General features: G+C 46.3%; 1 protein-coding gene across 1 annotated transcript; it reads right to left on the minus strand.

Moving 5' to 3' along the window:
- Nucleotides 1-10,521: 10,521 nt before the first annotated feature.
- On the minus strand, nt 10,522-48,644 carry LOC146203711 (carboxypeptidase D-like). The gene is made up of 9 exons (XM_084588869.1): nt 48,213-48,644; nt 20,578-20,771; nt 19,920-20,069; nt 18,653-18,816; nt 17,990-18,114; nt 16,400-16,539; nt 15,743-15,869; nt 13,116-13,282; nt 10,522-11,241 (listed from the first exon to the last, which is right to left on the minus strand). Exons 1-9 carry the CDS (start codon nt 48,535-48,537, stop codon nt 11,146-11,148), a joined length of 1,488 nt encoding a protein of 495 aa, XP_084444995.1. The 5' UTR covers nt 48,538-48,644; the 3' UTR covers nt 10,522-11,145.
- Nucleotides 48,645-72,089: the final 23,445 nt, after the last annotated feature.

Consider the following 72,089-nt stretch of genomic DNA (forward strand, 5'->3'; position numbering starts at 1 on the left):
AACGCTCGGTCGTCCGCAGCCAAAGCTTTCGCTGCACATTCGGTTCAGCAGCGTTGAACCCCTCGAATTTTTTTTCTGGCTGGAAAAGTTTTTAGTTGCTATCTTGAATTTCGGTTCCATTCCGGGGAAGCACCTCCTCCACTTTTCCGGTAATTTGGACGCGTGGGAGGGGGGTCACGTGCTTAGTATTTACGGTGTAAAGTTGCAGGCCCTACGATAACAGGAACAGCCAAGTCTGTAGTACATGTGCAGTGAAAACAGTAAAAACAGTAAAAACGTAGTGGAGTACACATAACAAAATTACGAGGCACTTTGGCAACTAAAGTGGTGAATGGCGAAAGCTTGAGTGCCGCATTCTGCTACGCATTTGTTGCAAATGTGGAGGTGAATGATGCTTCTGCGTCTTTTCTATCCTGTAAATCAATTTCAAATACTGATGATGCCTGCTGTACTAACGCCTCGTAAACATTTTGGTCTGCTTCTGTTTGCTGTGTGGTGCGGCGTTCGAGGAAGGGGCAAATGAAAGGACGCACGGACGCCTGGATCGGACGCCCGGCTGGGTCATTTTCATACATGCATGAATGGCCTGGTGACGTCATGACGGTACATTGCGCGTCCCTTGTCGAACACAGCCAGCATTTCATTGAACGCATCAATTAAGTTCACCAGCGTTCTATAATTCGTTTACAGGAAAGGAAAGGCGCAGTATCTGTCACTCGCGGAATCCCGCTATCTTCCTCGCTGTGGACACCGGGGAATTATGAAGAGCGTTTCACGATCCGGGGCGTGACGCTGTAATACATCCCAGAAATATACCCCTTACCAACAATGTAAAAAAAAAACATTGTTTCCGGCTGCTTACAGATTAAACAATGTGCTCCTCGGAGTAAAAAAAGCCCCTTCCCTTCAAAAACTTCTTTACTGGTAATGTTCCGGTACGTAATTTAAACAAAAAGGTCATAGCTCCTGGCGGAAGGGACCATAAAGAAGAATTTTCCACTAGACTCGCACGGCATTCGATATTTCAGTATAGAGAATGGGGATGGGTTTCCATTTGACGTAATTATGCTGATGGGCCTCCATTGTATATGGCGCTCCAGAATGGCAGGCTATCACTGTGACAGGGATGCCAGACCTGCTCGAACGTAATTTTGATAGAGTACGGAGTGCTTTATTGCCATCCAAAATGTGGCGGAAGAACCTCCCGAATGGCGCTCAAGGCCTTTGTTGTTACTGCAGGAGTTTTAATGCGACGAGGCCAGTCTTAAAACTGGCTGATCATGACATTCATTCGTGTATATTGCCTTGTTTGTCTTTTTCATGTTTTGATCGGAGTTTCGTGTTATTTCGTATGCCAAAGCCAGGCAATAAAGAAAAAAAAAAATTCGGGGCGTGGCGCAGTGTTAAAGCGCTAAGGGATGGAGGTTCGATTCCCCGGTGGGGGGACATGGTTTATTAATTTGTTTTTTAAGTATCAGAGCCGCTGCGAAAGCATGACACTTTTGCTGATGACAACTATGAGCCATTAAAGGCTTTCGCCTTAATCATGTTTCATCTTGCAGTGCTGATTATAGTGATGAGCATGACTCGCGTTTCGATTGGACACTAGCGACACTCATGCTGTATAGTGGCCGAACTTCTGAGTTGATCACTTACTTGCCTTCGTCGTAGCCCCATTTCCGATGTCCTTTGCACACATTAGACAAAGTGCTGGAAAATTACTCTTTATTAATATGAATTCCATGCTGTAAAATAGCGCATGTGTTGGGTGCACTGGACGAAGTATTTGAGTTACCCAGTGTCCTGAATGAATGGATGTTTTACTGTTGTTGGAACACCAGGGTGTATACTGACGACGTAACTAACAGTTCAATCTCGATATAACGATGTCGTAGTTTCTGGGGAAAAAAACTGTTGTATCGTGAACTTGGCTGCATCGAGGTTTTTGTCTTCCAATGACGCAAATAATATTGCGCATTGTGAAACCTTCCTGTTCCGTTTTATTTTGCCTACATATTTTCGTGAGGCTAATAACCTAATACAGGTGATTTCAGAACATCGGGAAAAACAAGTGGCGAAAATTATCGCGAAACTGTCACTGAAAATTACAGCGTGCTTCGATGCAGCGACCTCCACGGAGCAACCGCTTTTACCGAATACGAACCAAGAGGGGGAAAGCTGGAGTCCAATAATGGCGTCAAGCAATCCTGCCACCTTTCACGTGTGCTCGCGATCTAATGGGAACGAGACGTGCATGCAGCAGGTCGCAGCCGGTTTCGTTTGCTTCGTCTAGCTTTAAGGACCACAGGCTATGTTTTGGAGTGAAGCCCCACTTTTCGCATGCAGAGTTGAAGGTCAAATGATGTTTGGAAATGACCTCTACAGTGCGGTTCAGGTGTCCACGACGAAAGTGTGACAGATACTGCACCTTTCCTTCGTATAAACCATTCGGTTAGAGCACATTTTTCACTGCTCGTATGCAGAACTGACGGTCAAATGATACCTGGAAATGACCTCTACAGCACGGTGCAGGTGTCCACAAAGAAAGTAACAGATACTGTGGGTGTGCTTCCTACAAACCATTGCGTTTGAGGTCATTTGAGGGTCAAATAAGGCTTGGAAATAACCTCTATGTCGCGGTTTAGGCGCCCATGGAGAAAGTGATATACTATGCCTTTCCTTCCTATAAACCATAGGTTAGAGGTCATTTTCCACTTCTCGCGTGCAGTGCTGAAGGAGGTCAAATCTGGCTTGAAAATGACCTCTGCGGCGCACGGTCATGTGTCCACGGATAAAGTTGAGATACTGTGTCTTTTCCTATAAACCATTCTGTTAGAGTTCATTTTCAAACCTGATTTGACCTTCAGCTCTGTGCTTGCAAATTACCTCTTAAGGAACGGTTTATGCACCATTTTACCGAGGTGCTGCCATCTTGCATACGTAGCGCCGTCTGTCAGCTAGCCATATCGTCGCCACATTGGAATGTGGGAGCACGCAGCTGAGACTGATCATTGGCGTTGTGTTTACATCTCTCCTTTTTCCACCGGGGAAGTGTTCTGAGCACATGCGTGATGATACCCAAGGCGAGAAGTTAATGCTTGCTACCCAAAGCCGCCGTTGCTCTTCATCCGCAGAAAATCTATGCAGCTGAAAAAGCTTCTAACTGTATTGCCGGCGCGGCTAATCATGAGCCTCACATATTTCATTTTTTTTTTCGCTTACGGTAGTTATTGTTGCATCCGAAGACGATGCAGTGGTTCCCAGTCTGAAGTTCGTTGTCATATCGCCAAATCCACGAAAAAGCAGATACGTGATAAAAATGCGTCAAATGCCAAACTTGCACTTCGCAAATGTGGCGCGGACGGCGCTACATACCACACGCCGGAGAGGAGGAAAGCAGTGGGCGCGCTGCGAACACACTGTATGTGAGGCTATAGGAAAGGCACTGTATCTCACTTTCTCCGTGGACACCTGACCGCGCCGTAAGGAAAGAAAGGAAGATGGGAGTGAAACAGAAAGAGGGGTCGTAGAGAGGGCTGCGGTGTAATTTAGACCACTGGCATCGTACAGCATATGCGCGCCTCTCCGTTTCATTTCCATCGAAACAGCCACGAGTGTTCGGGTTCGAACCCGGGTAATCCGATTAAGTGGTCGAGCCTCTTAACCACTGAGCAGTCGCGGCGGGGCATGTGGCATACTCTGTCACACTTCGAGCGACGCTCCACTTCTCACATGCAGAGCGGATGCAAATCAGGCTTGGAAATGACCTCTATAATAGGAGGCGCACCGCCGCCACAGCTGTGCGCTTCGCAGTAGCCTCCGCCGCAGAGTCGACCGTTGCTCCAACAGCTCGCTCTCACCAATTGTGTCACGTGGGTCACCCAGTGACTCGTCAGGTACGTGGTGCTCGCCACGTAGAGGAAGGGTAGCAGCTTCATAGCAGATGCGCGTGCCGGCTCTGAGAGAAGGGTAGTTCCTACACTGCCTATGCGCGCGCTGCATGCTGCGGAAGCTAACCGAGTCGAGCGGGAAAACGTCTGCCAGCATCGCACGAGCAGGGCATGAAAGTGGGTTCTGCATACAGCGCAGGACTTTGATGCGTTCAATGGAACGCTGTTTTCGATGCAACGCTCGGTCGCCCACGGTCGAAGATTTCGCTCCGCATTCGATTCAGCAACGGTGAACCCGTTAGAAATATTGACCGTGGGTGCCGCTGCGCGCGCACGAGACGTGATTTAAGGACAGCTCACTGCATCCGACTTCACGGGGCTGATAGCATCGCGATGAGACGAGTGCACGGAGCAAGAAACCTTTAGGATTGGAAACTCCGCTGTCTGCGGCGACCACAAAAAGGTCACAAGCCCGCGGCGCTACTATCATGCTGGCGACGCCTGTCAGCGTGGAAATTACCGCCGCTTCGGTTGCCAAGGCAACTAGTCCATGTTTCTTCTGGTAGTCAAGGATTACCTCGCCTTAAAGCTCACCGTAGTACCTATCGCGTCTCATCATCTTGCTCGTGAAATGCTTCTCGCAGACGTAATCTCTCGATGTGAGCTGACGGCCGCCCCCAGGACTTGCCGCAGCCCATATGCTTGCAGACGCTCAGGATCATTCAGTGCCTTGAAGGTGCTCGCCTTCTCCTTGCAACACTTGTAACCGCTTTTGCAATTTTGAACAAAACACCTGCGTCCCATTTTAGCAAATTCCGAAGGAGGCCGTACTGCGCTATTAACATTACGGCCCTCGAGCAGACGCCGACAAGAACTGCTGCTGTTTAGCTCTCAAATACAGTTGCGGCGTGCCCGCTGCAGCAAACACCAGTGTCGTCTGCTTGTCGTCTGCTTTGAGGTGGTGGAAAACATTTATATCTCATACAAATAGAGGAGGTTACGCATGAGCTGACCGTGAAGGGGCCAACCCTCACAAAAACTAGGTGGAGGTGCCTAGTTTGGGACCCCAGTGGCGTCTGCCGCCGCTCGGTCTCGCCCGACCAAGGCCCGTTGGGCCTGCAGTTCGGAGCAGCCGAGCAGGGTCGCCTCCCAGTCCTCCCGGGTTGGGTTAGGGTGAGGGGGGATAGCCGGATTAGAGGGACAGGCCCACACCATGTGGTAGATGTCCGAAGACACCGCCCCACAGTGCGGGCAGCTGCCAGAGAAAGCAGGGACGAAGTATTTTAGAGCTGCCGGGTACAGCAATGTGTGTGTATAGAGGCGGAGTAAGAACCGCTTATCCGCCTTTGAAAGGCCTCTAAATGGGCGGCTGTAAAGGCTGTGTCTAGATTGGTAGTAATTTACGATATCTTTGAATGTATAAGCCGGATTAGAATCAGCGTCCTGGTCGGAGGGGAGGAGAAGGAAACTTCTCGGAGAGAGAGAGCGCGGGCGGCGGCATAGGCAGCCTCGTTTGCAGCCAGCCCCTGATGAGCAGGAGCCTAAATATATCGATGAGCGGGGTCCCCAATGTAGGAGCTATTTTAAAATATTCGATAGGCTAGATAAGGGGTTCGACGTTCCGACAGGCCCCTCGAGAGTCGGAAATTATATATTTCGAATCTGTGTGGGAAGCAGCCAATGCTATGGCGACCTCCTCCGTATGAGTTATGTTGGGGGCCCTGAAGCTAAGACCGTTGACTGTTTTCGCCTCGTGGACGACTGCGGCCGTGTACCATCCCTCATGGTGCGGGCCGGAGGCGTCCACATAAAAAACGCCGGGTTTGGAACCATAATGACGTGCCAGGGCTTCCGCCCGCGCAAGGCGTCTGCCACCATGGTCTTCGCGTGCAATTTTGGCGGGAAGCGGGTATACGTGGCGGGCGCATATCCACGGTGCTGGAATGCGTGCCCGTTCTTCAATAAGTGTGGTATGTTGGATGTGGAGCCGGGCATGAAGGCAGCGGCCCGACTGCGTCTGCGGCAGACGCGTATATTGATTTGTGAGGTGCGCTTCCCTCAATTCCCTAGAGGTGTTCACCGGGATATCGAGGGCCCGCTTAATGACTTTGTGGAGAATGACCTGTAGGGCATTCTCATCTTGCTTCCGCAGGTGGAGATATGGAGTCGAATACAGGATTCGACTGGTTACGAAGGCGTTTGCCAGCCGCAAGGAATCCTTACTTCGCAACCCCCCGCGTTTATTGGAAACTCGGCGGACCATGCGGCCCACCTGCTCGCCCACCTTGCGGAGTTTAGCCAATGGGGTGTCTGGCTTGCGGTGTTGGTGAATGAAAAGTCCCAGTACTCGTACTTTTTGTGTTTCTAGAATTGGACCTGATTGTAGGGTAAGTTGAATTTTAGTAGGGCATTTGGGAGAGGGGCAGATGTGCTCAAGTTCAGACTTCTGTGGAGAGCATTGAAGGCCGCAGCGGTGAGCATAGCGGTCTACTTTAGTCGCCGCCTGCTGCAGGCTGGCCTCAATGTCTCCAAGCGAGCCTTGTGTGGCCCATAGGGTGAATTCGTCGGTGTACAGAGCATGCTGCACGCCTTCGACAGTACCCAGCTGGGCCGGCAGGCGCATCATGGCCAAATTGAATAGCAGGGGAGAAAACACTGCGCCTTGCGGCTCCCCTGGTACCTAAGGGGAAGGGGCCGTGTTCATGATCCTGAATGCGGATGTAAGAGTAGCGGTTTGTGAGGAATTGGCGGATATATTGGAAGGCACGACGGCCACAGTTGGTTTGACTTAAATGAGTGAGAATAATCTCATGCGTTACATTGTCAAAAGCCCCCTTAAGATCTAGGGCGAGTACGATCCTGTCATTATAAGGGCACTCGAGGGGGTAAAGGACTTCCCGATGTAGTTGAAGCAAGACATCCTGTGCGGATCCGTGTGGGCGAAATCTGCACATGGTGTCCGCGAAGACATGTCGTGTCTCAAGGTACTAGGACAACCGATCCCGCACCATCGTCTCCATAAGTTTGCCCACACAAGAGGTAAGAGAGATGGGGCGGAGGTTGTCCGTGTTTATTGCTTTGCCGGCCTTTGGTATGAATGTGACCACAGCAGTTTTCCAATCAATGGGGAGTGGTATCTACTCACCATATTGCATTAATGTAGTTCAATAAAGTTGTATTAGCTGAGTCGGGAAGGTTGGCTAATAATTTAACAGTGATTTTGTCCCGGCCCGGTGCAGTGCCACATTTCATTTTGCCCAGGGCTGTCCGTAGGTCGTGGACCTTGAACGGCTGATCAAGCCCAGCGTTCTCAGAACCTGCAGAGTACGCCTGCCCACGAGTGTCCTGTATATTGCACAAATATCGGTCCCTGAGTTTATGCGCGAGTTGTGCAGTATTACCACAGAAGGTGTGGATTACACGCTGAAGATGTCAGTGTGAAGAGCGTGGACGCAAGCTCCGCCAACCTGCGCCCTCGCTTTTCTTCGCGGTGGTAATCCCAAAGCCCACTGGGGTCGTTAAAGTCGCCTGCAATCAGGAGGGGGTCTCGACCCGCGACTCTCAGCGCTCGGCTGAATAGGTCTGCAAAAGAAATGTGCTCCACTTTAGGGGGACAGTATACATGAGAATGTGAAGTGGTGGGCCCTGCTTGTGGACAGGAAGGAGAGTCACCATCATGCAGGAATATACAATTTGGAGGTCGAGGTCGACAAGATTAGCTGTATAATTTTTGTGGACACAAATGCAAGTCGAGGGGTCTTGTTGGAATTTGTGAATGTGGCGCCCATCCCTGGCTCTTGGAGGGCTTCCACGGCTGGTAAGAATTCAAAAGTTGCGAGGTAAAGACGGAAGTTGGCCCGCTTACAGCGAGCACGGAAACCTCTGCAGTTCCATTGTGTTATTGTAAATGGGGAAGCCGAGTTTGAAGGTGGAAGGCGCCTACTTATAGGGGGCCCCGCCGTCATTAGGAATAAATATAAATTTTGGGGGAGCGACTACCTCAGGGCCAGCCCCCAAAAGCTGGGCAGGAATCTCGGTCACCGGGTGAGGGGCAACTTTCTCGGTGTCCGAGTCTACGACTCGGCTTATTTCGGGAAGTCGAGAGGACACTATCCGAAGGGGTCCCGACCGTCGGAGAAGGTGGGCATCTTCACCGACATGTTTTGAGATCATAGCCGGAACAGTCTCCATGACCTTGGTCAGGGTCTGCTCCATTGCTGCACTGATCATTGAGGTCAGTTTCGTAGTCAGGCGGGCCTCCATCTCAGCAAGGGCCGCTGCGAAGGCTGGTGACGATGCCACCGGCTCGCTCTCCATGTTCTCCGAGCTAGGAGGGCTGGGAGGATTAGAAGCCAATCTGCTTTCTAAAGCTTGAATTTTGGCAAGCAACGCCTCATTTTGGGCCCCGAGGGCTGTCATCTGTTTTGGAGCTCGATATCAACGGGAGGGAGGGGAAGGATCATGGAGGCAACCCCACCCATGCCACTCACCTGTTATTTTTCACGGCACGGACCCAAGCGTTAGCTGTGCCATCCGTCTCGTTGGTATGGGCTTTGTGGCCTTTTCCCCCAGTCGGTGGTGGCGGAGGCGTCTGGCCCTTGGCGCCACCTCGGGCACGGGACTCTTGCTGCTTTTTCTCCGTGACGTCTGTCTGACATTTTGTGATGTCGTTGGTCGTGGCGCCGGAGTGTTTTGGCTTCCCGTCAGAATGCCGTGTTGCTGGAGGCCCCGAGCGCCTGGCCACAGAGGGCGAGCGGAATTTCCCCGCGCACTCAGAAGAGTTTGTAAGGTGCCCGAGCCCACATGTTGCACATTTCGGCTGGCAGTCGTGAGGAGCCCGCACCCCCTCCACTGCCGGAACTTTTTGGCCACACAGGCCGCAGGTTTCACCATTCGGGTTGGGATATGTGTCCGCCCGATGTCCAACTGTGCCGCACTTCACACATGCCGGAATTCTTCTTTTGTATGCACGGACCAGGGCAATTTCTGAGTTGTAGTGGACATACCGAGGCACAGTCTTCTCGGCGAAGGTGAGCTGGGCCGCGTTGGAGGTGCCGTATTTTCGGATGTCGACGATCTCTCCGGCTCGCCATTGAATTTTTTGTTGCGGGGACGCAGTGGCCTCGCAGCTCGCTACGGGGAGGACACCTTTAGAAACATTGTCGGTTTGATTAAGATGGCCCCGCATGGCAATGGAGCCTTTCGGAGAGGCAAGTTGAAATTCGCCAATGAGGTGATCTGCCACGTCGGCATCCGGGGAGCCCGTGACGAGATTTTGCTCCCATGAAAGAAGCAGAGTGAGAGTAGCTGCTGCCGACACACCCAGTAGCGCCTTGAAAGCTTCTCCCAACTGATCGCATTGATACAAATCTCGGAGGGCCACCGGTGTGGTGGGTTTGAGGACGACTTGATAATCATCCAGATGGAATCTTGGAAGTGGTCTGGGTTTCCACTTCGGTGTCGGCTTATAAGCTGAACCGCCTTGGGACGCCTCCGCGCGCTAGACGCCATTGTTGAGCGCGCGCCGCTGAAGATCGCGCCAGAGCCGCCTGCCCGCGCGCTGCATTTTTTTTTTCTTTGCGGCTTCTACGACGCGCCGCATGCCGCCGCCACTGCATACGGCCGCGTCATGCTCCGTGCTGTCGGCGCTAGAATTGTGACCTTATCTGGTCGCCCGCGCTCGCTCGCACGGACGGGAGTTTCGCCTCCTATATGGTTTCTTGCTCCGTGGACGAGTGCGATGGCTTAGTTTTGTTTAGTAAGAATACCGTAGTGGAAGGCTCCAGAAATTTCGACTCATGGGTTCCTTAACGCGCACTGATGTCACAGCACGCGAGCAACTTGTATTTAGCTTCCAACAAAAAGCATCCTCCGTGGCCGGGATCTAGTCCTTGGATAGCCGGGATCGAATCCACGCCCTCGGGATTAGCAGTTGAGAGCCCTACCCGTTGGCCACCGCGGCGGGGCTAGATGGGCTTATCACAGGCACAGAAGTACGAGCGCTACGATTACAAGAGTACGAAATGCCTGCCTTAATTTGTCTTTTTGTGCCAGCGAATAAAATAGACGCTCCAGATTACGCTGATCTAGTGAGAATGTCATTCCGGACGTAGAAACATTACATGTCCGTGCACACTCGTTCCGGACTTTGAAACATCGCACGTGCTATTTGAGCGTCCAAGCAAGCGGAGCTTCGCGGATGGGAAAAATTTTTCCTGTTTCCTTAGCAGGGCTGCCTTATAAACATGCTGCACGCTTTTGCGATAAGTCGAATATTTTTTTGTTTTGGGGGTAGTTTACCGAAATTTGCTTTGTATGCTCGCAAATACTTCGTTGCATCGAAACTCCGGCACGAAACTACGTGGTTAAATAGAGAGGGAAATATGAGCATTTCAATGGAAGCAAGAGACTGAAAATGAACAAGTTCGTTGCGTCGCGAACTTTTTTATATTGAGGTTCGATATATTGAGGTTCAACTATATACTCTTCCGGGCAGGGCAAATAACACTGATTGAGCATATTTAGTGTGTGGCTGTTGCTTTGTTGTTAGTATGATGTGTAAATGGACATTTCACACAGAAGCTTTGCTGATGCAATGTTTCCTTGTTTATTGATATTTCTGTTATATTTAATTAGAACATTGTTTTTTTTCTGATACAGCAAGGTTACATTTGATTTCGTGCATATCACGAGGCTTGGCATTGTCAGTATTCACACTGCGAGATGGAGAGCCTTAATGCTGCAGTGAGTGGTTGCTAAGTTATAGTATGTACATATCCCTGATGCAAAAACTTAAGTCATATGCCCAAAGCATATTTGTGGCCTCATGGAGGGATGCAAAAGTCTCTTGGCAAAGTCTAATGCAGTAATGAATTTCCATTTCTTTTTCTGTGCATATTGTAGCCCACATGTAAGATCGCACATTACACCTGCCTAATTTTCTCCCCAAATGTTTGAATATGCTATGTTGCAATGCTGCAGTTAGTGATGTTGGTGTCTTATCTCTCCTGTCTCTTCCCCCTTCCCTGGCTTCTCATTGTTTTATCTTTGAAAAGATACATCAATCATACCTGTCATCATTTCACTCAAGGGTAGCAAGATATGTACTAAGAGCTTTTCAGGTATGTCCATTCTGTTCTGTTCACTATTATCTGATAACTGGGTGCCCTTCACTGTTAAATAAATATTTGTTCCCTCAAATGCATGTTGTGTCAGCACAATATTTTTTCATTTTGTTGTTAGACAGACACATCATTCACATAGGTTGCATTTGCTTCATTGGCTGGGGTGGTGGTAGCATCCTGCGTTCCTGGCTGCCATCCATGTAGGCTTCGGACTCGAGCAGCATTTCCTGTCACAGAATGATGAAAATCATCCTTATTAAAGTGCACAAAAGCAAAACGTTTTAAAGAGACACTGAGATATATTTTGGTCACTGGAAAACCCTTTGGATTAAGTAGGGAACTTCACAAGGAATGTAATCCAGAGTTCTTGCTAAACATGCAGCAAGACTTGGAATGGGAGCAGTTAGGGATAAGGGTAGATGGAGAATACCTCAGTAATCTACGATTGGTTGATGACATTGCCCTGCTAAGTAACTCGGGGTATGAACTGCAAATAATGATTGATGACCTAGACAGGAAAAGTAGAAAGGTAGGCTTAAAAATCAATATGCAGAAGACGAAGGTAATGTTCAGCAGCCTCGGGAAGGACACGGCAGTTTACGTTAGTTAGGGAAGCACTGGGAGTAGTAGGCAAATATGTCCACTTAGGACAGGTAGTAACTGCAGATCCGGACCATGAAAAGGAAATAACAAGAAGAATAAGATTGTGATGGAGCGCATTTGGCAAGCACTCGCAGATTATGACTAGCAGCTTACCGGTATCGCTCAAGAGGAAAGTATACAACAGTTGCATCTTACCTGTACTCACCTACGGGGCTGAAACGTGGAGGCTAACCAAGAGAGTTCTACTTAAGTTGAGAAAAACCCAGAGGGCTATGGAACGAAAATTGGTAGGGGTAACATTAAGAGATAGAAAGCGTGCAGAGTGGGTCAGAGAAATAACTCAAGTTACCGACATTCTAGTGGAAATTAAGAAGAAGAAATGGACATTCGCAGGACATGTAGTGCGAAGAGAGGATAACCGATGGTCGCTTAGGGTAACAAAATGGATTCCAAGGGAAGGAAAGCGTAGCAGAGGGCAGCAGAAAGTTAGGCGGGCAGATGAGGTTAAGAAGTTCACAGGGGTCAAGTGGGTGCAGCTAGCACAGAATCGGGTGAATTGGAGAAATATGGGAGAGGCCTTCGCCCTGATGATGATGATGGTGAAGTATGGGGAATTCAAGGTACAGTAGCATTTGCAGTTATCCCTAAGATTGTTTTCAGTTTTCCCTAGACGTCCCCCCCTGAAGTGCTGTTCACCTGCTACAATACATCTGTTAGCCACTATTGGTGATAGCCTTGCTTCTAATGCTGTCTTGGGAGACTGAAGGCATTGGCATTATGGTGGATTTACGGATAACTCTCGGAGGGTTCAGTTCAAGGTTTGATAAATGCTTCGTGTATTTCTGAATTTCTGAAGTGTTATTCACAGAACCCATGCCTGCACTGACTGTACCTTCCAGCCACACTATGGCAGCATTACGACTGCAGTAAAGCAGCAAAAGCATATGCACTGAAGAATAAGCCGGATTCGGGTTCCATTTGTCAGCACTGCATTCTATGGTGTAAGCTGACTGAGTGGCTCATGGTAGCATACCATACCTGTTAAATTGAAATCCTCATGGTGGGATTGAAAATCTCTTTCAAGGTACAACTGACGTGAGCAAATGGAGAAATGAGCATGACTGCTTCAGTAAGACACCACATGTACTCGGTGGTTTTTACTGGTAGAAAGGGAATCGAGGATGAGTTTTTTGGTAACTGAACAATGAAAATGGGCAAATATTTGCTGTGGTGTTTCTATGAGATCTCTGTAGTGCTTTTACAGGCACTCGAAGCTGCTGTATGATGCCCAGAAATCTCAAGACCGACTTTTCTGCAGTGGAAACAAAACTAAAAATGGTTTGCTGGGCCAAGTCTCGCAATCATTTGTCAACGTTTACCAAAGGTCTTGGTGAGGCCAAGCTGCACTTGGTACCGTCTTCATATAGTTTGAAAGTTTTCGTTGTTAAAATCTGGGTGCTAAATACGATAGAGGTGAAATTCGAAGTCCCGGGCTTACCATGGCTCTGGCGGCAACCGGCTTGAGCTGGAAGTCCAAGCGCTGGGCCTCTGTGCGGGGCCGGTGCTCGACTGTGACCTGCTTTTGGCCGGGCACGTAGCCATCCCGGTAGACGCGAACGATGTACGTGCCGGGAATCAGCAGCCGCCAGTATTCGCCGTTTTCGCCTGCGAAGACGGCAACATGTGCATCAGTGATGTATATTTTCTTATCCGTCAAGACAGCATGACATACCCGGCTTTCCCGGACATCACTTTTATTTGTCAGCCAACTGTGGAATATTGTCTGATACTGATATGATAATATTGAAGGGAATAGCCCAATCTTCGGATGTGCAGCAAAATCATCATCATCAGCAGCAGCAGCAGCAGCCTGACTACACCCACTGCAGGAAAAAGGCCTCTCCCTTTCCCCTTCAATAAACCACTGTGCCAACTGCATTCATTTCACCCGCGCAAACTTCCTAATCTCAGGTAAAACAACAGCCGAACCGGAGACACCGCACAAGAAAGAGAACACGACCCGAGGCTGGTCGTATTCTTTTTCCATTCCCCATGCCAGCCCTCTACCGCTTGTCCGTATAGGGCGATGGAAGAACAAGGTGTGATCCCGTTTAAAAGCGCCGTCGAAATGTCGTTGGGCTCATTCCTTGAATTGCTCAATGACTACTTGAAGGCTACGGTTGTGAGCTTCGAAGACGGATGCTTCAGGCAAAGAAGCGGGATCTGCTTAGGCTGGCTGGTGGCTCCGCCCTTGTGTGATTTGCTCTTGGCAGCATTCAGGATGAAGATGCAGAGCACACAGCGACAGGCGGCTGCTGGCCACCTTCAGATACATTGAAGATTTCCTCACTCAAACCACGCACGAGTCGAATGAGTGTAACGACGCTATTTTGGAAGCCTTCCGTGCCACTTGTCCCGACCTCACATTCACGACATGCTCCCACGGCAAATTAGTATTCGCTTTCTCGGCCTGGAGTTTTGCGATAAGCATGTCTGCTGAAGGTATGAAGCTCGTGCTAGGAAGCAGCTTTTACTATACGATTCCACTCATTCAAAATCCTTGAGCGAAGGGTAGCAATTGCGGCGTTGTCAGCCTCGTGTCGCGTTCTCTTTATTGCGTGGTTTTCCCGTTTGGATATTGTTTCACCTTCGGCATCCTTCATCCTTAATTTCATCCGTCCACCTAAGTTTCTATACTCGCCTCGCTTTCCTTCAGTTGCAATCCATACTGTCACCGTTGGAGACCACCGTTTATCTTGCCTTTCCATTACATGCTCTGTCCATGCCATTTCTTCTTGATTATTACTAGAATGTCATTAACTCGTGTTTGTTCCTATACCCATTCGGCACGCTTTCTGTCTCTTAACGTTACGTCAACAATTTTTCGTTCCATAGTTCTCTGCGTTCCTTCAGTTTAGACTGAACTCTTTTTGTTAGCCTCCACGTTTCAGCCATATAGGTGAATACTGGTGAGATACAGTTGGTATAGATGTATACTTTCCTCTTGAGGGATGATGGCAACCTGCCGTTCACGATCTGATATTTGCCGAACTCCCTACAACCGAATCAGATTCTTCTATTGATTTCTCTCACGTGATTCGGACTTGCGGCTACTACCGTCCCCAGTAGACGTATTCCCTCAGCACTTCCAGCGCTTCGCTGCCTGTTCCTTCTCGAGGCTGTTGAACATTACTTTAGCCTTCTACGTATTAGTTTTTAGGTCTACCAGTCTGATTTGCCTCTCTGTCATTAATCATCCTCTGCAATTTGCTTCCTGAGCTACTCAGCGAGGCAATGTCATCTGTGAATCGCAGATTACTGAGGTATTCTCCATCGACCCTTGTTCCTAACTGCTCCCATTCCAGGTCTTTGATTACTGCCTCTAAACTAGCGGTGAATATTACTGGAGAAGAAAAGTATTTTTTTTTATTTTTGTCCTTCGTTCGCGTCGAGTAGTCACGCGGCTGCTAAAGTAAACCAATGGGGAACGTTTGTGACTATATAACGAACACAAAAATAGAAATAAATTAGGATCCTTCCTATATAAAGAAAATCGGCGGATTGATTTATCGATTGCTACAGTAGGATTTTACATTATGCGAAAATATTGCCGGCCACCCACTTCAAGTTATTCGCTCACGCGCACATACCTTATGTAACGTTTTCCACATACTTCTTTCCATGATATACGTGTCAAACTGGAACGACATATCCCACTCCGTCGCTGCTATCATTTGTGCATCATTGAAATGCATGCATCACGTAACAATCTGTAAAAGAACTGAATCTGATGTTTACCTACCTCCCCCTTTTTGTAATACTCCGAAATGAACATTTAAGGTTAATAAATAAAATGAATTGAATTCAAATAAACATCCTATTAAATGCTCTTGACCAGAGTTTCTGGGTATGATTGAACTGCGCATGTTTTTTTTTTTTTTTTTTTTTTTTTTTTTTTTTTTTTTTTTAATGGGCCGACGAAAAACCTGTGTTTAATTGCACCCATTCAACTTCCGTGTCTGCATAGCCCTGCCTGCCCAGCCATGTGTAAGTATTGTATGTGGGCCACCTAGGAATCGAACCTGCGATCTCGAGTTCTGCTCCGCGCTGTGTTGGTACACTTACTGGTGAGGACGTTGTGACGTATGAGCGTAGGCTCTCCGCCGGTGACGTTGGCCACCTCCACGTCCGCGTCGGCGATTGGCTCGCCAGACAGGCTGTCGGTGACGAGACCCTTGATTCCAATGTGCGCCTGGAACAGATTGAGCAGCATTTTCCGAAAGACGGTGAATAATTTCTCAGCTCCCGCAGCAAGGTATGCGTTCTCATGCAATTCACCGAGATTCATTTTGACAGTGATGAACTTTATGTATACTCCAATTATTGCGCTATCACGCCTATAATGACCAGTAGAAATGTGGCGCAGTAGTTCATCGAGCTGCTGACAGGTCGAACACATTCCAGCGTGAGATTGTTTTATAAATCAATGCCTATACCAGAAAGGGGTACTTTCTGTAGCGGATGCTTGAACTGAAGATCAAAGCCAGCACCTCAGAATGATACCGGTGTAAAGTAAACTTAACTCAAGATCTAGCGCACTGGCCGAGTGGAAAGATGTCACTATGCAAGGACAATGCTTTGCCACCACATTATGTGGCAATATTATTAGAGTCAACGCAGAAAACAAATCGGAGGGCACACTGATTCAATTTTGGGGAACATAAAGGAAAGATTAACCCAGCATAGCACAGGTCTGTAGAGCACATGTGGTCCTGCGCATACCTGCCACAGGAAGTTGAGGAGCGCCTGCTTGTTGTCCTCCCACTCCTTGCGCAGCTGAGACTCCGGCGGGAACTTGCGGCAACCAAGCTCGACCGTGATCTCGAAGTCGTTCGAGCCGAGGTAGTTGAAATCCTGCATGCCTGAAAGGGGTGCAGAACTCCCAATAGAGGCCTCGAAGTTCCAGGGGTCAGTACAGGTAGGCCGAATGCTTATATAACACGAAGGCGTTAAAGGCCCCGTTCACCGAGAATCCGGCGTCGGCGGCCGTCAACCGCCATTGGCGTTGTGATTGGCAGGAGCTGCCAACTCGGGCCTCTCCTTTCGCATAGGAGGGTGATATCAGAATCAGGCTGCCAGGACCCTTCGCATTCACGTTACCTCTATGCTGCGCCGGCAAGATTGTACGGCTTGGTTAAAGCGGGGCTTTATATGACTGGTGATAGCCTACGCTATCGCTTCATACCCCGGGTGGAGCTTAATTTGCCCACATAATTTTTTTTTTTTTGCCATGCATAATTCAATCGATTAAGACGGAGGGTATCACGATTCTTTTGGTATTAATGGCTACAACCATGAGCATACGTTAATATTGTGGACTAAGAAGAAGAAAATAATATTCTCGTGTGCGTGTATATGTGGACGCATTTGGATTGAAGGCGACCAAGTAAATATTTCTACTGAGTGATAAATTTTCTAACGTCCTCCAGAAATCGCACTGAAATGTGCTGCGGGACGCCTAATAAAAGCTAACTTAGGCCGCCCGCAGCATTAAAATCCGGTCTCAACGTTGCGTGCTAGGGTTAGCGTGTCTGTACAAGTGCGCGACCAGCTGCATCCCCACATATTTCGACGCAATTTTACAGCGCGGAAGAGACTATTTACTCATTACCAAATATTTATAAGTACTTATAGTAGCCTTCGTCTAGAGGGTAGAATGCTTATTGTAGTCGGGTAGTTCGCAGTAACCTCAACGCACGATTCCTCCGTAGCGGAAAGTACTGTGCTCTTAAGACTTTTCTGGTTATCTAGATGAAAAGCTAACCATCAGACCAAATGATAAGCTCAAGAATGTCGATGCATCAGGCTTGTTTGGTGCAGTAAAATATCCAAAACAGACTTGGTTTACTGTTCAGCGGAATAATACACATGCCGCATGCCACTGCCCATAGTTGGCAACAGCTTTTTTTTTTCTTAAGCTTTTCCTACTATTGTAATATATGCGCGCCAGTTCTCTTCCCTGCGCGCACGAGTCGTGCTCCTACTCCCAAACCCTTACTTATAACTAAACTATAACCCTATAACATTTACCTATAGCTAACCTATAACCGCTTTCGCGCGATAAACAAGGCATGCAAGGGGAAGCAGTTAAAACTCAATCGTCCTAGGAAAGTAGTTTTCGACTGACAAATGACGTTTCGCAATTAGGAAAAAAAAAAAAAGTGCGCCATGCCAAATTATTCGCGTAAATTAGCCTCCAAAAAGAGTGGCGTGCGCGATATCTATGTATAGTTGCGCGGGTTACTTCTTTCTCCTTCCTCTCTTTCATTTCGCACCACACTGCGCACTCGTGATTGGGCATGCGCGACTCACCTCCTGCGACGGCGTACCAGGCGGCCCCGTTGGTGATGCCTCCGGTGTCTCGAAAGGCGTCACCGCCGCACATCTCGCCCTGCTTCATGCGTGGGTGACTGGACGCGTACGTCTGCGCCAGGTGCCTGCACAAACAGGCGACCACAGCGCATGCGTGGCTCCGTCAGAATGCAAGTTTTAGGCGCCGCTGTATATAAGTGCACTCTGCCACTGTGGGACGAAGAAACTTCGCATTTGACGAACGCGACTGTGATGTCATCGTATTAGGTGCATGCAGCAATTTGCCATGTCCGTTGTTTCAAATAAAGTAGCGTATGGTTGTGTGCAATTCCTTGTTCTATAGTGAGGTTGGTTCTTGCTTATGTCTCTGATATGGACAGCATTTGCGGTAGGCTACAAGCCCCTCGTTAAATGACGAGGAACCTAATTCGATTTAATAGTTATAGAAAATAAAATATTCAATATTAGTTAACCAGTATGGCTACCACGTTTTAGCTGTATTCTGATGCATACCGCCACTGACGGTCTTCTAAATTAAAAATAAAATTTATCTTTTAAAAACTGCTGACAACCTGAGGTGAAAAGGCCTTGATAAGCTGGGCACGCTAGTATAGCTGCCTTGCCGGTTGTGCACGATGTTTTTGGCGGGACATTTGCACATACCTAAAGGTGGCGTCGTCTGGTGCCGACGTGTACTTCTTCTGGGAACCGTCGAGCGTGTCATCGAAAGGGTAGTTAGCCACCAAAGCGCCGCCGTGGAAATTCGCCGACAACACGAATGGAAGCGACAGGATCCATTCCATCACAGCCTTCGTCTCGGGCTGGACCTGCGGACGCGTGTGGGCGCACGCTGCTTCAATGGTTTCTTCGGCTTAGCCGCAGAACGACGCATAAATAATATTGCCTGCCAGTACAAGAAGTCAAAATGTGAAATATGCCACATCTGTAGTTTGCCCGGTTTATACGAGTCTACATGACAGGTGTAAAAAGTCATCACAATGCAATCTTGCTTCCTATACAGTCTTGCGTTTGACGACGAAGTTGAATAGTGTTATTGCTCTCTGCACAAGCATCACCTCTCGGGAGATGCGTGCGATCACTCTTCTTTTAGGCGAACATTGACTAAGCGCGGATTAGAATGCAGGGTTTGTAAGACTGTTAAGGGGGTCGCTTTCATGATTTTCATATTCCCTTCACGGCTTGATGGCGAGATTCAACGCGAGAGAGTTTGCACCAGTTCTCTGGCTTCGTTGAATGACCACGCGCATGCGGCGCTTTCCCGCTCTTCAGCAGCGACGCATATATCCTCGCATAAGCGTTTTTTCATCGGCAGGCCCTGAATACGGTCTCATTGCATCATTCGTGCTTCAGCATGCACGGGCGGATACTTTGAGGTGACGAGTAGAACGCTGTCAATTTCTTCTTGCATTTTTTTTTTGTTTTCGTGCCATTTACGAGAGTAATAACTATCACTATGTCAGTACGAGTTTATATCGTTTTCTATAGCATGTATACACCCCAGTGGTCGGTTTGTACATGGTGCGGCACTTTCGCGAAGATAGGGCGGCAGCCCGCTCCATTCTGGTCACCATCGTCATATAATTTGACAGCCGTAAAAAAAGCACCAAACTAACACACTACAGGCGCTGGCGGCTGGCGGCACCGTGGTTGGCCAGCAGAATTCCTGCCTAGCATTTGCGCCCCATTACAATATGTGCCGTCACCAGGGCATGAACACATTTCAGGCAGTTCACGGTTTCAAGCTGATTGTTCTGGCGTCTTCGCACCAGGCGCGACCATCATAATCCCTTGAACTGGTTTCTTGCATAAAGTATAGCGCTCACATCCTCTTTCTAACAATGCAGTACAAACATACCACAAACCACTTCTACGTTGGACAGTAAGTCGTCAGTTGAGTAAGTATACGTACCGGATGTGCGAGCTCCCCCTTGAAGAGGTGGTCTGGCTTGATCCTTCGAAGGCCCTTGTCCCGCAGAATGCGCTCCAAATCGGGAAAGTCCCGGTTGAGGTCTACACCCATGGCGTTGGCTCGGCCGCTGACCCAATCTTCGCGAGCAGACTGCACAGGCAACAGGGCACGGCAACCGTGAGATCTTTGCTTAAGTAGCGCTGCCGTCTTACAGCGCGCATTTCCAGCTCCGTTCACATCGCTCAGTAATTCCATTCGTCCTCTCTGCTCCTTTCCCGCAAACGCCTGTCGTCGAGATCTAGTCTGACATCGACAGGCGTATAGTGGACACGCTGGGACCATGCGACGGTTGTCGCTGTGGTGATGTATATGGAACTACACGCGCTCTATACACTGAGCTGCTAAGCGTCCACTTTCGTTACAAATTAACACGCCTAAGAATATATATATTTTTTAGAAAATGCACAGAAGGCACTCGGTTGAAGCAGTTTTGGTCTGGCCTGCAGCAACTCGTATGTTCTTACAGATTCACGGAAGTGTTGGGTACAAAACCTCCTCGCGCACATGCTTGGCATGCTTGGAACCGGTGCTTTTTAAAGTCACTTAAAAACCAGGTGGGAAATCACTGTTGAGTCTGCTCGCTAAAGGTTCAACTTACCCTGGCTGCGGTGTCCCACCCGTCCGGGTTCATGCTGGGCATAATGTGGATGCGCGTCGAATTCAGCAGTGCGGACACTTCGGGGTCCCCTTCTCGATATTGACGGCAAAGGTACCAGGCCAGAGCCAGCATCAGCTCGCGGCCCAACACCTCGTTGCCGTGCATGTTGGCGACGTACTTGGTCTCGGGCTCCACTGCGCAAGGATACGCGCGTATGGCACTCGGTCAGTCTGAGCGGGAACTAACCACCTGCGCATGACCACGTTACATCAACTTCCTCGCAAAATATATCTGAAATCACGTGCACGCAAAGTCTTCTGCTTTCAGAGACCTTTGGTGCAGCGGAAAGGAAAAGTACTAGCTAACGCAGACGTATGCCGCGGTTTATAGAACGCCCGCTGCGCACGCGTATAGGGGCAGGGGTGGGCCAAGGTGTGGCCACTCCACCTGCACAGGTGCACGTCTTCGGCTATGCTAAATGTCTCCATTGGCTAATTTCGCAAGCTGCATCCTGGTGCATGACAGAAATTTTCTGGAAACCTAGAACCTGAGCGGCGCGATGGGCGACAGCAGCTCGGTGATGGGATTCCCAGATCATCGCGAAAAGCCTTTGCGCGTTGGGTCACCCCAAAATACCGCCTTGTACGATTTACAAGCACAAGACAGCTCATTTTAATGATCTTAGATTTATTACTTTCGTTAGTGAAGAGTTCGGGTGTTCGTAGAAATATGCTTGTAACTTGACCTAAATTTCCCAAGAAAGTTTGCGTAGCTTGAACATTTCGATTAACTCGGAATTCCGCACTGAGAAAGCCCGCCGGCTCCATTTCGAGACCTGACACTTTATAGTGCGAAACTCGATCCCTGGCTGCTGCCCGCTCGACGTTGGCTCGACAAAGCAGTTTCCAAGAAGTTTCCATGACGCTGGGGTAAAAATTTTGATCGCGGATTTTCAACCCTCTCGGCGCTATGGCAACGCTGTCCACAGCCCTCCCCAGCGATGAATGCTTCGTCGGTCGCCGCTGGTCTCCGTTTCTCACGCCGGCGAGGACAATGGCTGCCACCGAAGACGGACGAAACAAGGAACGCGCTCTATTTCAGGGGGCCGCTTTTTGTTCGTTGCATGTACGCTTCCACGCGAGATGGTGCTGTAACGCTGCAGCAGCTGCCGCTGACAAGCTGCGCACATACACGCACGGGTGGGCATGGGGCGCCTCGTGTGTATCACAAAGCGCGGTCAGGAACGCAAGGCAAGGACTGTGGCAAGTTTCGTTTCTAGTGGAAGCTAATTTTACTTTCTCGCATCGGATTTATGTGACAGAAGCTCCCTTATTTCCCGTACGCCTGCTGTTGATGGTCTCCTTGTAATGAAAAAAAAAAAAAAGAAAAAAAGTACTAGTAAATCGGTACTTCGTCCTGCTGTCGTCAATATAGCGTTCCGAAACTATCTCAAAATAGTACTTAGTCGCGAAACATTCATGCCGCCGAAACGGCAGCTGCTGCACCTACAAGTCCAGCTCAGCTACGGTGAACAAATGGCGAGGAAGATCGCGGTTCATTATTTATAGTTTATTTACATCACAAAACATTGCCTCGCCACATCGTCTCATGTGCCTGCAGCCCACTTCTGCTGCTTAACTGTCTAAAAACCGAGGGCTCGGCAGCAAATACGCTAGCCAACGCTGCTCCGTCGCGCTAAATAAAGAATATGTGCAGTTAAAGTTAGCAAATAAAAGAAAAAAGTGTCAACGATAGCAGTACCCCCCCCCCCCCCTTTTTTTTTTTTTTGCTACAGGACCTTAGCCCACAAGCCTTAATCACGTGATGATATATAACACATTGCCATTGGACAGAAGTTAAACGCGTGAACCTTGAGTGGCGTAGCGATTTAGAATTTTCTGTTAGAGTATGTGCGCTACACTAACTTAACATCAGACACTGTAAACTGCGAAAAATTGGGTCAGTACAAAATTGTATTACCATGAAGACCACGAACATGAACTACAAGTGAGTTTGCCAAATCCAGCCAGCACGTACACTTATGTTTGTACTATCAAAGCAGCTCGCTATCCTTTGCCACCCCTCATTCATACAGTGGAAACTGTGTGGGGCTGATGGGCTCCGTGCAATCACGGTGTGCCTTTGCTAGCGGATAGCCTTGCCAGACCGGGCCCGATTAACTGACGCCAGTTCCAGCTTCTGCAACGTTCGGCGTTTTCAAAATGAGTACAAGTAATCCTGTCCATTGTACTCAAACAATAGTTTGAGGCCCGTTTTGTTTCTTAGCGACAGTGATTGCTTAGGTCGTGCGCGAAGAACAATCTTTCCACGTTGTCTTCGACAGTGATCCATCACTGGCATTTGGGACACACATTCCAACGCGACTGGGAGCGTTAGTTGCGCAAATAAACTGTACAAACGAAAAAATTATTAGAACAAAACAATTTTAGATGTTAACGGGCGAAGCCAGTGACAGATATCTTAAATAAACGAGCCAATTCCAACTTGTGTACCTAATAGCGAGAATAAATGCAGATAATATGACTGAACAGAGTAAACTAAATTTCCTAAGAAACAATAAAGGGTGCTCAAATTTATTTTAAATTTTAAGGCGCCAAAACCACACGCATGTGCACGCACACAAGTGCAGATAAACAGGACATAGCACCCCTTCTCTTCTGTTGTGTGTGAGCGTGTGGTTTTGACGCCTTTAAATTTAAAATAATGAGCTGCCAACTAGCCCAACAAGATGTGTTCAAATTTAATTTTATGATTGTTTTTATTATGCAACATAGGCAATATATGCGCAATTAAGTTTAGCACTCTTCATGCACTCTTTATGCAGTCAACTTTGTCAGTCCATTTGTAACACTGCACGTCGCAATTCATTAGATCGTAGTGTTAGCCGTTGATGCACGTTATTCTGAGTTCCATGGCCGCACTTTTTTCCCTTTCATTAACTTTATAAATTTCTGGAGCCGCTCTCCACATGTTTTTCCCTTCAATTCCCTTCCCTTGGCAGAGTAGTATTGCAGTAATTTTTGAAGACCGCCTAAGTTATCTGCTTTTACCTAAAGGGTTCTTTCTTTCTCTCTCTCTCTCTGGCGTGTGAAATGTTTCCGCGTCTAGCGGACACAAATTATGAACATAATTGTCATCGTCATCGTCTTATTTTACTCGAATATTTTAGCCGCTTCACTTAGTGTGCATGTCTATGTTGGAACCTTCGATATGTTTATATTCCTAGACTTTACTGCCCTTACTGCATTTGGCAGAATTCTACCATCCATATGTTTCGAAATTATCGGCACCTAATTTTCAAGCCATTCCACGTAACTGATCTATCAAGGCGATGGCGACCGACTCGGAACTCCTCCTCCCATTGACGCAGCTGTTATGCTGGGCATTTATTCGATTTCGACAGCCTATGGTTTAAGGGGAACAGTTATCTGCCTCACTAGTTCCTCCGCTACATTGGCATTGGCAGATGAAACACGTAGCGCTACAACATGCCTCACGCCGGGAGGATGCTGACCGTCATATCCTGGTGTTTAGTACTCGAAGGCGACTATCATCGAACACGCGCACTCTATGGCGATTCTACCAAGTAGATTCGCCAAGCAATACGACCATCTACAAGTTTTCAATGCACATTAACACTAATGTGTAACAAATTATCGACTGATTTTATAACAGGGCACTCGACAGTTGTCTGCTCATTTCGACTACCTGGCTGCACAATCTTCGAGCCAAAATTGCTTTCGTTTACTGCTGATTGTGCGGTGGGACCAGTCACGCGCGGAGGAAATGAAGGCACAGCTATTTAAAATTCGTTGGGCGTATTATTGTCTGAAACAAACGAATTAAGCTGCCGACTCGACGTAAACACCGCGGACGCGTCACGTATGCGTGTTCGAAAGTGCAGTATATTGTTTGGCCAACTATGGCAGCGATTTCATAGCAGCGGAAACGCAAGAAACTTGTTCGGAACGTGAATTCCTGAAACTTATTGTCCTTGAAACTGATACGCGAGTCTTGAGTAACGCGACTTTTTCCTCACAGTGAACGTGCGTTAGGTTTTGGCTTCCGCTTTCATGGAGGTTGCATCGCTGAGTTCCAACTCGGGAATACACATTTTGTCGTGCGTAATTGCAGCCGCTCTCTTGAGCCCACCAGTCGTGATAGACTTCGCAATGATTTGCTGGCTATGCTGAATGCACGAAATACAGGCTTTGTTAAAAATTACAGGCGACAAGGAGGGCGTTTGAGGATGTTGGTATTCCATATGGAATTCAGGAATTAACGCAACACAGAAAGGACGATGAGCGAAGGGAGGAGACACGGACAAGCGCTTGTCTTTGTCTCCTCCCTTCATCTTTCGCCCTTTCTGTGTTTCGCTACACAATGTGTCAAAAAAAATTGTGAGGGCTTAAGCATGGCTTGAACCTAGTGATAGACCGAACGCTATGAGCGTTTCAGCGATGGCGCCTGGAACACCGCCTTTTTAATCTGCGTTTTTTTTTTTTTGCCATTTTTTCTTTAAGTTAGGTCTTGAGGAAAAGAAGGCGCTTTATACTTTTTGGTAGACACCTACATCTAATCAAGTCAGGGTCACGTTTTCATATTTTTCTTGTAAATTGTAAGTTGGTTTATGAGACGCGGTATCTGTCAGACTTTTCGCGGGCACCTGAACAGGGCCGTGAGGGAAGGGAGGAAGGTGGGAGTGAAAGTGGAAAGAATGAAAGAGTCCCTGTAGTGGAGGGCTACGGAATGATTTCGGCCACCAGGGGGTGCGCTGACACTGCACAGGACGGGGTGCTTCTCCGTTTATGTTAGGTTTTTTAAAAAGAAAGCCGCAATATATGCGGACGCGTATGCTGTATGCGGACGCGTAGCGAGCCAGCCATACTTGGTATGTGCACTCCACGAGCAAAATGGCGAACTGGTTAACTGCTCGCCTAGATAAAGGGTTCAAGTATCGAACTCCGGTATGGTGCACTTGGGTGCTAGAACAGGTAAGCTACATGACGCAGTAAGGCGTCAGAGAGAAGGCACTGTGTAAAAGTATATGTGCAGAGCGTCCTCGCGATCGACACATGTTGAACGGATTGGACGCAAAGTGGCTCGCGAAACGCCTTGATCTCAGGAAGGTCAAAACCCCTGGCGAAGCGATAATGAGGCCCTGCTTGCTTCCAAAAAGCCCACAGTGACAAAGTTTCTGCTGGGACGAACATTTCAGAACTCATAGCAACGAAGACAAGGCGGCAGACTAGGAGGGAGTAGCCTAACCGATGTTTCCAAATTACCCAACATGACGGCTTGTTCTTGGCGGTGACGCTCAAGGTTGTTAGCTGAGTCGAATGGAGATGGAGAGCCAGACATGGGCACACAGCGCGTGTGTACGTTCTGCAGGACAGAGCCGATAGTTGAGAAAGAATAAAGGAACATGTCCGAGTCCAATGCTACTTGAACCCACCTGACTTGCAGGGCCGCAGATAGTAATGCCCAGATCAGAGACGCTGGTGCCCCCCTTGTCTCTGGACAGCTCGCCACAGGCCTCGCGGCAGTGTCCGTACATATAGTCATGTTCCAGAAAACACGAAAAAAAGATTCGTTCCAGAAGGAGCGTCGCGTGCACCGACAAAAGTGTTATATGCCGGTGACATAGGATAAAATCGTAAGAGGGAGACCTCGTAGTTGTATCTCGGGTAGAGAGCAGTAAAGATAATGTCATATACTCCCGGGCCTTGGTCTCGACCTTTGCCTGGGCCTGGCAGGCTTTCAGAGTTTAAGTAAAAACTAAAATCCCAACTTTGTCATTCACGGAGAGGCCCTGAGCAGGCTGATGGCTGTAGAGAGTAAAGACCGAAATACAGTGCTGCCCTGTTCGACCAATTTAGCCTAGGCCCACTTCCTTGCAGTAAACCACCGTGACGTTCAGAAGAGAAGAGGCAGGTCTCGCCTAGGACGATTATGGTGAGGTCATCTGCACAAGCGAAGATGGGAGCTGGGCGTGAACCAGGAGGGAAAAGGAACCTGTTGATACCGGGAAGGTCACGAGAGAGTTTTGGAAGGACAGGCTCAAATGCAAGCACATACGTATATAGAGCAGGAGATAGAATTCAGCCTCGCCGAACTATACGGCCTACATTAAAACGCCTCATTAACAAGACCCTGCAAGCTAACTGAGGATGTTGCCTGGAATACATAGCCCCGGCCCCCGATTATGCGCTGGATATTTGAGCATGTGCCAGCTTCATCAAGGACTTAGAACAGGAATGGATGGCTGACAACGTCGAAAGTCATCTCTTGATCGAATGAGCATAGCATCGTCGTTAAAACTGGAGGCAGATCCGATTTTATCAAGTGTGTCTGCGTGTTTACGAGCTTCTCGTACCAACTGCCAGTACACTAATGGGACGCTGCTGCGAACGTGGTTTCAGGAGGCAGCTATGGGTACTGAGCTTCTTTGGAAGCAATGCCTCCCGACCCTACTCACCTGGAAGAAAAAAAAACGGAGTTGCTGATGAGAAGAACAAGACTATTACACTACTAGCAATGAAAAAGTTACCAAAAGATGTTGAACAGGTGTTGCGATGTGGACCGAAGTTCTGTGTAGAGCCAAAGGAAAAGACTGTGAGTCTAGTTTCTATGGTTAGGAAAATTGCAGATAACGTTACGCCCGATGAGAAACAACGGTGTATTTCCGAGGGGATGGAATGTTTAATGAGCAGAAAGAAGACTGCAAATAGTTTTGAACGTTTGCTTCCAAGTACAACCGACGATCTGAAGGGGAATGAACTAGCTTTGCTAACGGCTGATAAAGAAGGGGTTTTTGTCTTATTACCAAGCGATATCTACCAGGAAAAAGTGAAGGATGCTATTTGCAAAAAAAAAATCGATAATTTCAAAAAGAAGATCACGGAAGTAAAGAAGGAAGGCCTGGCTATTTGTGAGAGGCTAAACCTGATGGCGCTGAAAAACCAGGTGGGTAATGCCGATGAGAATAGCCTAAGAATCTTCTTTTCCGTAAAAACCCATAAGCAAGGGCTACCCTTTCGAGCCATAGTATCGAAGCAGGCTTCCTGGCAAGGAGCTCTTTCAAGATGCTTGCAAAAACAACTGAAGCTTCTTGCTGTAATGGATCCCTTAAGGGTCAGGAATGCGGGGGAGGTGGTTGAATTCTTGCAAGAGCAGCACGAGACACCATGTGTGAATTTCGCTTTCTCTGTTGACGTTGAAGATTTGCTTTAGGAAGAGCGCACATGCTGGGCCTATAAACCGCAATAAAAAAAAAAAGAAAAAAAAAAGGGTTTTAAATTATGCTTCGGCACATTTGAAGTTGGTGAAGCGTGGCATAGTGATGAATGACCTACGTGCGGCATTGCAAAAGTCGTGCACGTGTTACATGGAAGCCAGTCTTCTAGAGCAAGTTAACCATTTGACCAATAAGGGCGGACTACCCCCATGAAACGGTGAATGCGATGGTGGAAGTATTGATAAGGGAACTTACTCTCGCCCTTGGTGGTGCCAAAGCGAATGCATCTGCTGAAAGGCAGAAGCGACAGGTGTTAATCCCTTATATCCACCGCCTTTCCCACCGCCTAAAAAAGGTGGCAAAGAAGGGTGGTCTGGGAGTACAGTTCACGGCTCCTAATAAGCTGGTCCGGCTATGTTCCGCAGACACGGAAACGAATAAGCGATGCTGAAGCAATAAACACCAAACTAAATTTGTGACATGTAGAACGAGAGTCGTGTACACAATCCCGCTTGCCTGTGGCAAAGTATATATTGGCCAGACTGGAAGGTGTGTGAATGACCGCATAAGAGAGCACCGTAGGACTGTTCAATCACTGGCTGGAGAGTCGGAATTGGTGAAGCATTGCAAGAGTTGCAAAGATTGTTTTCCAGTATGTGATGCTACGTCCGTGATGTATATATGTGGGGGCCCAGAAAATTTCAGATAGGAACAAGATAAGGCGTATCGAAAGGTATTGGACTATGAGCTTGCATTCGACAGTCACGACCGAGATGGGACGCTAGGCTCGCAGGCCCCGGTTTCGGCGTGTCGTCGCTGCGTCTGTGCGCTGCCATCTTGATCACGACAAGGCATCCATGGCCACTGCCTCAAGTCGGCAAGGGCTGAGGCAACGACCATAATTGAGGGAGCCAGGTATCCCGGCTAATACAATATCGTTGATTGCTGCGACACCGTTGGATGCGATAGACATAGCGGGTAACAGCGTGGGTGGCAGGAAAGAATCATCGCAAGGTTGTTAAAAGCGCCGCATAAGAAAGCGAAAATCTATTACCTCTTCGAGGACGCCTCGTTCTGATGTTCTGATATCCAGTTTGCGATATTCGGTTTCTTGCTGGCAGAGTCATAACCACAGGAGAGCGCGAAAAAAACAAAACAAAGCGAACAGTGGCGCAGGCCGACGACCGTCTTTCCTGTGCTTAGTGCTCGCGGAGTGCTAGCGGGGCTCACCCTCTCCTATTTATGTAACAGAAGCTACGAGAGCTTAAAAAGCAGTGACCTTTGCGCACACCGTATTGCATAAGGGAATAATTACGCGTTAACATCCATCCAAGTCCAGCCATACGGTTAGAAAGGAGAGCTCCATAGCTGAAAAAAGAAAATCGTCCGGAGTTCGAACCCGGAGCCACCACTTGTCCGGGGCAGTCGTTTTACCAACCGGTATAACTATGAATGCCAGTAGGTGATAGGACAAGAGCGAACTGATTAAGAACTCGAATAGGGGATATTTTTTGTCCAACACTGCATGACAGAAACTATATTGCACATCCTGCATACCTCTTGCCATTTTGGCCCTCACCCGGCACTGCTTCTCGTGGGCAGCCCTACAGAGGCTGCCCACGAAAAGCGGATGCAAGCGGACACTGGACGCAACATAGAGGGGTATGCCGTTATCAAATGTCGTCTACAGGCGAGGGTTGCGTTTCATATGCAAATAAAAGGGCTCCGACAATTGCAATGGTGTGGCGAGCACAGTAGGGTTAAGAGCATTATATAACCTAATGGCGTGAGTCGTTAGATCACTTCCACGCATGTAGCATGATACACACCCACAACAAAGCAGAGTCTGGTCGGAGAGCTGGAATTAGCGAGCACCTGACAAGGGTGAGAGTCAGAGCACCTGACAAGGGTGAGAGTCAGACAGAAGTCAGACAAAAGCGAATGCCAACATCGAGCGTTACATCGCTTCAGGAATCCGGGTTCCACTTATATATTCACTCGATTACTATATGTAGAAAGGCACGCTGTCGAAAAAAAAGAAAGATAAAAAAAAGAAGAAAAAAAACCACAAAGCACATGCTCACTCACATATTGAAAGTTAAGTAGCCGAGCGAAAGATCACCGGGTCAGACACCGTTTGGAAACAAAACCGCAAAGTCTTGTATTACGCGCATTCCGGTCGTCGAATATACTGTACAGTTAAAACTCGATTTAACGAAGTTGAGGGGAGCCACGAAGCCACCTAATCTAATATATATGGTGTCGCGGCATCAAGGAATTACCGCGCGGAATCATATCTGCGAAGCGCAATAGCGCTGAAAATCAAATCCTGTTTGGAAGGACGTAACAGCCAACTTAAGCGAAGGCTCAGGGATGCTGTAATGTTACGTCTTCTTTAAATGCAATACCAACTTGTCTACTATGACTAGTTGCTACAATGAAGTTGCAGCCCGCGCAACCACCGACACCGATAGCGCGCATGAAAAGTAGCAGCGAAATTTTTAACTTGGCAAGAAGAGTCCTAGGGGATTAAATTTCTTTTCCTCAAAAGACGTTGCTGATCCTCATTTATTTATTCAAATACTATAAAGGCCCGAGCGGGCATTACATAGGGGGGGAGGGGGGGGGGGAGGGGGGGGGGGGGGGGGGAGGGGGGACAAGAGTAAAAACAATGTATTCAAAATTGCGATAAGTATACATTCGTCACCAAGAACACTAGCGATAGTTACATAAGTCGTTAGCCAGGAACATAATGTTGAAAAGCTAGTGTTTCAAACACTCAAAATAAAAATACAGATGGCACCAAACATTCAAGTTTTTCGGAGAGCAGCGCTTCAACACGAATATAAAAAGAAAAGCAAAAATGAAGGTTACAGCTCGAAGTGACTTTTTCGACCGGTTACAAACGTTTCGTAACCACTGGAAGATGCAACGGTGGCGGGGAGCAGATTCCATTGACGGATGGCGAGGACGAGAGGTGAGTGAAAGAAAAGATTGGTTCGAGCAAAGATGGGTTGCACTTTCAATTGGTGGTCAATGCGTAGGAATATGTGATGGGCCAGAGTGATATGATACAACGCAAAAGAAGAATGACTATAATATAATTTGTAGAAAAAGGACAGTACGGAAAACATTCTCCGTCTTTCAAGAAGAGGTAAGTTGAGGGCTGTTTTTATTTCAGTTATATTTGCTGATCGCGAATAGTTTTTAGATATGAAACGGGCGGCTTTATTTTCCAGAGACTCTAATTTTGTTACTAGGTATGCTTGATGAGGGTTCCAAATTAAAGAGGCGTACTCCAATTTAGAGCGCACTAATGTAGTGTATGCTAATAGCTTTGTGTCTGGATTAGCTCTGAATTAGGAAGTATCAGACACAACGTCTGAGGAAGTCGAGTATTTTGGAAGCCTTATTGATAACCGTATCGAAGTGACAGTTCCATGAAAGCTCTGATGCTAACTGTACACCTAAATACTTTATGATGGGTACCGATTCAATATGCACGTTGTTCAAAGTGTAATGATATGGTTCGGTGCCAGATGTTGTGGTAAATCTGACAAGTTTTGTTTTCGAGGTGTTAATTTCCATTTGCCATTGTGTGCACCAATTGTTAATTTTATCAATGCCTGATTGTAAATTAGTACAGTCCGAAAGATCAGTTATCTGTCTGTATATCACGCAATCATCAGCAAATAATCTGACCGTGGAATTTAGGTTATTACTGATATCATTTATATAAACTAAGAACAAGATAGGTCCGAGTACAGACCCTTGCGGCACTCTAGATTTAACGGGAGAGTGGTAGGAAGAATAGCTGTTAACTGAGACTGATTGATAGCGATTAGCCAAAAAATTCCTTATCCAACAAATAACCTTACAATTCTCAAGCTTCTTTATTAGACGTATGTGTGGGACTTTGTCGAATGCTTTGGCAAAATCCATAAATACGGCGTCTATTTTAGAGTGAACATGAACAGCAGGATGAAGGTCCGTAACCATTTCAAACAGTTGTGTTTCACAAGACCTACCATGTAGGAAGCCGTGCTGATAGAAAAAAAAAAAAAGCTATGCTTCACCAACCAGATGACCCATTATGGCGGAGGAGATTATGTGCTTTAGCAACTTGCAGCTTATATTGGTTAAAGAAATTGGTCTGTAATTTGATGGCAGAGTAGCATCGCCAGATTTGAAAATGGGCATGACACGCGCAATTTTCCAATCGTTCGGGACACAACCCGCCATATCCATGGATTGCTGAAAAATAGCAGCTAAGATAGAGCATATTGCAGGCTTCGCTATTTTTTGCAGCAGGAAAATTGGTTAAATTCCTTTGCTACTTCAGGGGAAGTAAGGAGCTTTCCTTCTTTAGTTATTGAATTTGACACTGAGGTGCTTGTACCATAGTTTGGATTAACAACACGCCAAAATGTTTGAGGATCGTTTTTTAAAAGATGTGAAATGTCACTGGCATAGAACTTGGCCTTTGCGATTTCGATTTCTGTTTTGCACTGTTGGGCATGTGTACGATATTGATCCCAATCGCGCTCAGACGCTGACTTTTAAGCTTTCGCGTAAAACCTTCTCTTTTTGTTTATACATCTTTTGACGCTCATTGTGAACCATGTGCTGTCTGTAAATGTGGTGATGGTGACTTTAGGTACGTACTTACCTCTTAGCAAAGTTAATTTATCACAAATAAGAGACCAGTTTTCTTTCGCGTCCCACGAACTGAAAGAACGAGAAATATCTGCAGAGAACAATGATAGTTCATTAAGAATCATATCAATATCTGCTCTGGTATAATCAAATATAATTTTATTTGCTTTTTCTGGTTTGTTTCTGGCTACTGTGAAATTGCGCTGCAAAACTTTGAGGTCACTGAGACCATCCAACACGTTTACAGACGTTTGGTCAGGCTGCGTGGTCAGAGCTAGATCTAAGATTGAATCGCCACGCGTAGGTGTAGAAACCATTTAGTGTAGGTTGAAAAGTTCTAACACATCCAGAAAATTCTGGCAATCATGCTTTCTTGCGCCTTCGAGGGGCCTGCATGCCTGCCACTCAATATTCGGATAATTGAAGTCATCGGCTAGGAATATTGGTGAACGTGGAAATTTGTTCTTTAGGTAAGTTAGAGATTCATTCTGCTTTTGAGCGAATTCCTCGTGTGAATAAGGTGGGCGATAGCAGACCCCAACGGCGCAAGTTACCGACGATGATAGACGTAATGCAACCCACAAAATTTCCGGGCACGATCCTGTATCAACAACATGCGCTTGGAGGCTTTTCCTTACGGCGATTAGTACCCCACCACCGTGCGAGGTAACGCGATCTTTCCTAAGTAATGAAAACTGGCTGGAAGAGGAGAATTCAGTATCAGCAATAATTGCTTGCTTGCGGTTTGTAAGCAACATCTGCCCGGACTTTTCGTGCGTTCTTCCAATTCATGTGTTCCGGCAAACTGTCGCAGCAGATATTTGTCCCTGTGTTGGCATGCGTTATACCGCTAGCGAAATCTCGTGAATTAAAATCAATATAACTCGCGTTCCGCACCGCGCAGTTTGGCAAAAGCGGGACGTAGTTTCTGAACGATGGTATCATTGGCTCGCAATCAGTACATTCTTAAGCGTTTTGTGCAAAATAGACCAAAAATAGACTTTTTCACCTTCATTTTTTAGCAAAAGGTTCTTTAAATCGGGACGGATAGCGAAATTAGTTTCGTTATCTCGAGTTACTCAACGCATTGGACCATATAAGTTTCTGAGGGGAATTGAGATCTCTTCGTTAAATCGGGACTTTCATAAAATCAGGTCTCGTTAAATCGAGTTTTGACTGTATTACACGTTCATCAAAATCGATAATCTGGATATCTGCTGTGGCTCTAGATTGGTACAAGTAATCTCGATAGCATAAGAGGGGCATCGTTTGAAAGAAGTGTGAACAAAAATAACAAAGCATCAGAAAAAAAAAAAAACATAATTACGCAGGTAGACTTCTCCCCCGCGGTCGTGGAAGTGTTTCATCTCGCCCACGAGGATAGCATACTCACAGGCTGGCACATGAACGACGTTGCTTTCGACACTGACAAACTGCATGCGCGTCGCAGTTGACTACGGCCGAAGTCATTCATATATCTTTCACAGGATTGTTGCTGTACTAATGAGATAACCAAATGAGTCTGGTTACACATCCGACAACGCTGACCCAGTGCAAAAATACGAGGAATCAGGAAATCAGCTATTACATTTGTCGTCATAGTTTAAGCATGCCAGGTTAGCAGGCTTGCTGCTATCCGCTGCCACAACCTTGCTGTGTGTGGGCAGCCGCATGTTGACTGCAACACACGCAGCGACCTCAGTCCAATGCTTCTTTTTAATTTATCTCGAACGACCCAGAGCATATGAACAAAATAAATTGTCATAACGGCACCACTCTTCTGCACTGTGAGTAGCCAGATGTTTGATTCTACGTAGCGGATTCTTCACTCATGACTTTCACTTTTTTTCCCGTCAAATCTTTATAAAAGCTGAGTGAAGAAAGTAGCTGAGGGCACGTTACGTTGTGGCCTACACGAGACAACCTGCAACACTTCATTTGCACGAGGCGTTGACACTTTTAAATTTCAGGAATTTCCACCGAATTGCAGATATTTCACGCTTTCAAATGGACATACAAGAATAGCACGGTCGGTCTTAGCTACTGCGCTGCTCTGCAGACGGAAAGTGTTTTCAAGGCTGGAAACGCGACCTCCCCGACGTGCAGGACGAAGAACGCGTACGGCGATCTCATTTCACTGCATACACCAACGAGTACTGCGGCAGCGAAGACTGCTCGGACGCGTTCGAAAAGCGCTCCTGGGCTGGCCACATGCGCGCTGAGGACATTACAGATCAGCCAAGAGCAACAGAGCGTAGCGCTTCAGAAAGCTCGCCTTAGGCATCGTGTGATACGTACGTCATCTCCGAATTTGAGCCATGGAGTCACGTTCCAGGGGGCACCGGTCAGTACAATGGCGCAACTTGCGTTCTTCGCGACGTTTTGCAACGGGGGACCGTTACACAGCGAAATGTGAGCTGCGCTATGGAAATTTGCCGAGTCAAATTCTTCATCCTGAGCATAATATTGAGCGAAAATGCAAGGAAAGGTAAAAGGCAGAAGAAAGTGTGTGCTGAAAAAAAAAAAAAAAAAGAAAAAAAAAAGGAATGACGGAATATGTAGCGTGGTCAGGGCGAATGTGAATTGGATGCTTCAGCACTTTTAGCCGACGTGAACACCCCTCCCTTCTAAACGATGGGCTGAGAAAGTGTGCACCTCTCTACACTTTGCAAGCGCACGGTTCGGCCTTGTTTAGCTCTTCTTTCGCAGAAGAGCGCCAACAGCACCGAGAAGCGGTCTATAGAAGCATCTGCTTATTCACACACGAAGCTGCACGAAGACGCAGCGCAGAGTCAGATAGATAGCAGTAGCCGGCGAAATCAGTGAGTGGGATCTTAGTGCGAGCGCATTAAAACAAAAACAAACAAGGTTAACGGAAGATAACAGCAAGCCGTATCATTAGTTACAGGGTTCCAATTTGGTTTGGTTTGTGGTGCTTAACGTCCCAAAGCGACTCAGGCTATGAGAGACGCCATAGTGGAGGACTCCGGAAATTTCGACCACCTGGGGTTCTTTAATGTGCACTTTTCGCCTCCATCGAAAAGCGGCCGCCGAGGCAGGGATTCGATCCCGCATCCTTGGGAACAGTAGTCGAGCGCCGTAACCACTGCGCCACCCCGGCGGCGTAACAGAGTTCCAACTACATAGATAAAAAAAACGAAGAGATTTAACATGGATAAGCCCAGTATAATGTGTGAAAGCACTTGTTTGGTGTAGTTTATCTTGGTATATGGTAGATTTAGCTGACGTTGTCGCAATCAGGGGTATGAGGCGTCAGCTTTAACGGCTCCCATTTGCCGGGGTCCCTTGCAGATCCTCGTTCATGTATGTATGTACGTACATGCACTTTGCTACTAATCTTTTAATTTCTGCCTCCCTTCTCCCACACATTTTAATTAGCATACAGCTGTAAGCTATCAAGCTAGCATGTTGTATGAGAGACCACCCTATAGAGCTAGCCCGGCTTTAACCAATTCATTGGAACGTGTCCTAAGAGTAGCAGCTCTAATTCGGGATCCAAGGGTCCTGGAGTGCTATATTCCGATTTCGCCCTCCCATTTCATTATCAAAGTCGGCGTTGTCAGCGCCGGTCAAGGTCAAAGGCCGAGGCTTTACGGATATTCAATATTTTTCCGATTTGCCCCGCGAAGAGCCGTTTTCGCACTAAAAAGCGCAGGGCTCAGCCAGACAAGATTACACAGGGAACCCGACACGCGAACACCAGATGACGGCGTGAGGAAACCACGGTATCTTCAGCAGATGTAATGCCGTGCAATCAGAGGCGGACACGAACGTACCGACAACGCGAGGGAGAAAGGTCGGTATAGCCTGGATCTCCGACTGTTAGGCACGGCGCGCCCAATGTTCGATGGCGGGAAGCATGGCCAATCCTCATTTTCATGCCCACAACAACGCTTACACCAGAAAAGTATTTAAGATAGAACGTACTGCATAATGCGATATGTGAAACCTGTAGTATACCTTTCATTTGTAACCATATAGGTGCGAGTGGGTGTATGCTAGCGTGAAATGACTCCCTGATTTCACATCTGCTCCATCTTGAGGGGATTTCTTCAGCACGTCCGACTGAGCTACAGGTACAGCCGGAAATTGCGCTTTTAACCACACACACACACACACACACACACACACACACACACACACACACACACACACACACACACACACACACACACACACACACACACACACACACACACACACACACACACACACACACACACACACACACACACACACACACACACACACACACACACACACACACACACACACACACACACACACACACAACACACACACACACACACACACGCGCGCGCGCACACACACACGTACGCACGCACGCACGCGCGCGTGTTTGTGCGTGCTTGCGCATGGGTACGTGGGTACGGTACACACGCACGCACACACGCACGCACACACGCGCGCACACACGCGCGCACACACGTACCCACGCGCGAGCACACACACACACAAACAAACAAAGATCTGAACGCTGTTTAAAACGCGAGGGAGACACTAGCGAAGAAGTTCAGAGGCACCATACACTGTCGGGAGGCAAGCAGGCTTTGCTCGCACGCATTATTGGCGGTTAGCTCTCCCTGTCAGTGCTTGTTAGAGGAACGGCAATTAGTACCTGCCGGCAGCTGCCGCTTCCTAGGCGCCGGAAGTTTGTCTACAGCCCCGCTGCGCTACCATATGTTCCGCGTTGATTGCGCTCGCGGTGCGGTGACGCCAAAGTCAGCGTCCCCTCCTCCGCGTCTTCTCCTCACCCCACCACAAGTGCGCTTTGCTGCAGCGCACGCTTGCTGCGAACAAAGCTGTCTTGCCGGCAATAGTCGGCTTCGTCGCTCCACCGTGCTGTCCCGTTATGTGATGGAAGCAAACATTACCTACGCGTCGACCGACGAGAAACGTGGTGAAGCAGCGCAGCCGTCATCCGGCTGTCCGAGTCGCGCGTGAGGACAGCTCGGGAACGCAGTATATGTTACGCTGCTGCTGATCCTGGCATGTACCAGGTTCTTTTCTTTCCCGACACTCGGTGAAGTGTTTCGCACTACGTGAGCGCTATGTACGTAAGGCTGTTTAAATAAACAGAAGGTACATACAGGGGACGCTGGCAGAAAGCGAAGATGCATTCTGGCTTACGAACTACTGATGGCACTGCGTATCCATTCAGGAGTTGTCGCACTAAGGTGCCTGAACTTCACACCAATATCACAGTGCATTCGCAGAATGAAAAAGTGAAGAGAGGGGGAGAATAACGAAAAGAAAAAGAAAGAAAGGTAGAAAGAAAGAAAGAAAGAAAGAAGGAAAGAAAGAAAGAAGGAAAGAAAGAAAGAAAGAAAGAAAGAAAGAAAGAAAGAAAGAAAGAAAGAAAGAAAGAAAGAAAGAAAGAAAGAAAGAAAGAAAGAAAGAAAGACTTTTACGAAGCCATGTACGTAAGGATCTGCTCGTGAAGGGATGTCTATCTCTAGCTGACACCGGCAATCTCGAAATCTCATCAGAACTCATTGCGTGACTGCAACAGAAAGGGGCTATCTTGCAAAAATAAGGAACAAATAAGCAATAAATTGCACGAAACGAATGGTAAAGAGTGCTAACAAAAATAACACGAACCGATGAAGCAATTTAGTGTTCAACAGGACAGCAGAACGACAGGGAGCCTCGTGCAAAACAGCGTTGGCGTAAGAGCAGCCTTTCAAGGCAGGGATGATATCGACTGCCATGCGTTACGAAGCTGATTGGAGGTGTTAACACGGCCATTTATTTTTCTTTTTATAAGCACTTAACGCAATTACAACACGAGCGTCCAAAATTGTCCGCGCCTCTCAAAGGGGTGACGCAAAAACCGAGATCCAGATAACCTGACGCCACGCGCGGTCGCTTCTGGCATGGACAGCTAGCCGGCGTCAGCAGCCGGTGGCTGTCCACCGCCTCCGGCCAGGCACAAATCAGCAGGACGTAATTATAGCAGCTGATCCGGCTGGGGCGCAGGGGTAAATGACTCGCGCATGAGGCGAGCAGACACGACGGAACGCCGACGCTCTTAATCCGTATCGCGGCTTGCTTGGCGCTTAGGTTGCCTGGAAAAAAAAAAAAAAAAAATGCGTGTAGGAGAAGCGGCAATGCGGCGAGGAAGCGATTTACGGCAGGCGCGTCGCTGACGCGAGCCGCCCACGCGAGCCTCTTGGGGGATAAAAGAAGAAAAAGCGTGATGTGCGCGTGTGCCATCCTATTCGCGCAGGCCGGCCAATTGAGGGCCGCTTATCCCCAGGAGCAGCCGCCGCTAGCACGACCAGCTGTTCGTTGCCGTGCCGGGAACGCTGTCTGTGCTGGCTGCTAGCGTCGCTCTACATGTAGGCGACGCGAGGAAAGCCCCCGACGCAGCGAACAACTGTACTACTACTACGGATTACTCTCTCGAGGGTGCTGAAGGCTGGGATTTCGCTTGCTTATTCTATTCGGCGTATTTTTAGTGCAGAAGGCGTGGTCTGTATCGGCGATTACTAGTGAACGAAATCGGTCGAGCCAGCCTGCCTCAAACGAAATAGCGTGAATACGCTCGTGGTGTGCTTGCATCATACGCGGCTTGAATCTATCGAAAGCAAGGAAGCGATGGCCAAGTGAGAAGGCGACGCCTTGCTAGAGTGTTATGCAACATGACATATTGATAGAAAAGCTAGAGATGTGTGGGATCCGGGGCGTTGCGCTTAGGCTAATTGAGACATGCTTAAAGGGCAGATCCCAATATGTAATTATTAATAATCATATGTCGAGAAAATTGGAGATCCAACACAGTGTCCCTCAAGAATCAATTTTGGGCCCTCTACTATTTTTAGTATACGCCAACGGTATAACTGTGATACCAGGATCCCCTCAGCTAATCATGTACGCAGATGAAATTAACATATTGTTTACTGGATCAACAAAAGAATGTCTAGCAAAAATGGTTATTCATTACTTATTAAAACTCTCCTTGTGGTTGCAAGCTAATTGTATAGGCCTAAATGTAACAAAATCTAAATGTGTAATCCTCAAACCGGTTAGTAAGCGAGACCTCAGCTCTATTAGCATCAAATATGAAGGTACCTTGCTGGAGGAAGTTCCTGAGCAGAAATTTCTGGGGGTTTGGTTTAGCAGTGATCTTTCATGGAACACCCATATCGATAGCCTTAAGTCTGATTTGTCACGAGTTACAGGTTGTCTTTACAGAATTACACTTAATCCCATCTTAGTTGAAACAAGCCCTATATTACTCTCTTTTCTACTCAAGAATAACATATTGTATATTAGTCTGTGGCACAACTACTGATCACAATTACAAAAATTAATTACTTTACAGAAGCAGGTATTGCGTATATGTGACAATTATCATGATGAGAAACATAAACTAAGAATTTACCCACTTTTTCTGAAACACAGTATACTGAATGCAGACAAGGTTTACTACTTTAAGCTGCTGCAATGGATACATAAGAATCGTTTATACAACACTTCTACAGACGGGTTAAGCTTGTACGCAATCAGGGATCCTAAAATAAAGATGCCTATAATCAGAACAAATTATGGTCGCCAAACGTTGTCCTTCCAGGTTAAAAAAAATGCTCAATAGAAGAGATATCCCCATAAATTACTATCAACCCTTTTCTGCATATCAGAAAGATTGTAAGAAAGTTCTTTTGTGTAGGGATATTGCATACTCTCAGTAATATTACTTCGCCCGCGCATGCTTTCGATGATTTGTTGGTCAGTGTTTCTTTATTTCTTTCTTTGCTCACCAGTGCGTTATTGTACTTAAATCGCTTGTCCGGTGTAATCTGGAATTGATTGTGCTATTTGTTTTCATGACCTATTGTTTAAAATACAAAAAAAAAAAACCTAATCTCTCTGATATAGGGTTTTCTACTGTGTATATTTCTTTTACTTTTATTATTTTTGCATACTTGAGACACTCACGGTAAAATTGTACCTATTAAGTGTCCTGATCCTATTCATATTGTACGTACATATATTTTTTGCACACACTACGCACAAATGTCACGATTGTTTTGTTTCCTCCCTTTTATGTTCTGATCAAGGATACTGTTGTGTGTCAGCCTGCCGTAATATTCTATTTTCGGTGCTTACTGAATCGCCAGTATGTGTTTGTTTCATAAGTTTCTTTCCAGCTCACTTCGAATTCCGCCCTACATCAACCCACCGGCACGCATTTCACCGCGCATTGGTCACCCCCTGCAAGTTGCGCGTCCACAATCCCATACTACAACATTTGCGGCGTCATTCTTTCCTCGCTCAGCCGTAGACTGGAATGGCATTCCACACGACATTACTGCAATCACCTGCCCATCCACATTTTGTAATTGTTTAACTGCCATATTTAACTAATAATATGTTTATTTTGTATATAATCTTCACACGTGTACCCACCCCTTATGTTTATTTTGTATATAATCTTCATACATGTACCCACCCCTTATGTAATACCCCAGAACTGGGGGGTCTTTAAGATAATAAAGTGAAGTGAACTGAAATGTACCAGGGAGCTGAGGCCACGTCAGGCGACCGAGCCTTTAGCCTCAGCCTCCTTTCAGGCAGATGTCTAAGAAAGAAAGAAAGAAAGAAAGAAAGAAAGAAAGAAAGAAAGAAAGAAAGAAAGAAAGAAAGAAAGAAAGAAAGAAAGAAAGAAAGAAAGAAAGAAAGAAAAAAAGAAAGAAAGAAAGAAAGAAAGAAAGAAAGAAAGAAAGAAAGAAAGAAAGAAAGAAAGAAAGAAAGAAAGAAAGAAAGAAAGAAAGAAAGAAAGAAAGAAAGAAAGAAAGAAAGAATGAGCTGTGTCACATTGTGTAGTATACGCACATGAGGCCGCTTCACAGTAGAGGGGCGGCCAGCTATTTAAGCGCTATTAAAGCGCATTTTATATTTGTGAGTTAAGGGGCATTTTTCCGGCTACAGCCTCGATACGACAGGACCACTAAGCCAGCCCCTGCCGCACCTTTTACTCGACGTCGTAACGTGTGCCAGGGATTTTTTGAAAAACACGTGCATGTTGGCCTCGCCGCGTTGGCGCCGTGGTTAAAAAGGCCGACTTTATACAGGAGGCATCTATTTGCTGTACGATATCAGTGCGCGTTGAAGAACCCCAGGTGCTCGAAATTTCTGGAGCCTTCCACTACGGCGTCTCTCGTAGCCTAAGTCGCTTTGGGACGTTAAACCCCATCAACCAAACCAAATGCATGGTGTGGGAATGCTATGGAGTCGGTAATTCTACGCGTCGGCTCGCGTGGTGAGGAATTTTCTGTTTTTGAAGTGAACTATAAAAATTATTACGCGAAGCGTACACAGATCGCTCAGTCGAAAAAGCGCCGCCAGACCATAGTTTTCAGAAAAACCTCTCGGAAAAGAATACGTACGTGGCTTCGTATCAATATTTTGACGCAATCGTCTTTTGTGCAGCGTTTAGAGCAGTATCGTAACATCTGTATTTCCATTTATCATCCCCCTGCGAGTCAAATTGGAACATAGTTTGCGATGAGGATTCGAACCGACCACACACGCTCCTCCAATTGTACGCCGTTAATGGTACGTGGGAGTGTACACCAAAAACTGAAGCAGATACAGCGCCGTTCATTGCCCCCAAAATCAAACGAGCTAAAGACGTTGAACACTTTGGCACACTCTGTTCCGATCGTCCAATGCTGAAAATTCGCAGAATGAAAGGCGGTGTTAAAGGCGCTACCCCGTCTACTCTTAAGGCGAAACTTAAGTCCTCCTTTTTTTATTATTTTTCAATTAAGGAAGATGAGATGGGGGGACAGTTTCAGCTGGAAATGGACTACCTGTGGCACAGTTTTCATAGTTTATAGATTCATCGGAGAAAGTGCATTCTGCGCTGTAAACAAAGTGCATGCTATTCGAAATGTTCGCCGCAGCGGCTGATGACGGCGCGTGCTTTGCGGCTATCGCACACTGGCCGCTTTTACAGCGCCTACATGTGCGTGGTGAGCGGCTGACGATGGCCTTCCGCGCCCTTGCTTCAGCCATAGCCTCCTATATTATACGTGCTTCAGCACCTCTGGACAAATGTATTCAAGACATGGCTAAGAGTTCTGCCATTCATTTGCTTACAAGAACTCTACAATTGCCCAATTGAAAACACGTATATCCTGTGCGTAGTGTAGAATTCTGTTGGTTAATCCATTACAGACGCTTTATACATCAGAATAAATACTTCGGCATGCGTAGGGCGACAACGAACACTACTGATTCAGTTTCGTTCTCGTAAAAAGTACCGGCTTCTTTCCTTTCTTCTTCTTCTTCTTCTTCTTCTTCTTCTTCTTCTTCTTCTTCTTCTTCTTCTTCTTCTTCTTCTTCTTCTTCTTCTTCTTCTTCTTCTTTTTTTATTTTTAAGAACATTGAGCTTGCTTCTGAAGGATGGAACGTTAGACGAGTTGGTTGGAAGTCGACATTACTGCAACCACGTGAGAGACGACGGACTCAGATAATGAAAACGTGAGAACGCGTTATCAATTGAATTGTTTATTTAGGAAGCACGCATTTAAGAGGATGACAGAAACAACTAGGTTGAAGAAACCAGCCAGAAGTGAAAAGTACGTGGAACTTAAAAGCAAATGGAAACAAAGTTGCATTACCTAACGTGGAACTCCTCTGGAGTTGCCCAATTGTTAAATCCGAAATAGGGAGAGTAGGGTTGGGGATGGAATCGGGGCAGAGGACGCAAAAAGCTTCGGCGTTTCAACGATGCAAAACAAGCCAACGCATTCGTTGTCGAACCGTGATGTAGGCTTCCGAAACGGTGCGTCGAGCTTCGCCAATTCCCTGCGGTGCGGCTGCAGGCGTTCATTAAGATGTTTTCGGCGAACATAATTGAATTTCGAGCCGAGGCACATGCATCTCGAATTTAGTTTGATATATGACAGCTTTCGCACGTGGAAGGAAGCAGGGTGTTATATTTAATGACCTATTTATGCGTCACTGCATGCAATCATGAAGGAACCAGGGTGTAAAAGTTATATTTCAAGGTACTGGAAAGTATCCTCACCGTCAGCACATGGACAACAGTCCTCCTTAGAGACATTACTGAAATACAATAATAAGTACTGCGAGACAGGGAAACACAAGCGCTCCAAGGCGTGTTTGCAGGATGTACGCAGATATCTCGATTGGGAAGAATTGGGGATAAGAGTTAACGCAAACCACTTTAGTAATATATGCGATCCTCTGCTAACAGTGCCTTGCTAAGTTGGACCAATTGCAGAAGAAGCAAACTCCCGTACCGCGTCCGCTTGTGCTCACTTTCATTAGGGCACAGTCAAGAGCAGTGCTGGTTTCGTCTATCCAGAGCGGATGTGCGTGACCGATCCACAGACGAGCCTGGCGCGCCGTATCTTGTCGACGCTGCACTCGATCCCCCACTCAAGGACGCTTGAAAACGAGGCAGAAAGTTATTTGCGTTTCAGGCCGGTATGTGCAGGGATACCAGCACCGCGCTCAATTACTGTACCGTAGTCAGTTTCGTCGATGGCTGAGAAAACGCTATTCTTGGAAGAACATGTGGGAAGAAACTATTCAGTCATTTTGCAGGGCATGCCCAGACCATTCGCATGCACAGCGTATTAGTGGAAAAGGGTCCGTTTTTAAAGTGACTGATGCACGACGACCCAATTTGCAGAATTTTGCGTTTTCAGTATAAAAATGTGCGAAAATAAGAGTTTCATGATCATTCATTAATTTCTTCTGTCGGTGGCAGTATGAGCGAAGTTCTCTAGCAGTCACGACCGACAGTTGACGTTACCTTGAGCAGCAAAGTTGATCTACGGTTTTCGTTCGAGGCCTCTGAAAATGTTACACCGACAGTCATAGGTGAGCGTGGGCGATCGGCGCTCTAAAGGAAAGGGAAGGCGCGTTCCTCCAGTCTCTCCCTCACCATTAGAGGGGGGTGGAAAGTGTTGAAAAGGCTTTCAGTGATCTATACTATTCAGCGTTTGACCAACATAGCATCGTTTCGAGCAGAAGCTCAGATCTGTAACCGGTTAGGTCGCCCCATCTTATCTTAGTTGCTGAACTATAAAGATGCATGTAACACCTGTCACAGCAATCTGTTCAACGCTTAAAGCGCTCTCTCTCATTACGAAACGTTCTTTTTTAAGCTGAAACCTAAACTAACTCCCAACAGCAATGCTAATTGTACTACAGCGTCTTCCAATCACGAATTGTGTCAGGTAAGATATTCGCCTGAATAGCTTATAGTTCTGCAAGAATGTCATTGGGATATAGTTAGCTAATACAAAGAATTATGGCCTTTTCGGAAGGAAATACATGCGAAATACATGTCTCATGTCAATAACAGCAGGTTACTATATCCGAAATTAGAGTGTAGAGCAGCACATTTCGAAAAAAAAAAAAAAGGGGGGGCCAGGGGCTTCTTTTGTATATTATAAATCTTAAAAGCTATTAATGGAATTTTGTAGAACAATGCGCTAAAAGTCTGTTGCCAAAGTGTCAAAGGCAGAGCGTTTGTACGAAACGATAATGAAAATTTAAACCTACACGTGAGCCGGTTAATCAAGGAATGACAACAAGCCTATTAAGAAATTCGTGATACATCGAAGAGGATAGCTGGAGGCAGCAGGGGAAAGGTGATTGGAGGTATTTGATAAAGGCATCCACATCTACAGTGCGTCAAAGCGGCGTCCTGTCTTACACCCATAGTTTGTATTTTGCTTTCAACAAACTGGGCTCATGATGATGAATGCGAATTGGGAATAAAGAAGGTAAGTTTCGTAGCATGGTTTCCATAGGTAGCAGTGCATACAGTCAGATAATAAACTTCTGCCTACAACACCTTGACTGGCAGGCTGTCTTGCAAATGTTGACGATGCCCCATATTTAGAAGGTAAACTACGAACGTCGCTCATTACGCTCGGTAAAATCGGTATCTGGCCGCCCATTCAGAGCTTGAACGCAGCGCTGTGTCACAGCTATAGAGCGCGAACTCTTAAGTATTTATAGCCACGTTGGTTCATCATTAGCGCATAACGACATACATGCGCATTCAGCAGGGGCCGAATAAGGTTACGATCCGAGGTCCGCCGATCGGAATCGACCAATAGGAACCGGGCAATAGCCGATCAGGTTGAAAGAGGTTTGGGACAGTTCTTGTGATGGGATCGTATCGTAATTCGGTCCCTGGACTCTATTAGCGTATCACGGCAAAGCTACCAACCTGGCATGCGGAGTATTTTGACAGGAGAAAAGAAATGTCCTATTAATATTCAAGCCACAAAGGCTGCTGCCTAGTTCCGATCGCTTTGAGGCGAAAGGACATATTTCACACGGTTAGCTCGGACGAATGTCTACAGCGCACCTCTTTCGTCGCACTGAGCCGGTGAAAATGAACGCGCCTCCAGTAGGGCGGATGCTACGGTATTCGGGCTCTGAGCCAAGTGAAGTCGTATACACTTCCCGGTGTTTCACTGGAACAGCCGTCGCAGAAGACAGCGCGATCGCACTTTCATTTTTGGTTCTTAATTTTATTGAGCGGGTACAAAGCAGGAGAGCGATCAGTGTTGTTAGGCGAAATATCAATACAGACAATTTTGAGCGTTCGTCGCAAAAGGCAGAGACCGTTGTTGAGATCGAATGGTATGCAGTGAAGATTACTCAAGCAAAACCATGTGACTTCGAATGAAAATACGTGCGCAGCTTATCAGTATGCGCCAATTCTAGGCTTCACAAAAAATTCACTGGGTTTCTCCCCGCCGGGGTGGCGCAGTGGTTACGGCGCTAGACTACTGTTCCCGAGGACGCGGGATCGAATCCCGGCCTCGGCGGCAGCTTTTCGATGGAGGCGAAAAGCAAGGCGCCCGTGTGCTGTGCGATGTCAGTGCACGTTAAAGAACCCCAGGTGGTCGAAATTTCCGGAGTCCTCCACTACGGCGTCTCTCATAGCCTGAGTCGCTTTGGGACGTTAAACCCCACAAACCAACCAACCAATCACTGGGTTTCTATCCGTGCCTGGAGGTGACGCGCGAACCATTGTTGATGCTATATGCCTTTCTGGAAAATTCTGGATATAGTTTGTGCTTTGTTTCTCTTCAGATTCGCACGTCCGAGCGTTTTCCTTTATTTTGATTATCGTGTTATGAAAGTGCCGATCTGCCCAGGCCTTGAGACTGGCAAGGGGCTCGAATGAGTGAAGGCTTGACCCTGTGTACGTCACGGCTCGCGTGCGCCCACGCGTCTGTGGCACACTAGGGGAGGGCATCGATCGGTATTAGGGTGCGTCACAGACAGCGCGCGCGCAGGCGGGTCCTTACGGGTACACTCGGAGCGGCCGCTCCGTCACTGCGCTTATGTGCGGTAATTACAAGCGCTATACAAGTTGCGAGCTGCGGTAAGGAGCCTATCAAGTAGCTGCCGAAGCGCAACTGCTGGGGACCATCGCTTTTTCGGGCGCTCGCAAACTGTGATATGACGGTGGTATTCGTGCGCTCGACACTCTCCTGTCATTCCGCCTGTTTGATTCTTCCCAAATAGAATCGACGAAACGAGACACTGTGTCAGTTGCCACTTGAAGTGTACGCAAATAATCAGCCCGCTCCTCGGCGGAAAAGTGAGCCTCTTATATCACAAACACAGGGATCAACGGTACTGCAAAAAAAAAAAGAAAAAAAAAAGAAAAACACGTTGTTCAGGCCTATCATAGTGGTTTGCATTCTTTGACGTCTGTATTGTAGCACACAGTCAGATTGCAGGATGTAGGTAGCAAAGTGGCTCTGCCCATACCGTTTCCAGCTGAAGTGTGTTCGTCAGTGACACGCAGATGGCAGGTAAAAATTATCGATATGCGAATAGAGATGGGGTTAGTATCATGCGCGATGGTCAATTGCGCGAAATTGGAAGAATAAGAAAAGAATAAACGTCCATGTCACACCTGAGGCTTGGTTTTTCGCTGTCAAAAATCTCGACACTGTTTTAATGACTGCTCTCCGCGTATGGTTATGAAATGATGGTAGGCGGCTACGGAGTCCTTACATGTCTGGCTATATATAGCAGTTTTTGCTTTCGAATAGCCCTGCTGTGATAGCATCACGGAGGATCTTTATTGATCGCTGCTGCTCCTTTCTTCCTTAGAGAAAAAGCTCAGCGCTAAGGCTTCCGAACGTTTATCCCTCATGATTATCAAGAAGTGTCACATCTGGCAAGGAGCAAAAGGGAGGATAGAAGAGTGACACATTTATTTTTAAACTTAAACATAGGGCTCATAGCATATACTGTGCAGTGAAGCCCACACTTTGTCCTTTTAACCACACGGAAAACGAACTGTGGCATGAAGGGGCAACACAAGTACAATAAAAGTAAAATACAATGAATATCTTCTTTACGACAACATTATAATAAAGTATATGCGAATGCAATGGTTGGCAGGAGCTTTTTCTTCTGCTTGCGAAAGAGCTAGTCTTTCTTCGATCATCCTAAATCTCATTCGACGCTAGAGATGTTTGCATATGGGCCAGGGCTCTAACTGCTCTATAATGCACCTCTGCACTCTCGTGATACTCATGCTTCCAGTTCTCGGGGCCCGCGCGAAGTGTCAGACTCTTCATGAGCCTGAGACTGGCGCAATGCACGGCCGATCAAGAACCGAAGGGTGGGCGCTGAAAAGCGCTCGACTCACGCTGTTCGTGGACGCCCGGCCGGTCGCTCATCTCGAGCACCCATAGCGGCTGTCCCAGAACGCTACGGTGGCCCAGTTCATAGAGGTTGGTGATGTCCGGACAGGCCAGCGACACTCGACGCAGTTCTTCGGCCACTTCGGCGTTGTCGTGGTGCTTGAACTGGAAGCCTCCGTAGGCATCTGAGCGTTGTTCATCGTTCTCCCGTCGCCGCAGGCTCTCGGCGGGCGAACTCAGCGCGAGCACGAGTGCCGCCAGGAGGGACCAGGGAACGTGCGGCGCCGGCCAGCGCCGGCGGTGCTGCCTCGGCCCTGCGGGGCCAGCCATGCGCGCAGCAGCGACTCGCGACACTGCTCTCGCTGCGGCAGCAGCAGACGGCACACGCAACGACGGCCAGTCCAAGCCCTGCCTTAGAGCCCAGCGCCCGCTCGCTTAGATTGCGCTAACCACCGAGCTTCGGACTCCCTTCGGCTTCTTCCTTCCCCTCCTCCCAACCCCCGCCAAGCCCCGTTTCTACGGCAGCGGCGGAAGCGTCATGCGTGACGTCGTATTGATGCTCATGACGTCACACGCAACGATCGCCGGCTTGCACGCGCCATCTTTAAAGCAAAAGAAGGGATCTATGGGGTCGTCGCGGCTGCCCTCGCTGCCGCTTGATTGCGTATTCTTCTTCTTCGTTCTGACGAAGCGCGGACCTCGCTGCGCGCACAAGGGTACCCGCGCTGAGGGCAGGAGATGCGCTCATGCCTACGCTCTCGTTAATGGTGCTAGTCCCCCGAGTGACGAGTTTTAGGGAAAGCACTTTCACTATGGGAGAGGACGATTCCCTGCGAGGAAAAAGCTTGCTTAACTAAGGCCACTGCATGACTAATTCAGACTCTCCATAAACACTACTATCACCGCTCAGTTACGGGGCTCCAACTTTAAGAATCTCAAGCCATTCTCCTTAATGAGAGAAGAAACTAGGCTCAACAGTGCCGAGAGCAGTCGTTTGGGAAGTATACATACCGTTTGCTTGTTTTATGAGCGCAACAAATTTGGATGCTTTTCAAGGGATTTGACAGGCAAAGAGCATGACGTACCATACATTTTTGCCGTAGCTATCAAACCACGCACGCTTAAATGCCTCCACTAAAAAGGAGCTGCATGTAAGCGAAATGCGCAGGCGTTATGAGGCCGTAACGTTGTCCCCGATTTCATTCACCTTATTAAACACAGGTCTATCGACAGAAAAACATTTTTTGCTAAGCTGCGCGCTTATTCGTCACGCGCCGTGGTCAAGGCGTAGCAAGTTGCAGCAACCCACCTGTTGTTGCAGGATTTCACAACGTTTTAACTAAGCTGCATCTTGCCTGTCAGGCGCTATGACCAAGTCGTAGGAAGTTGCAGTAACGCACGTGTTGTTCCGACGTTTCGTAATTTGTGTTAAGTAAATTGCACAAGTAACACAGCAAAAGCTGCAGTAAAGCACTCGTTTTTGCAGCGTTTCATAAGATAGTGTCCAAACGCTTGTTACTAACAATGCAAAAATAAAGTGGAAGTTTTTCATGCAACTCAGGTACACATGTTTACCCCACGCAACGTGATCGAAAGGCTTAAAAATATGTTAACTGTACACAGAATGAAACCCGCGTTATTGTGTATACGGACGCACGAAACAATAATTAAGTAATTACTTTGTCTCAGTCAGATGCAATGCATTATTCTTAGCAATAATCTTACCAATGAGTCTGAAACGCTACGCACAATCGTTATAACGTTATGTTTTCCTAGCATTGTTGAAAATCTGTGAGTGCTCTTTAGTGAAGGTCAAATTCCGAGAGACTGGGGGACTTCGAGATTGAAACCGCTCTCACGTTGACACCATGCATGTGAACTGCTTGAACGCGCAATTCACAATCACATATCAAACTTTCTCGAAGCTAACATTCTTTTTTTTTTTTTTCATAATATCAGCATGGATTCAGGAAAGGCTACTCAACTCGCACGAACTGGTCGGAACTGTACATGATTTTGCCACATCAATTAACAATGGAACGCAGATTGATGCAGTATTAATGAATTTTTCGAAAGCTTTTTACAGGGACGTCACTCAGGAAAAGTTAATTTATATATTAAACACGATACTTCGTAACAAACAATTTATTTAATGTAGCTCAGTCTACCTTTCAGAACAATACGTCGTTTTTAACGGTCATTATTCTGATAGGCTTACTGTTCACTCTGGCGTCCCTCAGGGCTCTGTTATTGGACCTATGTTGTTTGTAATCTATATTAATGACATTGTCGTAAACACTTCTGTGAAAATTAGGCTTTACGCTGAATCATACTGAAGTAAAAAGTGTATCAGATTAACAACTACTTAAGCGCATTCCAAAATGTTTCTGCGTTGTGTGCAACATTTCAAATCTCTATTAACTTCGAAAAGCCCATTTAATGCGAATCGCTTGCAAACAAAATGTCTTAATTTTTTATTACTGTACTAACGACGTGACATCAGAAGTAACCGAATATAAATATCTAGGGCTATGGGTCACTAATAATCTTAGCTGGAATAAACATAGTTATTTCATAACGTGTAACACTTTTCGTAAATTGCTTTTTCTTAACACGAACATCGCGATTGTATACCCCATCTGTACGCCTGCTTGCCTGCAAATCTATTGTTCTTCCTACCCTAGATTATGCGGCGAGAGTTTGGAAGCCGTTCATTCGGGCTAATATTAACGAGGTAGAGAGGGTTCAGAAGAACGCTGCTCAATACATATATAACAATTACCGACGTACATCAGTCACAGATCTTTTAGCCAAAGTTGGCCTGCCAACAACAGCTGAGCGAGATCATTCTGCACGACTAATACTCATGTATCAGTTTATATATATATATATATATATATATATATATATATATATATATATATATATATATATATATATATATATATATATATATATATATATATATATATATATATATATATATATATATATATATATATATATATATATATATATATATAAATATATATATATATATATATATATATATATATATATATATATATATATATATATATATATATATATATATATATATATAATTTAAATGAGCGAACAGCCTAAGAGTGCAAGCGAAACATTTTTTGTTTTCATATTTACTGTTAGCATTGAAAGGAATTAGTCTTATTGTGATTATCGCAATAAAGAATATTAAATGCAAAACGGAAGGAAAAACAACGGCCCGATGGTGGTAGTCGAACCCACGACCTCCGAATGTCGCGTCCAGTGCTCTTCCAACTGAGCTCCATCGACGGCTGCCCCTCCCTCCGCTTGCTTGGGTATTCATGTTGACTGACCGAAACCTGTGAGCGTGCACCAGCGCCATCCTCACCCCTAGCGGCGGATGTGAAATATCCTATTATGCCGCTAGCGTCATCACCATCATCATGACTATGCCCACTGCAGGGCGAAGGCCTCTCCCATATTTCTCCAGTTCACCCGTTTCTGTGCTAGCTGCATCCACTTGACCCCTGCGAACTTCTTAACCTCATCCGCCCACCTAACTTTTTGCCGTCCCCTGCTACGCTTTCCTTCCTTTGGAATCCAGTTTGTTACTCCAAACCTGTTTATGCAATTTCATCGACACGCAGAATTTCTTTTTATTTTTTTATTATCCGGTGGAGAATTGTGCAGCACCGGGTTTCGAACCCCGGTCCTCTTGCATGCGAGGCGGATGTTGTCTACGCCACCTGCCTATATATATTAGTGTTTTGCCCCAGCCTGCTATATACTCCCGACATCGTGATTGTAGTGTCAATAAATAAATAAATAAATAAATAAATAAATAAATAAATAAATAAATAAATAAATAAATAAATAAATAAATAAATAAGTAAATAAATAAATAAATAAATAAATAAATAAATAAATAAATAAATAAATAAATAAATAAATAAATAAATAAATAAATAAATAAATAAATAAATGCACATCATCCAAGAAAAGATACATTCATATTTATTCAAGTACCACGCTTGACTACGGTCGCAGCATGCTCGCGCACTAGCAACTTTAATCATTTCTACATGAAGCAAATTTCTACAAGAGCGACAATGAAGCCCTTCAATGTAACTATGAAAAACGTAACAAAGCCCGTATAGCGTTCTAGTAAGTGTTAGAGTTCAATTGTCAAAAGTAAAGTTTTTTATAAAAGAAAAAAAATTGGGCGTATGTATGCAGTCCATAACAGCGCAAAAAAAAAAAAGAAAAAAAAAAGAAAAAAGAGTTTAACTGCGAAGTTCTGGTGAGTTTGTCATCCGTGCAAGGGCGAGTGACATCTTGAGAGAGTGCTTGTACAGGTGCTTAAAGCAAATATATTTGTCGGCAACTACTTTTAGCATTTTAATGTTGTTTTAATTATGCTGTAATTGTTACTTACATGTATTGCGTATAAGTTTCGTCATGACTGATACAGTATGGCTCGTTGTCACAAAATGTTGGGACATTTTTTGATAATTGAACATCAAACATTGCGTGTTACAACTGCATGCCACATGCTTGTTTCTAGCGGGAGTTTTTAAGTTCTCTCTCAAGCGTTACATGAACGTTCTGTACATAATAAACGGGTTCTTTACTGTTACAACAATGTTCAGATTCATAACGACACTTTTTAACTTATTAAATCTCAGAATATGAAATACTTTGTGTAAAATAAGTACGTTTACACTGCAGGGCGTTGAAAGTTGGACATTCAGTTTTTTTTTTGTTTTTTTTTTTTTTTTTTAACAAATACAAAGAGTACTTACAAAAAAGTTGTATTTGACATTCAATATGCGTTCAGGTGGACGCAAACTGTGAGAATAACTATCATCGTAATATCAGTGACGAACTCAATAATTACCTTTTTATTCCCTACAGTTAGGAGACATGTTTATACTGAAAACTTAGAGGCAGTGGCATTGATGATTATTTCATTTAGTATAACTTTAGTAACTCGCCTCTGTCTTGCAGTATACGTGTCCGAAATTTCAGCCTAATCTGTCTTCTTAGTTATTACGCATGCAAGATTCCGGCACTCAGCATGAAGGTCCTCCCTGGTGTGACAGTGCGTATGGTGCTTTCACTGCCAACGGTGATAGTATTTTTCTCTAGGCGAGATAACCAATCGCTTGAATATATAACCCTCGCCCGGCTCCGCTCACACAGTGATTTCTCGGTTTCGAATCATCGTCGCCTGTCACTCCACTTTCTTATAAGATAGAGAGTTATACGCAGTTGCGTCACACCAGAGTTAATTGGAGGAATATGAGAGAGGCCTTTGCCTTGCAGTGGGTATAGTCCGGCTGATGGTGATGAATGGTAAGTTGATTCAATTCTATAGCGGTATTGTGCGACTGACTTCATTATTGCGGGTAGACCTTACAAGGACAAAGCACCGAGGAACAAGTAATCACCGCCTGTGTGTCCTACTTGTTCCTCCGTGCTTTGTACTTGTGCGGCTACGCGCTGTAAAAACGATGGAAACCCAATTAGCCCGACAGCTTGTCCATTTTTGGTTGCTAGTAAAGAGGCCAAACATTCACATATCGGCTTACACATGAAAGGAAGGGCCCGCGCGTTCTTGTTTTCGGTCTAACTTCGCACGAATGGAGGCTAATGGTGACGAAAGTAAAGGCAGAGCGGGATAGATTGCCAGATTGACACGAGGTATGTCAGGGTATACGGCGATGGCACAGTGGCCTAAATGCCTGTTTCACATTGTGACTGGCAGTAGTTGTGCGACCGTTTTGGTCGAAAAGCAAAAGTCGCAGGCTGTTCGAACACTGCTCGATTTTCCATCCTTAAGGCTGCCGATCGCAAACTGGTAACCAATAAGTGGGGCCGCTGAAGTCAACGAAAGTTGGTTTTACATCCGGCTTCTAGTTGCTGATGAACACTCAAGATCGGCAAGTGTCGTTCCGAACGAGAATTCGAGAAAGAGAATCGCAGGTCGTCTTTGCAAGTGTGAACATCGGTCGAGCTGAGCGGCTCCCAGGTCGCATGCGACAGCCGGTCGCACGCCCTTCGCGACTCGCAAGTGTTGATGGGCAGCGGACAGCGCAGCTGGCCGCCGCCGAGGATTTGCATCCCGGTCGCGGCCATAACGTCATCATCAGCCGGACTATACCCACTGCAGGGCGAAAGCATCTCCCATACTTCTCCAATTCTCCTGGTTCTGTGCTAGCTGCATCTATTTAAGCCCTGCGAACTTCTTAACTTGATCCGCCCACCTAATTTTCTGCCGCTCCCTGCTACGCTTTCTTTCTCTTGGAATCCAATTTGTTACCATAAGTGACCATCGGTTATCCTCTCTTCGCTCTACGTGCCCATGTCCATTTCTTCTTGATTTCCATTAGAATGTAATTAACTCAAGTTACTTCTCTGACAAACGCTGCAAGCTTCCCATCTCCTAACGTTACACCTAATATTTTTTCGTTTCATAACCTTCTGCGTTGTCCTCAGCTTAAGTAGAACCCGTTTCGTTAGCCTCCACGTTTAAGCCCCATATATAGGTGAGTACAGGTAATATTGTGACGAAGAAGAATTGAGCGATTGTGCTGAGAGACGGCGACGTTGAAGTGTGTGTGCTGTTAACTGGGCAGTACTGTGATAAATGTGCTGCGCTGGGTTAACTGGCGATATCAAGGCCCTCCGCAAAATCTTGGTGGAGACTGCAATTCGATTCCCGTATCCCACGATGGATCTTCGCAGCGGTCGCCACATTGGACCCATCAACATGTCCACTGCCGCCGACTCAACAGCTACCGCCTCCTCCTCTTCAATGGCCCCATAAGCCGTCGTTGGCCAAATCTGTGGCACTGACGACAACGTCGATGTAGACAACTGGCTCGATCTGTATGAGCGCGCCAGCGCGAATAATCGCTGGAATGCCACTCTGCTGGTAGCCAACCTTATCTTCTTTCTGACGGGAATGGCGTGCAAGTGGTACTTCACACACGAGGCAGAATTAACTTCATGGGGAGTTTGTAAGCAAAAGATGCATGATCTCTTTGGAAAGCCCGTTGGGAACTTGCTCGCCGCCAAGAAAGACTTGTCGAAACGCGCACAGATGGCCACGGAACCGTACGTTGCCTACATACAAGATGTTCTCACTTTGTGCCGTAAGGTTGACAAGGACATGACTGAAGAAGACAAAATCGGCCATATACTCAAAGGTATTGCCGACGACGCCTTCTATCTTTTATTATGTAAAGATTGTGCAACCTTCGATGCCGTCTCTCTTCGAACAAGCTAAACTTCGTCGAATATCCCCTCGTTTTGACTGCCTACTGCTAGTTTCACCTGCGCTGATTCAGCGACATTAAGGCAGCCGTCTGCCCAGAACAACTTCACCCGTATCGTGCGTCAAGAATTAGAAGCCCTGGCACCTGTGGTCCCCACTGCTCCTCAATCACCTTCTAACTACGTTGTTACAGTTTCGTTGATAAAAGAAGTCGTCGCCAAGAGGTTTCAAACATGGGGATATCCACAGGCCACACCATGGACGAACACCACACTCTTCCAGAACCTCCTGTTATTGCCGCTACACCTCCTCGGAATGGTTTCCGCCCCAGATAAGCTGTCGACATACAGCGGAATGGCGCATTTCTGACGATCGTCCCCTATGATTTTTTATGTCTTCGTGTGCGACATATCTCCCGCCACTGCGGTACTGCGAGCCGGTTGGCACTCAGCACCCCACTTCTTCAACAATCGGTACGACTATTACGCACCATGCCATTATGCATCGCATTTTACGTGCCAAGTCCCTCCCGCACCTACCCGAAGCCACACTCCGTCCCCGTAATCACGTCGCTTCCGCTCTCTTCTCTTCCCCGCCGCAGCCTGTCACCTTCCTACACCGACCACTTCGCGGCAAACTAGAAAATGCAGCTCCCGGAGGTGACGCTGCATTTTCGTCCCGGACTGCAAATCCTCTACCGACCTCTGCTGTACCAATTAACTTGATCATTATTTCTGTGGATGATGTTTCAGTTCCTGCCCTTATTGACACTGCTGCCTGAGTACCTGTTGTGAGCTCCTCTTTTCGCCGTCGCCTAAAGAAAGTCATGACCCCAGCCGGCATATCCAGCCATTCCTGACTGGGTCTATCTTGCCTGCCCTGGCAGGTCATGTTCTGCAACGTAATGTTACACTCCCCCATCTCGTAGCCCATGTCCGTCAAAACCAAGCCCCTCTGCCTGTCCTCAATTTGTTTATCGTCACAGGTTCTCCCCGAAGGCATTGCACTTGTTGAACTCTCCTCGCTGAGCGAATACACAGTCTCGGTTCTCATGCATGAATCTCCGTTTGAAGTTCCTAGTGCCCCCGTCCAGCCCAGCTAGCTCTGGTATTATCTCTGGGATGACTACGTCACATCTACCACACGATCTCGCACAAGGTTTGTACAAGCTTCTTCTTACGTACAGCGACATCTTCGACTTTGGTCGCCGTCCGCTGAGGCAGACAACAGCCGTTACGCATCACATTGACACCGGTTATGCCAGTCCTGTCCACCGGCGCCCATACCGTGTGTCTCATTCAGAACTTCAGGTAATACAAAGCGAGGTCGATAAGATGCTGGCCAATGACATCATCGAGCCTTCGAGTAGCCGATGGACATCTCCTGTGGTGCTCGTCAAAAAGAAAGACAACACATGGCATTTTGGCCTTGATTACCGCCGCCTCAACAAGATCACCAAGAAAGATGTCTATCCTCTTCCTCGAATAGACAATGCCTTTTACTGCTTATACGAAGCCAAATACTTTTCATCGATTGTTCTACGTTCGGGCTACTGGTAAATTGCCGTCGACGAATGCGACCGCAAGCAAACAGCGTTCATTACACCTGATGGCCTCTGCCAGTTTAAGGTGATGCCGTTCGGCCTTTGTGATGCTCCTGCGACCTTCAAACGGATGATAGACTCGTTGCTCCGTTGTTTCAAATGGACAACTTGTCTGTGTTATTTAGACGATGTTTTTGTTTTTTTGTCCACTTTCGAAAGCCACCTGGATCGTCTTTCTACAATTCTCGTAATTTTCAGCCGAGCTGGCCTTCAGCTCAACGCCAAGAAACGCCGCTTCATCATCATCATCATCATCATCATCATCATCATCATCATCATCATCATCATCATCAGCCTGATTATACCCACTGCAGGGCGAAGGCCTCTCCCATATTTCTCCACTTAACCCGGTTCTGTGCTAGCTGTATCCACTTGACCCTGCGAACTTCTTAATCTCATCCGCCCACCTAACTTTCTGCCTCCCCCTGCTACGCTTTCCTTCCCTTGGAATCCAGTTTGTTACCCTCAGCGACCATCGGTTATCCTCTCTTCGCACTACATGTCCTGCCCATGTCCATTTCTTCTTCTTAATTTCCACTAGAATGTCGTTAACTTGAGTTATTTCTCTGACCCACTCTGCACGCTTTCTATCTCTTAATGTTACCCCTACCATTTTTCGTTCCATAGCCCTCTGGGTTGTCCTCAACTTAAGTAGAACTCTCTTGGTTAGCCTCCACGTTTCAGCCCCATAGGTGAGTACAGGCAAGATGCAACTGTTGTATACTTTCCTCTTGAGCGATACCGGTAAGCTGCTAGTCATAATCTGCGAGTGCTTGCCAAATGCGCTCCATCCCAATCTTATTCTTCTTGTTATTTCCTTTTCATGGTCCGGATCTGCGGTTACTACCTGTCCTAAGTAGACATATTCGCCTACTATTTCCAGTATTTCGCTACCTAATGTAACCTGCTGTTCCTTCCCGAGGCTGTTGAACATTATCTTAGTCTTCTGCATATTGATTTTCAAGCATACCTTTCTACTTTTTCTGTCTAGGTCATCAATCATTATTTGCAGTTCATCCCCCGAGTTGCTTAGCAAGGCAATGTCATCAGCAAATCGCAGATTACTGAGGTATTCTCCATCTACCCTTATGCCTAACTGCTCCCATTCCAAGTCTCTGAATACTTCCTCTAAACAAGCTGTGAATAGTACTGGGGAGATTGTGTCTCCTTGCCTAACACCTTTCTTTATGGGAATTTTGTTGCTTTCTTTATGTAGAACTATGGTTGCTGTGCAGCCACTATATATATCTTCCAGCACTTTCACGTACGGCTCGTCTACCCCCTGATTTCGCAATGCCTGCATCACCGCCGAGGTTTCAACTGAGTCAAATGCTTTTTCGTAATCAATGAATGCTATGTATAATGGCTGGTTATATTCCGAGCATTTTTCTATCACCTGATTGATGGTATGGATATGATCGATAGTAGAAACGCCGCTTCGGACATCGCTAAATTAAGATTCTTGTCCACTTGGTTAATGCTGGCGGCGTCCAGCAGAATCCAGACAAAGTCCGTGCAGTCAGTTCATTCCCAGCTCCTAGTTCTGCGCTTGACGTCCGAAGTTTCAACGGTTCGTACTCACAATTTCGTCGGTTTTGTGCACAACTTTGCAGTCATCGCTCGTCCTCTCACCAACCTGTTGAAAAAGGACGTGTCGTTCTGCTGGAGCCCAGACCAGGCTGACGCTTTATCAGCACTTATTGCCGCACTCAGCACACCGGCCAGTCAGCCCATTTCTGCCCCTTCGCTCCGACAGAACTTCGCACCGACGCAAGTAGCCATGGCATTGCAGCAATCCTTGCTCAGCGAGAGTGGTCATTACAGAGTTATCGCTTATTAAAGTCGTCTCCTATCCGATCTAGAACAAAATTATTCAATTACCGAGCGTAAATTCCTTGCTCTTATGTGGGCCGTTGCCAGATTTCATACTTAACTTATTTTGCCGACATTTTAGCGTTGTTACAGACCACCATGCGTTTTGCTGGCTTCCCTACTGGCCGTCTTGGACGCTGGGCGTTACGACTCCAGGAATACGCCTTCTCGATAACTTATAAATCCGGTCGACATCATCGTGATGCAGACCTATACATTTGTGGTGCGGGAGGAGTCTGACTTTGGACTCCAACATACTAATTGTTTGTACCGCTACCTAGTTGATTCCCCTCCTTCTTTCGAGTGCGGAGTTGACAACTGGGTCCTCCATTTCCGATTTTTCTAATATCGCCCATGAACACCGCTCGAATGCCTCCCTTGGCAGAATCATCGACCAGCTCACCAACAGCCCAACTCATCCTTCTGTCGCCCAGTTTCCGAACTGGGATATCCTGGGAAGAAGGGGATATCCTGTACCGCCGCAATCTGCGCTCGGATGGCTCAGAGTTCTTGTTGTGCCTCACCACCTTCGCTCTACCGTTCTCGAACAATTGCATGATGCGCCCACCTGGGTGTTTCCCATACCTACGACAACATACGTCGACGTTTCTTCTGGTCTGGACTCTATAGATCTGTGCGGAGTTATATAGCAGGTTGTGAGCTGTGTCAACGCAGGAAGAAGCTCTTCGTACTTCCGTCCGGAACTCTTCAACCGATTCTCATCCCGTGCACTCCATTTTCGTGCGTTGTAGTTGACCTGCTCGGACCGTTTCCAATTTATTTATCAGGAAACAAATGGATTGCGGTTGCGAGGGAATACATGACGCGCTACGCCATCACACGAGCTATACCAACAAGCTGTGCGACAGACGTCGCCGACTTCCTGCTGGATGACGTCATACTCTATCATGGCACTTCCCGACAACTGATAACCGACCGCGGTCTCTACTTCCTGACAAGAGTGACAAACGAAATTCTTAATTTATGCTCTGTCTGCCATAAATTCAGTACAGCTTACCACCCTCAGACTAACAGTCTCACATAACGCTTCAACCGCACGCTCACGGCGATGCTCTAGCTCTAAGTACGCCTTAGATGAACATCGCGATTGGGATGTGAACCTATCTTTCGCGACCTTCGCATGTAACTCCACCCGTCACGACACCGCTGGATACTCTCATTTCTATCTTCGTTTTGGACGAAATTCAGTGCTTCCTTTCCACACGGTCTTCCATGCTCCCGATGCCGTCAGCAAGACACGATTGTCCGAACTGACGCCGCCCGTCAAATTGTCCGCAGCCGACTTTCTGCTTCTCAGGAAGCTCAGAAAAGCCGTTACGACAGCCACCACTTTGACGTCGAATATTCATCTGGCTCTTGTTTTACTGTGGCTCCCGTCTTGCCGTACGCCTAAGTAAAAAAGCCCTTGCCGCTGTACAAAGCATCTTACCGTGTTGTTCCCTGAGTGACGGATGTTACTTACGAGATCGAACCCTTGGTACTCAATTCCTTGCCACCCATACGACTGTCTGAGATTGTCCTTGTGGCCCGTCTCAAGCCTTACCAGCCGCCTTCTCCGTTCCCGCCGTAGCAGCACCGGGACTGTACTTCCAAAGAGGGGGGTCGTATGACGACGAAGAATTGAGCGATTGTGCTGAGGGACGACGACGTTGAAGTGTCTGTGCGGTTAACCGGTCGGTACTGTGCTGCGTTAACTGGCCATATCAAGGCCCCTGTAACAATATGCAACTGTGGACATAACGTATTAATCCATAATGTGCCGATGACGTGGTGCGCGACGTCACGGCTAATGTGATGCTACTGTCGGTTTTCAGCTCCTAGGAGCCTTCCATGCTGCAGCATGGAATAAATTTGTTAAAACATAACTACACCTAGATTCTATAGCATCCTTTCCGGGCAATGTCTACACTGTGTGCTGTGCCCCACAGTACGCAGCAAACCCCACACAACCCCACAAAAAGGCCATTTCTGGAAAAGAAAATTCGCCAGAGACACTTATAAGTCATGAATGCTTATACGCATATGAATTAGGGACGTAAAACTATGGATAGTACTATCGAAAATATTAATAATTGAGCACCTACCGAATTATGGACTGTAAAAAAAAAAAAAAAAAAAAAAAAAAAAAAAACTATCGATAGCTCTTTCGACAGCGCTGTCGATAGCACTTTCGGAATCACTATCGATAGTATAAAATGAGCCGCGCGAACTCACCACCGCATAACCTTGGTTTCTCACGTGCGTGGTATAAGCAGTATAAGTGGAGGTAACTGTATGAGAGGACTCTCCGTCCTCGCAGTCTATACGCGGCACTAAACTCAGCAAACATATACCCTACGTTGAGTTGCTGGATAAACTGTTTGTGACGTCACTGTCCAGCTATGCTTTTAGTGAAGGCAGACGCATTTCTGGAAAGGGGGACTTGACACCCGAAAGTGCCGTGCCCCAGACTCTCACATAACTTCAGCCCATCATCACCCATTCAACACATCCGGCAGCCACCCCCCCCCCCCCTCCCTGGGTCTGGGAGAGCATTTTGTGTTCTAGGTGAGGGCCCTATCTTTTTTATCCCGTTCATTGATCCTCTCATAACTTGACGGCAAAAAAATGTAAAAGGACGTGAGAGGGAGCCCGGACCAGCAAAGCTTTGCCGGGCTTAGGCCATAACATAAAAATAAAACGTACATTAGGGAGAAAAACAAGGATGTCATATATATATATATATATTCATATATATATATATATATATATATATATATATATATATATATATATATATATATATATATATATATATATATATATATATATATATATATATATATATACGGGTGTTTCATCTAAGATTTTAGCTATTTTTTAAATATAGGAAATTTAAGTTTTAGTGTCGATTCTTCTTTTAGCTGTTGTATTAAGGGTAGAGAAAAATCAGGAGCCTTGAAGGGTACTAATTAGCTTAATAATTAACTAAGATTACCTAATTAACTTTTTATTTATACCAGCTCGGAGCTGCTTTCAAATTGCGACAGTGAGCTACCGGTGTGAGAATGCCAAATAGTATTTTAAACGACAAGAAACGCGCATTTTTTAAGGACTGCAGCGCTGGCAATTCTGGCCGCTTTCGACGCACGAAAACGAAACCTAGCAGTCGAGGCGCGCAGTTATGCACGCCCATGAGTGACGCAGCCGTGACGTCACCGAGAGAAACCAGCCGTATGGAGGCGGCCGCTGCCGCCCGCGAAATACGCGCCTGGAGCTGCGTCATGGTCTGGTAGGATCTTGAGATATCACCAAGGCATTGCGGGCGAAGCTTGTCATGGTGCGGGCGTAGCGCTGATGGTATGGGAACATTAGCCCTCCCTCTTGACTACAAGCTTTGGCTCCCAGAGGGTGAAATAAAAAGGAAAGCAGTACATGCACAGATATCGCACCACTGGATGTTTCAAATTTTCTTTTCTTTTACTCGGTAACGAGTTGCACATTTGACCTTTCAATTCTGCTCTTTCGCTCATGTTTTTGGATGCGTCTTCTGTTGCCGCCACAACATCAATTGCAGAATGGCTTCGGCAGTGCAGTGCAACTTTTCGACCGCTGAAAAGGTAGACATGGTAGACATTGTTATTGCCTACATCAGTGCAAACGAAAACAGCAAGTTGGCAGCACAGATGTACAAGGCCAAACATCCAGATTCTCGTATGCCTGCGCAACCAACTTTCAAGACCATCTTCAACCGATTCCGTACGACTGGATCTGTGCAGCCTCAAAGAAGGAAGCGGAAAGCACCAGCAGCCGAATCACATGAGACTGCTGTGATGTCGTACGTCGCCGCGAAGCCAGAAGCCAGCGTGCGAGAAATCGCCCAAGCGACCGGTGCCAGTATTTCCACTGTTTGGCGGCTGCTGTCAGCGCATAAATACCATCCTTATCATATGTGTCTGCATCAGGAATTGATGGCGAATGACTACCAAAAAAGGCTGGACTTTTGCAACTGGTGTCTAATCCAATATTGTGATCAGAACCCTGACTTCTTGCAGAATATCTTGTGGACTGACGGGGCCCAATTCAGCCGGAACGGGGTGATCAATGTGCATAATGCCCACTACTGGTCCCAGACGAACCCACATTGGGTGCGCCCACATCACCATCAGGTTCGGTGGTCGGCGGTATTTTCCGAGGTCGCATTGTTGGGCCTTATTTTATTGATGGGAATCTTACTGGCAAGGGTTATGTTGCTGAGATTTTAAATAACTGAGTCTCTATTTTTGTTTGCGAGTTGCCACTAAATGCTCTTAGGTCAATGTGGTTTCAGCATGATGGAGCACCTCCACATTCGGCGACACAGGCTGTGCAGTTTCTGAAACGCTCCTTCCCCGAACAGTGGATTGGGCGCGGCGGACCAATTGCGTGGCCACCGCGTTCGCCAGACCTGACCCCACTCGATTTTTTTTTTTTTTTTTTTTTTGTGGGGTTACTTAAAGAGCAGGGTGTATGAAACCGAACCGGCGAGCCTTGACGACCTAAAACAAAGGATCAAAACGTCACTAGAAAATGTTCCTCAAGCAATGATCATGCGAGCAGTGAATTCCGTGAAAGATCGCTTGATGGCATGTATTGCAAGTGCAAGGAAGTCAGTTCGAACACGTACTCTGAAGAATGATATGCACTGTTTCTGAGTGACAGTTTCTGTGTGGTCGGCCTTGAGATACATAACTTAGCGATAAACGTTCTTTCAAAACCTCTCTGCGTTTACCGTTCCGATACTTATATTCAGCTGTCATCTAAAACTGGGTGGCATATTAAGAGCAAATTTGTGCGCAGTGATCAAAAGGCTCCACTCTAACTCTTGTTAAACACAAACAGCAACTAATTTCATCGCGAAGAAAAAATAACCACAGTATCCTAGAACTCGAAGGAAAAGTCTTGCTCTCGAATGTGTTTCCAGAAAGAATTGAGATCCTGTCAGAAATATTGGGCACCAGAGCTCGAACAAACTTCTCAGCGAGCTACAAACAGCAGTTCATGCAACGCAAACCAAAAGGAAGTAAAAACTCTATGCCAACAGGTAAAATACCCCGACGGCAGCCTTCGATTAAGCACAGTCAGACAGCCGATGAACCGCGGCTGTGACAGGATGACGCAGCGCCAGACGAGTATTTCACGAGCGGCAGCAGCCGCCTTCAGACGGCTTGATTCGCCCGGCGACGTCACGACTGCGTCACTCGTGGGCGAGTACAATTCCGCGCTTCGTCTGCTAGGTTTCGTTGTCGTGCGTCGAAAGTGGCCATAATTGCCAGTGCTGCAGTCCTCAAGAAATGCACATTTCTTGTCGTTTAAAATACCATTTTGCATATTCTCACACCGGTAGCTCACTGTTGCAATTTGAAAGTAGCTTTTGGCTGGTATAAAGAAAAAGTTAATTAGTTAATCTTAGTTAATTATTAAGCTAATTAGTACGCTTTAGTGCTCCTGATTTTTCTCTACACCTAATACAACAGCTAAAAGAAGAATCGACAATAAAACTTAATTTTCCTATTTTTAAAAAATAGGTAGAATCTTAGATGAAACACCCTTTAATATATATATATATATATATATATATATATATATATATATATATATATATATATATATATATATATATATAAACATGAAAAGGTAAACAAAGAACACAACTACCCATTTGCAACAAACAGTTCCTTGAAATACAAAAACGGGACAAGAAAGATACAAAAAGATGAAGACCTCGAAGGAAAGAAGGAGGCACATAAGAAACGTCCGTGAGTAGCCAGAAAATGCAACGAAAAACAGTGCAACAGAACCAGAAAACGAGGGAAAGTGAGAAACCGTTTCAAAAGGGGGAGAAGGAAAAAAATAATTTGTGGTTTACCCTAGCTGAATTGCGAAAGCAACGGCGGAAGCTTCTTTTGCCTGCCACATTATTCTGATATGTGCCTGCGTATCGTAGGGGTAACGAGAATGCAAAGGGTTCTGGCAGGCTGGTTCTGATATCACCCTCCCGTATGAAAGGAGTTGACAGTTGACCCGAGTTGACAGCTCCTACCCGTGGCATAGGGGTAACGTTAATTCAAACGTCATGGCAGGCTCATTTTTTATGGGAGACCGCGGACATGGACACGGCATAGAGCGACGAGCGGTTAGACCTGGCGTAGTATCGCTTTGCAATAAAACAAACTGAAAAAAAAAAAAAAAAAATACCCAAAATGTATTAGGTGGCCGCATGAACAAGAGCAGATATAGAAAGTGCCATTGATGTGAGAGAGAAAGAAAAAGGAAGAAAATGTGTATATATGTAATATGCATGCAATCTCAGTAAAGTCAAGAGAGGCCGAAAATTTATGAAACCTAAATAGACTCAATAAAAAAAAAATGATGGAATGAAGAATGTATTAGGCTATTGACGGTAAACGGAAGTATGTTCTCGTGCATTAAGAATTTGCGAATACAAAGAAAATATGACTTTAAATCGGGCATGCTAAGCACACTGCAACCATAGAAAAAAAAAAATCCTGAAAGTGGTTACCAAAGTCTGCAATGATATGAGAATAAAAAATAGTGCTAAAACGTGTTGTGGCGTAAAAACCAAAATGGAGGCACAAAGACACACAAAAGATCATGCATTAAATCCTTGACAGTTTGGAAAGATGTTCAATAGTGTGAATGTTTTGCCCTACGCGGACAAGGGGGCCGCCGCACGCGATGCCCCCACAGGAGTGGGCTACATCAAACGCGATGACGGCCTGCGGCGCCATCGTGGCATTGAGCCAACGAGGACTACACAACAGGTGTCACCAAAGACGACCGTTCCCTGTAATGGAATAATATCGAAATAGAAAATGTTCCACCAGTAATCGAAAAAATCACGGACGACCGACACCTAATCTCCGAGAAACCTGCGTTCGCCGAGAATGCGACGTCCCCGCTTTGCATGCCGCGACTTCTGAGCGGAAATCGGATAGAATTATTACGTCAGCGGGTATGCTTGCCGACGCCCGTGCTCTTCAGAGATTGACGGCTACTTTCAAAAGAGCAGAAGCAGCCGCTTGTGTCAGGTAAGTTTGTACAGAACGTTCAGCGTCACCACGCTAGCACAGTAATTTCCACCCGCCGGAACTCGTAAGCGCAACGTTGATGAAACGCTTCTAGATTCCTACCCGGCATTCTAACCTGTGTTAAGTTCTGGAGCGTTGGACCCCCAGAAGATAAATCATATAGATGTAATCGATGTTCCGAATTGTGTTTCGATTAATTCCCTCATTGAATATAGTCAGGACTCTACGACTGTGGGTATGGCTAGTGGCAATCCAAGACAAACAAAATACTTGGACCAGGGCGGAGCAGGAAAATAATATATATATATATATATATATATATATATATATATATATATATATATATATATATATATATATATATATATGCGGATGCGATATAGTGATGGTGTAACGGGCAAGGTTTGTATCATCAGAATGCGTACTCTCAGCACTTAGACAGACAAATTCAGATAGGAAGAGGGGGCCGAAGATAAAAAAAAAATGACATGCATGTGTTCGTTCACCAGAATGCTTCAGTAAAACATGATAATTGAACTGATATGATTCGTTACAAGTGTGCAGACCTGCAGTACTTTAAGTGTATATTGTAATTTTTTATTCTACAATAAAAACGCCAACAATAAAATTTGTGGCAATGGCGTTAAGAGCCGCAATTATTTCTAAATATGAATGTATTGACAAACATACTCCTGGACTTTATCGTGGAAATAAATACTTAAAAAAGGGAATTGCGCTAAAAAAAGACACGGACGAGAAGAGGACATGGACGGATGAAGCTGCTAGATGCAAAAAGGAAGGAGTGGAATCCCTCCCCAAGGAAGTGAGGAAAGGAAGCCACCGCCGTCTCACTGCTGCAGTATCGGCCCTCAAAGACGCGGGCGTCAAGCTCCTACAGTCGGACAAGGAGGGCGGCTTTGTAGTCGTGGCTAAAGACGTTTACAAGGAGAAGGCTCAAGCCGCTGTCCTAGCCAACTTCAAGGAAATGAAATCAGTGGAACCATCGAAAGTGCAGGAGCAGGCAGTGCAGCTTTGTGAACGCGCTGGCCTATCAAGACTAGCCTCTTCTGTCAAGACATTCAAGGCATCTAGCCTTACCATCTTCTTCAGTGCCAAGACACACAAAGAAGGCTGTTCTTTCCGTGTCATTGTCTCCGAACGAAGGACTTGGCCGCGCGAGGCAGCGGTGTTTCTGCAGAAGTGCCTGTCGCATCTGGACGTTGAAGACCCTTTCCTCATCAGAAAGCCTGAATTAGTGCAGTGTCAGCGCTTTTTCGGTACATGTTAAGGACTTGTACTATTCCCTACCGCAAAGAGCAGTGATCTCTGAAATTAGTGAGTGCATTGATCGTCACGGTGTCACAAAGTTCCAGAATTCCTGTGGTATGAATGTTGCCGTGTTTCTAGAAATGCTTAGCTTTTATTTACAGTCCACGTTCGCTAGTGTCGATAGCAGGCTTTTCATCCAAAATCAAGGGGTTTGCATAGGATCCAGCCTCGCTCCCGTTATTAGTGACCTGTTTTTAGCCTCGTGCGATAGACCATGACACTGTTGTTAAAGTTATGCGTTACGTTGATGATGTTTTTAGTTTTTTATCGCTAAGATGACGCCCAACAACCTGTTGCTCAGATTTTTGACACGTTCAGCACTGAACTTAATGACTTACAATTGACCACAGAATTTTCCACTGACCACAAACTAAATCCTTAGATCTGGAACTTGTGCTATCGGACGATCATGTGTGTTGGATGTACTCTCCACGCTCCCGGAAGAGCCTTCTGCCCTTCCAATCGGCTCACTCGAAGATTATTAAGCGCAGGATAGTAAAAACCTGCATGAAAGCAGCCTTGCATAGGTCATGCATACACAAAACTCAGGCCAGCTTTGGCGCGCAGATCACTAGGCTCTCACTGCAGGCTACCCGATTAAGATCCTTTCAAGCGTAGCCGAGTCAATACTATCAGAAAGCAGGATTGAGAAGGTTTCACGCGATTCAAATTAAAAGAACATGGCGTGCATACCGTATGTGAACAAAGTTTCTCACAACCTGAAAAAGATCGTCACGAAAGCCGGCGTGAAGCTTCTCTTTTCCTCCAGGAATAAGTTAGGAGGGTTGGGCAAGAAAGTCAACCAAGAAAGTAGAAAGAAGGCCTGTGAAAAGAAACACCGAAAGAAATTTGTGAACTGTTGTTGTGGTGTTGTTTACAAGATTCCACTCTTATGCGGCCGATTTTACATCGGGGAAACTGGACGGTGCGTTACTGATAGACTGCGCGAACACGCCAAAGACAGAAAACCAGTCATGCCGAAATAACATAGCCATCCATTCCATCGCTTGCAAGGACTGTGAGGCGTTTTTTGAACCAAACCACAATTATCGCAAAATAAAGATTTGACCTCACGCCTCATATCTGAGGCTTTTCACATTCACGAACTTGGTGACACGTGTGTCAGCCAACCGTCCGTTGCTCTATTCCCACAAGAGCTCACGTATCTCAATCGCGGACGGTTTTGATTATTGCTATGTGATATCAGGACCATAATTGTCTCGCAAATTGATTTTTCTTATGCGCTTTGGCTGTCTGCTATATATTGCTCCTTGTGTCGCAATAAACCATTTGGTTGTTAGTCAGCTCATGTGTCTGTCTGCCTTCCTACACGTCCCGTCCGTTTGAGCTGTTCCTTCCTTCCATTCAACATGAACCAAACAGACCGACAAAGCCCTCTTCGTGAAGTAATGTTATTGATGGTACTCTCGATAGTAACGCAGGCCTCGTCACGGTAGCGCAATGGTTAGGGCGCTGGAATGGTGTGCCCAAGGATGCGGTATCGAATCCCGGCCGCGATGGCCGTTTTTCGATGGAGGCGAAAAGTATAGCGCCCGTGGGCTGTATGATGTCAGTGCACGTTAAAGAACCCCAGGTGGCCGAAATTTCTGGAATCCTCCATTACGGTGTCTCTCGTAGCCTGAGTAGTTTTGAGACGTTAAGCCCCATAAACCACATCAAACCCAATGCTATCGACAATAATGTCGCTAGTGTGCTGGTAGTAGTAGTATCGAAAGCATGTTACACTATCAGTAGTTAAAAACGAAGCTATTGATTCTATCGATAGTGAATATACAGATAGTTCTGCATGAATAGTGGATGTCGCATGCGTTCGAGTTTGCGTTAGAGATGTTCTGATGGTATTGTAGTTAGTATAGATATAGTTCAACATTCTTTTTTGCTGCAGTACTTTATACTCTAAATCTCTGAGCCATATAACGTTTCAAAACGACAATAGTCTATGAGTCATGACATTAACATCGACTATGCGTGATATTTGTACAAACTCTGCACATATTTTACATTGTGAAGTGCTGAATCGTGCTACATTTCATAATGACTTTGAGTCACGACTTATAAGGTTTACGTACGTTATAAGGTGTACGTTACGTTTCATCATTCATGACTAAATGTTCTCTTACATGCGCTCTGACATATATGTACACCTGCGTAGTGACGTCATTCGAATTTTGTGTCGTGGACGTGGGACGGCTGTCGCAGACTTACATGTTAATATAAATCTTTAGCATTTCAGGGTCGCTGAAGAGGCCTCCACCGAGGATAAAAACAGGCGATGAAATTGATAGATATTTAATCGTCTACAGTCCACCCGTAAAATATGTTCGAATCTAGCATATGTAACACAGGAGATACAGGCAAATAAAAACGGCATTCGTGTTTTTCCTCTCGGATCATACACCGGCCAGACAGGAATACATAACGATCTCCGGTACCGCTCTCCGCCCCCGAAATTGTCACCAGCCAACCTGGCTCGAATGCTTGCTTGTATTTATTTATTTATTTATTTTATTAATTTATGTTGTCGTTTGCTCCCTCTTCACAGCTGGACACCAAAGGGAACAGTGGAGACTCGCCGCGGTCTCGAGCCCGCCTTCTTCGCCGCGGCGCTGGCGGACAAATGGTGGCACTCCACTGCTTGACGCCACCTGGTCTAGACGATGTAATGTGCGGGAGCTCGGTCGACGCCGGGCACGTAAGTTCGCCGTACCGCGGGAGAGCGAGGGTTTTTAAAAATGTCTCGTAAATTATCAGCTCGCTTTTGGGGACTTATGAGCGGCGTGCATGCTCAGTGGTCTTTCTTTTACGCAATGCACGCATTTCATAGCCACTTCCTGAAACAACTTTCAGGGCCCTTTTAATAAACACCTAGACCATGCGTTGCTGCATACATAAAACCACCATTCCTTAAACAACGTTTGGACGAATAGACACCCTTCGAAAGTGGTCTTGTAAGTTAGATTCCACGAACTTGCTTGACCACGTGTCATTTACTCTCCTGTAGAGTATTACACACACACACACACACACATGCGTATATATATATATATATATATATATATATATATATATATATATATATATATATATATATATATATATATATATAAATATATATATATATATATATATATATATATATATATATATATATATATATATATATATATATATATATATATATATATATATATATATATATATATATATATGGGGGTGTTTATTTTTAGTACAGGCACTGGAGGGTTCCCAATGCACACCAACTTCTGCTTCCTCCTCTTCGCACTCTCGCTTCTTCCTTTCGAATACGCCTCAAAGCACGTGACAATATATCATCATCATCATCAGCCTGACTATACCCAGTGCAGGGCGAAGGCCTCTCCCATATTTCTCCACATAACCCGGTGACAATATATATATATATATATATATATATATATATATATATATATATATATATATGTGTGTGTGTGTGTGTGTGTGTGTGTGTGTGTGTGTGTGTGTGTGTGTGTGTGTGTGTGTGTGTGTGTGTGTGTGTGTGTGTGTGTGTGTGTGTGTGTGTGTGTGTGTGTGTGTGTGTGTGTGTGTGTGTGTGCGCGTGTGTGCGTGCGCGTGTGCGCGTTTCTTTTAAAGTGTCGTTCAAAGACCTCGGTATAGGGGAGCTGGGATACCGCAATCTATGATTCGCCGATGAGTCATTGCCTTGATAAGTAACTCAGGGGACCAATTGGAAAGCATGATCTATGAACTAGAAGGCAAAGCAGAATGGCGAGTCTAAAAATCAATATGCAGAAAACTAAACTAATGCTCAACAGCCTCGGAATGGAACAGCAATTTGCTATAAACCTTTGCATCGGGCGAGGAGGTTGTCGAAACGCCTCCTCTCTGGACTGTTGCAAACCGGTTCTGCTGCCGCCTCCACCGTGCTGACGTCATGCACACACAACAGCCCAGCGAGCTATATGGTGACGCCCAGGAGTCCCCTATAGGGCCCTGGAAGTGGTTTAAGAGCAGGATAGCGTGAGAGTAAAAGAAAACACCAATAATGTAAGTTCGGGGTATATCGTGGCCAATGTGTTTTTTCTTATAGGCGAACTATACGCTGACACTTGAAAATCGCAAAGTTGAATGAAAATGCGTAGTAAAAATGAAAGAAATTAAGGTTACTTTTTGTTAATGGGGTTTTTGTCAAAAGGACACTTCTGTAAAAGATTGCACTCGCCAATGTTTGGTGTGCCGGTGTTAGGTGGAGCATGGGGTTTAACGCCGCTTAAACCCTTTCAGACGTACGAAAAAAAGCGGCACGTAAAAACAACGTCACCATAGCAACGCAAACTGAAGGAGGCCAAAGGCTCAACTTGGAGTCATTCTTGAACAGGATATAGTGTTTATGGCAATGAGGACGTCAGGTAACTCCCTCAACATGAATGGTGTTGATCTAGCCGGCACTTTTTCTCGCCACTGCAGCGCAACCTATTCGTGGCTACACTCTTCATTGGTCACTCCATGTTTGGCGCCGCCGCAAAGCAGGCAGGCACCATGGCCACCTGGAACGACGCCGACTGGCAGAAAGACGCGGACATCGCCTTGCCACCAGAGCCTCCAGTGCGGCATTGACATCTCGGTCACGCTGGCCCTTTCCAACTACACAGCCATCTTGGTAAGCTGAACTTTGGCTACCAAA

The sequence above is a fragment of the Amblyomma maculatum genome, chromosome 1 (genome assembly GCF_055883805.1).
Source record: "Amblyomma maculatum isolate TAMU_Amacu chromosome 1, ASM5588380v1, whole genome shotgun sequence".
Classification (NCBI taxonomy): Eukaryota; Metazoa; Arthropoda; class Arachnida; order Ixodida; family Ixodidae; genus Amblyomma; species Amblyomma maculatum.

Bases quoted from the DNA above. Each gene is read 5' to 3' on its own strand.
- LOC146203711 (XM_084588869.1), bottom strand. From the start codon at position 48,537: ATGGCTGGCCCCGCAGGGCCGAGGCAGCACCGCCGGCGCTGGCCGGCG. The intron at 18,817-19,919 runs GTACGTATACTT...ACGCGTCCGCAG, and splicing joins AGGGGGAGCTCGCACATCCG to GTCCAGCCCGAGACGAAGGC. The intron at 11,242-13,115 runs GTAAGCCCGGGA...ATTCTGTGACAG, and splicing joins CGGTTGCCGCCAGAGCCATG to GAAATGCTGCTCGAGTCCGA.